This window comes from Sciurus carolinensis, chromosome 4, assembly GCF_902686445.1.
Source record: "Sciurus carolinensis chromosome 4, mSciCar1.2, whole genome shotgun sequence".
NCBI classification, from domain to species: Eukaryota; Metazoa; Chordata; class Mammalia; order Rodentia; family Sciuridae; genus Sciurus; species Sciurus carolinensis.
Genome location: NC_062216.1, coordinates 77581522 through 77653610, shown reverse-complemented (window position 1 = coordinate 77653610; position 72089 = coordinate 77581522). Strand labels below are relative to the sequence as shown.

Below are 72089 nucleotides of genomic sequence, written 5' to 3'. Positions count from 1 at the left end.
TTGCCACTCATACTTCAAATAGAGCACTAATTTCCAGAATATATAAAAAATTCAAAAAACTTTACACCAAGAATACAAATAACCCAGTCAACAAATGGGCTAAGGAAATGAACAGACACTTCACAGAAGAAGATCTACAAGCAATCAACAAACATATGAAAAATGTTCACCATCTTTAGTAATAAGAGAAATGCAAATCAAAACTACACTAAGATTCCATCTCACCCCAATTAGAATGATGATTATCAAGAACACAAGCAACAATAGGTGTTGTCGAGGATGTGGGGAAAGAGGTACACTCATACATTTCTGGTGGGGTTGCAAATTAGTGCAGTCACTCTAGAAAACAGTGTGGACATTCCTTAGAAAACTTGGAATGGAACCACCCTTTAACCCAGCTCTCCCACTCCTTGGCCTATACCCAAAGGAATACTACAGAGATACAGCCACATCAATGTTCATAGCTGCTCAATTCACAATAGCCAGATTGTGAAACCAACCTAGATGTCCTTCAATTGATGACTGGATAAAGAAACTGTTATTGAGATATATATATATATCTATATATATATATATATATATATATATGTATATGTATATATACACACACACACACACACACACACACACACAATGGAATATTACTCAGCCATAAAAAATAATAAAATTATGGCATTTGCAGGCAAAGGATGAAATTGGAGAACATCATGCTAAGTGATATAAGCCAATCTCAAAAAACCAAAGGACGAATGATCTCACTGATAAGCAGATGATGATACATAATGGGGGGTGGGAGGAAGGCAAGAATGGAGGAAGGTGGGACTGTATAGAGGGAAAAGAGGGGTGGGAGGAGTGGGGGGGAATAACAGAATGAATCAAACACCATTATCCTATGTAAATGTATGATTACAAAAATGGTATACCTCTACTTCATGTACAAACAGAGAAACAAGTTGTACCCCATTTCTTTACAATAAAAAAAAAAGCAAAAAAAAAAAAAAAACTCATATGTGGAGCCTAGAGGGGAAAAAGGAAAAGAGAGTAGGGGTTAGGTGGGATTGCATGAAAATCAGAGGGAGATGGGTAGAGGAAAGAGACCAGGGAGTGGGAGATGGGAAGGGAGGGGGGAAGTGCTAGGGAATGATATTTGACCAAATTATATTGTTATATTGTATGCCTTTACAAATATGTAAGAACAAATCCCATCATTATGTACAAATATAATGCACCAATTAAAAATGTGGAAAGAGAAAAAAATAAGCTAAGAGAACTGAAATCAAACGATCTCTGAATACTCTGGTTTATCTCACCTGGTACTTGTCTGAATAGAGTTTCTAAAGGTAGAAACTTCTACTTTATCAGTTCTCGGAGATCGAAGATGGCGGACTAGAGGGAGGCTGTCGATCCGTAACTCTGGTTTCAAGCAGAGGATATCTGTTTCTCGGTGAGGCAGTTTTTGCTGCTTATCGATCCCCTGCTATTTACCCCATTTGTCTGCTGTGACCACCTGCAGTCTGCCAGCATATCCATGCCTTTTTTGAGTGCAGATTGCTCACTGTCAGGCACCTATTTGCCTGCCTCTCGCCTGTCCATCGCCTACCTTACACCTATCCATCACCCAGCGCAGAAGTTCACCTCCCGATCGTCTGACAACAGTCAGCAAACTGATCACCAACCACCAGTAGAGCACCAGCTGCCTGCTGTTGCCTGGAAGTTCACTGTTACAGTACCTGCAGGTTTGATTACACGTGGCTGCCGCCATTTTGAGACAACAGCCAGGCCCCATAGGACCCCTGGCCAGACTGACTGAGCCCTGTCTCCAGGATCCCTCAGCCTGACTGATCACTCCCTGCCTCTGGGGCCCTCACATCGACTGACTGCTCCCTGCCACCAGGACCCCCAGACCAACTGACTGCGCCCTACCCCAGGACCCCAGACCGACTGATTGCACCTGGCCTCCAGGATCCCACAACCACACCAAACACACCCGACCTCCAGGACCCCTGCCTGACCAACTGCACCCAACCTCCAGGACCTCCAGCTGACCACATCCACCCCTGAGATGCAGCTCCCCACTTGCCAACATATTTGGAAGCCAGAGCGGCCATCTTGGATAATCCTGGAAGCCAAGCTCTGATCTTTAGGTGGGGCAAATTCAATCCTGAGACACCTGCTGGAGACTTGAAGCTCAATGTCAGGTACCTGTCATGCATCAGGTTACTGAAGACTGGGAGGTTTCATTACTATATGACTGTTATAGTGTAGATTTTCTTTTTTCTCCTTATTGAAAAATTTTAAGTTTTTATTTCTTTACTTTTCTTGCTCTCTTTTCCTTTTGTTTACCTGTTCCCTCAGAGTCTCTTTCTCCCTTTTTTGCATGCTAACATCTGATTTCTTTTGATTACACTCTCACCCTTTCTATTATCTAGAACTTCTGTATATTCTTTTCTTATCCCATTAACAGCCACATTCTATATCCCTCTGCATCCTCATTGTCCTCTATTTGAAACTGCAGACTTTTTCCAAATCTGTTTGTTTTACTGAAGATAATATTTGAACTCATTCTATTTATTAAGATAATTTTGTTATTGTCCTCATAGGAGCTATTTGGTCTAGGATTGCATAGTGTCTGATTTGGGCACTGCTAATATTGATCTCCCCTTAAAGAAAAGGTTTTGGAAACCTATAGGGTCACTATAAGCCTATAGGGGGAAATCTGCAATACCCCAGATCTGCACTGCTAGAGGGGAAGATACATGAACAACATGAAAAACTAAGGGAAGAAAATGATCCAAACAAATCTAGATTCTATATTAATAGTATCCAATGATACTATTGTTATTGATATTGATATTGATATTGTTATTGATATTGATACTATTGTTATTGTTATTGTTAATGATACAATGTTAGAAGAAATGTCAGAAAAGGACTTCAGATTATCAGTTCTCATGTAAAAGTACCAAAACAAAAAAAAAGGGGGGGGGATATTTTATAGGCACTATGAAAATGCTCAATTGAGAGAATATACCCCCACACACAAAAGAAAACTTACCTTTGGTTCTAAGAAATAAAACTATAGGGTATAAAATTATATGTTTTTATATATAATATATATGCGTTTATATTTTGAAGTTAAATATGGTTTCAAAATCTATCTTTATCACTGCATTTTGGATAAGCTAACTTCTCTAAGCTATATTCCCCTCATCTACAAAAGAATTATATAGTAGTATTTAACTCATAGCATTTCTGTGAGAATTAAATAGATTACATGTACAAGTGTTTATTGTGGCACATTGTAAATGTTCAATTAGTCCGAGTGATGATGAAGATTCTGATTGACAAGGGCATTTCTTAAAGTGCATGCGTTTCTTCTTTTGGGTATTTACCACTGAATGAAAGAGAAGTTTCTCACGTCCCTTGAGAGCAAGTCACACCATATAAGGGGAAGGGCGAGCAAGAGAGTCAAGAAGAAAGTTAAAATCAGACATAGGATTCAAGACAGGGGAAGCCTTGGGTTTGGAGTAGAAGAGGAAGGGATGGACCCAGAGGAATAGAGCTGTTGCAGAGAGGAGGCCACAGCACATGGAACTGCCTCTTCATTCCTATCTTCCATACAAGGTAAGGGCAGAAATTAGAAAACAAATGGGATAGCAAGTTTCAAGGAGAGAGCAGGAGACATAATACCAGAAATGAAACCGCTGGGCACAGCTGCACACCTCAGGGATGAAGGGGTGACTTTATGCAACAGTGACCACATGACCTCTGTGGTAGTTTAAGAAGTAACACAAAAATATTCTTAACAGGAAACAAAGCAACAGTTATTATAAATATGGCTTAATTTCCCCTGGTGTAGCCACTACTATCTTCCTTTGAGTTCTGCATTCTTACATTGATGTGGCCCTTTGGCCAATTTCCACAGGTGTCTTACAGTCTAATCTAAATATTGACTTTGTTCTTTCAATTTCTTTTTTTACTATTCCAAAGAGTAACATTTTTTGAGCTTTCACATGTAGTAATGCATTGTACTAATCATTCAGTTCTGTCCAAAATCTCACAACTGTGTAGTATTATTATTCCCATTTTACAAGTAAGAACACGAAGACCCCTTCAGGGTCACACAGTTAATGATCAGTTGAATTCACACTCAGGGAGTCTGACTTCAGTGCTCCTAGCATCTTAGTTCTTATTTTAGTTATGATGTGTATTTGACTTAATTAACAAATGATGTAAGCCAAAAATGGGGGCACAAGCCGGAAGTGGTAGGCTGCAATCCTACTAACTGGGGAGGCTAAGTTTGGAAGATTGCAAGTTCAAGGCCAGTCTCAGCAACTTAGAAAGACCCCCTGTCTCAAAATTAAAAATAAAAGCCTTGAGGATATAGCTCAGTGGTAAAGCACCCATGAGTTCAGTCCCCAGTACCCGCCCCCAAAAAAGGATATAAATCAGGATGCAAAAGAAGAAAAAGGTGGGTGACAGGGGAATGGTATTTACTAAGCAGCTATTTGGATGAGGTCGCAAGCACTGCTGCCTTATTTTATGTTTCTAAAACCATGTAAAGGTGACATTTAAATTCCCCCTTTAAACAGATGAGAAAGCCAAAGTCCAGTTTGGTTAAGGGTCTAAAGTTATATGTAAATCAACTATAGGAAAAAAAAAACCATCCTAAATACCTTTGATTTATTTATTGTTCTCTTTCTGCTTAAGTCCCTATAGTTTTCTGAACAACAACAACAACAACAAAAATACTAAGTAAATAAACTTAATATCACACAATTTGAATGAGAAGAGCCCAAGGATGCTTAACCACTGAGTAACATCCCGAGCAATTTTTATATTCATTTTGAGACAGGGTCTCATTAAATTGCTGAGGATAGCTTTGAACTTACAATCCTTCTGCCTCAGCCTCCTGAGCATCTGGGATTACAGGTATTGAACCACCATGTCTGACTCAGAGAATTTAAAAAGTTATTTGAATCAAAGCCACTATAAAGGAATAAGGAAAACAGGAATTGAAGTAGGGGAGAATTAGTCCCTCCATTTGGTATTCTATTCAAAATCAATTTTAAATGCCTTTAATTATAAAAGAACAGTTCAATTCCATATGGACCCTTGTGGGGATTGGAATCTTCCATTTCAAATCTGAATCCTCAGGGTTCTGTTTTCTGAAGTGTTTCCTTTTTCAAGGTCTCCATCTAGTGGTAAAAGTTTGAGAACAAGCAGTCTGTTCTATCCATGGATCATCATATATTATCTTCTAAACTGACATCCACCATTTGTGTGGTTTTTACAAAACAATATCGTTTTTAATAAACATGAAAAAAGTACCTATGATATAATTAGAACCAGTTATCTCCCAATAGTCACAAAGCTTTCATTTTCTCCTTTAAAAAAATCTAAACTTTTACTAATCTAATTTTATAAATCTAAACCTTATCCTAAAAGAATGAAACAAAAAACCTTTAATTTGAAAATAAAGAAAACAGGGCTGGGGAGATAGCTCAGCTGGTAGAGTGCTCGCCTCGCAAGTACAAGGCCCTGGGTTCGATCCCCAGCACCGCGGATGGAAAAAAAAAAAATTGAAAATAAAGAAAACAAAATAAAGAAAACTTGTTTCTCAAGTTTATATTATTTATGGGAGAAGAATGAGAAGTAAGATTTAAGTTTCGACTCCGAAGATTACTTTATTTCTATGTTATGTTTATTTCTACGTTTATTTCTATGTTACAATTTGAAATAGATGTCACCTTAGATGATTCTACAGGACTTTTGCTTTCTGTTACAATTTAGACCTGAACTGTCCCCCCAAAATCTTGGTCCCCAGCAGGGAGAGCTATTAGGAAGTGTCAGAAAGTTAGGAGGGGCATCGTTGGAGAAGGTAGGTCACTATAGACATGCCTCTGAGGGTATATTTTGTCTTTGGCCCCTTGTGCCTGTACTCCCTTGCTCCTTCCTTCCTGGTCACCATTTAGTGAACAGCTTTGCTCTGGCACACCCTCCATGAAATGATGTTCTGCCTCACCACAGACCCAGAAAAAAATAGAATCAAGTGAACATGGACGGAAATCATGACCTAAAAATAAATCTTTCCTCTAAACTGTTTTTCTCAAGTTTTTTGTCATAGCAAGGAAAGACTGACCTTACCTTAGTGCTTTCTTGAATATAAATGTTTGTTAACTTTTCTCATCTTCCATTTAAAAGTGATGGATCCATTTTAGTCCTTTGGAAATTAATGGATATACAGGAAAAATCAGTGAAATGTTACCTATCCCTCAACAATAAATTGAGCCCTACCAGGATTCCAAACAGAAGAACAAGAAGATAAAGACATAACATTGTCATTCTTCTTAAACAGAAGAACAAGAAGATAAAGACATAACATTGTCATTCTTCTTTACTATCATGGATTACTCATTATTGGAAGGCTCATTCTCAATGACTTATAATGTCTCCTCATCGTGGAAGCTTTCTATCACATGATTTAGAAAAAACTCTTCATTCAGATTTCCAAGTTGTTAAGATTGCAGAGAGCTAGATATTTAAAGAAAGGTTCAAGTCCAAAAGCCTATAACACTAGGCAGAACAGCAAATGAAACACTAATAACAATTAAAACCTGTCAGATGTTCCTAACTAGGAGAAGAATTTTCCGAAAGGCCATATCATTTAAATTTTACTGATGTTGTTGTTGATCTGTGTTAAGCTCTGTCCCTACAGAAAAGGGTCAAATATTCAAGTTCATTTTGCATTTTCTTCTCTTTATACTTATGCCATAAAGAGCTTCTGAGAGTTTCCTCAGGACCAACTGCCATATTCCTCCAATAAGAAGATAGAATTTAAAAGGACTATGTTGAATAGAAGTGGTGAAAGAGGGTATCCCTGCCTTGTTCCAGTTTTTAGGGGGAATGCTTTCAGTTTTTCACCATTTAGAATAATATTGGCCATGGGCTTAGTGTAGATGGCCTTTACAATGTTAAGGAATATTCCCACTATCCCTATTTTTTCTAGTGTTTTGAGCATGAAGGGATGCTGTATTTTATCAAATGCTTTTTCTGCATCTATCGAAATAATCATGTGATTCTTAACTTTACGTCTGTTGATATGGTGAATGACATTTATTGATTTCCTGATGTTGAACCTTCCTTGCATCCCTGGGATGAAACCCACTTGATCGTTGTGCGCTATCTTTTTAATGTATTTTTGTATGTGATTTGCTAAAATTTTGTTGAGAATTTTTGCATCGAGGTTCATTAAGGATATTGGTCTGAAATTTTCTTTCCTCGATGTGTCTCTGTCTGGTTTAGGTATCAGGCTGATATTGGCTTCATAGAATGAGTTTGGAAGGGTTCCCTCCTCTTCAATTTCATGGAATACTCTGAGAAGTATTGGAATGAGCTCTTCTTTAAAGGTTTTGTAGAACTCGGCTGAGAACCCATCTGGTCCTGGACTTTTCTTTGCTGGTAGGCTTTTGATGACCTCTTCTATTTCATTGCTTGAAATTGATTTATTTAAGTTGTGTATGTCCTCCTCGTTCAGTTTAGGCAATTCATATGTCTCTAGAAACTTGTTGATGTCTTCAAGGTTTTCTGTTTTGTTGGAATATAGATTTTCAAAATAGTTTCTAATTATGTTTTGTACTTCAATAGTGTCTGTAGTGATATTTCCTTGTTCATTCCAAATTTTAGTAATTTGAGTTTTCTCCCTCTTTCTCTTTGTTAGTGTGGCTAAGGGTTTATCAATTTTGTTTATTTTTTCAAAGAACCAACTATTTATTTTGTCAATTTTTTTGATTGTTTCTTTTGTTTCAATTTCGTTGATTTCAGCTCTGATTTTAACTATTTCCTGTCTTCTACTACTTTTGGTGTTGGTCTGCTCTTCTTTTTCTAGGGCTTTGAGCTATAGTTGTTTATTTGTTGATTTTTACTTCTTTTGTTGAATGCGCCCCATGAAATAAATCTTCCTCTAAGTACTGCTTTCATAGTGTCCCAGAGATTTTGATATGATGTGTCCTTTGTTCTCATTTACTTCTAAGAAATTTTTTATTTCCCTCCTGATGTCTTCTGTTATCCATTCATCAAGTAATAGTGTATTACTTAATCTCCAGGTATTGGAAATTTGAAACTCTAGCCAGAACAATTAGACAAACCAAAGAAATTAAAGGGATACAAATAGGAAAAGAATTCAAACTATCCCTGTTCGCTGATGACATGATTATATATTTAGAGGAACCTGGAAATTCCACCAGAAAACTTTTAGAACTCATAAGTGAATTCAGTAAAGTAGCAGGTTACAAGATCAAGGCTCATAAATCCAATGCATTTTTATACATAAGTGATGAATCTTCAGAAAGAGAAGTTAGGAAAACTCCCCATTCACAATAGCCTCAAAAAAAAAAAATAAAATAAAATACTTGGGAATCAATCTCACAAAAGAGGTGAAAGACCTCTACAATGAGAACTACAGAACACTAAAGAAAGAAATTAAAGAAAACCTTAGAAGATGGAAAGATCTCCCATGTTCTTGGATAGGCAGAATTAATATTGTCAAAATGGCCTACGACCAAAAGTGCTACACAGATTCAATGCAATTCCAATTAAAATCCCAATGATGTACCTTACAGAAATAGAGCAAGCAATCATGAAATTTATCTGGAAGAATAAGAAACCCAGAATAGCTAAAGCAATCCTTAGCAGAAAGAGTGAAGCAGGGGGTATCACAATATCAGACCTTCAACTACACTACAGAGCAATAGTAGCAAGAACGGTATGGTATTAGTACCAAAATAGACAGGTAGATCAATGGTACAGTGTAGAGGACATGGACATGAACCCAAATAATTACAATTTTCTCATACTAGACAAAGGGGCCAAAAATATGCAATGGAGAAAAGATAGCCTCTTCAACAAATGGTGCTGGGAGAATTGGAAATCCATATATAACAGAATGAAACTAAACCCCTCTCTCACCCTGCACAAAACTCAACTCAAAATGGATCGAGGACCTCGGAATCAGACCAGAGACCCTGCATCTTATAGAAGAAAAAGTAGTCCAAATCTTCAACATGTTGGCTTTGGATCAGACTTCCTTAACAGGACTCCCATAGCACAAGAAATAAAAGCAAGAATCAACAACTGGGATAGATTCAAACTAAAAAGCTTTCTCTCAGCAAAGGAAACTATCAGTAATGTGAAGAGAGAGCCTACAGAGTGGGAGAAAATCTTTGCCACTCATACTTCAGATAGAGTGCTAATTTCCAGAATATATAAAGAACTCAAAAAACTCTACATCAAGAATACAAATAACCCAATCAACAAATGGGCTAAGGAAATGAACAGACACTTCACAGAAGAAGAACTACAAGCAATCAACAAACATATGAAAAAATGTTCAACATCTCTAGTAATAAGAGAAATGCAAATCAAAACCACCCTAAGATTCCATCTCACCCCAATTAGAATGGCAATTATCAAGAATACAAGCAACAACAGGTGTTGGCGAGGATGTGGGGAGAAAGGTACACTCTTACATTGCTGGTGGGGTTGCAAATTAGTGCAGCCACTCTGGAAACAGTGTGGAGATTCCTTAGAAAACTTGGAATGGAACCACCATTTGACCCAGCTATCCCACTCCTTGGCCTATACCCAAAGGACTTAAAATCAGCATACTACAGAGATACAGCCACATCAATGTTCATTGCTGCTCAATTCACCATAGCAGATTGTGGAACCAACCTAGATGTCCTTCAATTGATGAATGGATAAAGAAACTGTGGTATATATATACAATGGAATATTACTCAGCCATAAAGAATGATAAAATTATGGCATTTGCAGGCAAATGGATGAAATTGGAGAATATCATGCTAAGTGAGATAAGCCAATCTCAGAAAACCAAAAGACAAGTGATCTCGCTGATAAGCGGATGAAGACATATAATGGAGGGTGGGAGTGGTTAGCGTTAGGGTTAGGGTTAGGGTTAGGTTTAGAGTTAGGGTTAAGGAGGGTGGCAAGAATGGAGGAAAGAAGGACTGTATAGAGGGAAAAGAGGGGTGGGAGGGGTGGGAGGGGTGGGGGGAAGGAAAAAAAACAATGAATCAAACAACATTACCCTATGTAAATTTATGATTACACAAATGGTATGCCTTTACTCCATATACAAACAGAGAAAGAACATGTATTCCATTTGTTTACAAAAAAAAAAAAAAAAAAGGACTATGATTATTTTTGCTTATTAACAAAATTTGTTGTTTAAAAGGAATAGAATTTTGAAAAGAAATAGAGTGTCTTCCTTCAGGTCAATACTTGTTTAAATTAGGTATATTGAGCTTCCTGGTACATCTTCCCTTTTTAAAAACAAATACTTGATCTAAAAACCTAGACTTATACCCAGGAAATTACATTCTGCCTTTGAATGAAGAAACTTAGGTTCAAAGGCATGAAGGAATTATGGAATAACATCTATTTTGCAGTCTGTTTTCCTGACTTGAAATGTTAACTCAGATATATTTATCACTTCTTCACAGCATATGAGTGCATATATTCTTCAATATTTTCTGTTTTAGAAAGTGCAACTTTCTTTATGACACACGACTCAGATTCTTTCTTTTATCATTAATTTTTCATAATACCATGATAAGGTTTAATTTCAAAAATTACACACAGTGTCCACCTATTATACTTGGGATAGAACATGATTTTTATTTGATGGCTTCTACTTATGTTTATGGCACAGAAATTTTCGTTTCACCTTTTCTTGTTTGTTCTTCCTTTACTGTGACAGCTGAATTAGTTTGTCTGACCTATTAACAAAGGGCCTTTATACATGTTGAGGAAGCAATAGAAACTGGTGTTGACTGAAGAACTGAGCACTCGATAGAGTAATGAAAAACTAAGGGCAACAAGAAAATTTAAGAAGGCTTTTATCTGGAACACTTGGCTCTAAGAATCAGGTTTGCTCAAAGAAATTTTTTTTTAAATATATCCTCTTATATTAAGTAAGAAATGAAATAGAAAAGACATGCCTGGTATGGCAGAGATAATGCACCAAGTTCACTAAATGGTTTTCTGTGCTCTTTCCTCCTGGAATAAGGAAAACTACTTCCAGCAACCTCTGTAGTTGCCTAGAGCCTTCTGACTAGTTCTAGGCCATGACCATGAACAGAAATGGCATGCGCCACTTCTGATTTGAGGCAGTAAGAAGTTCCAGGTGATTCTACAGGAAAATAGGTCTGCATTCATGTTTTTTAGCTTCTGGATTTTTCAGGCTATGAGTAAATCAAGGTCTTGATTCTCCAGACTTTGTGTTCTACTGCTGGAGACATGAGATCAAAGCAGTGAGATTCACTGAGAAGCTGCACTGAAGTTATAGTCATTCGGACCCACAAAGAACTATCTAACTGGGGAGAAGACACAATAAGCAACTTGTTCTCCTTAAACATTAAGATTTTGACCTTGCTGCAGAGAAAAAAAAAAAAAAAAAAAAAGAGAAAACTTTCTTTAGAGGAATGATATTGTTAAGATGTCTGTGATACCCCCCCCCCACACTTTTTTTGGTTTTGGGTAAACTTAAGGGTATTTGTTAGTCTTGAAACTGTAAAGTGATATGTCACCATAGTCCAGACTGGTAATGACATTAATGGCTTCACTTGATTTAAACCAGCTTTAGACAGGAAAAAAATCTAAGTCTCCTCATTTGCTTTTTCAGTGCAGTAGCACATCCCATATTTTAGAACAAGTAGGGGTGCCTTGCTTTAAATAAAAATAGCACTTACTGTATAATTGTGTGAAGGGTTTATGGATAAAGCTACTTCTGCCACATTGTGGCAGTACCTTCTGCTTTAATATTAACTTGTTATTTAAATATTGGACAAAAATGGCTGACTTCAAAATGTAGTCATTAATAAACTAACTTTATGTGCACCTGTGTAGAGAATCAAAAAAAAAAAAATGTCTGTGATATCTGGAGCAATCTATAAATTCAATGAAATGACATTTTTCACAGAAGTTGAAAATCAATCCTGAAATTCCTGTAGACCTACAAAAGATCACAAATGGACAAAGAACCCCTGAGTAAAAAGAACAAAAATGAATGTATCACACTACCAAATTTCAAAATGTAGTACAAAGCTATAGTAATCCAAACAGCATAGTACTGGCATTAAAACATACACATAAATCAACTGAACAGATTAAAGAAACAAAGCCATGTGTTTAAAATCACATGATTTTCAAAAAGGTGCTAAGAACACACAATAGGAAAAGAACAGACTCTTCAATAAAGAACATTGGGAAAACTGAATATCCATATGCAGAATTATGAATTTGGATCCTCATCTCACACCATGTACAAAAAAATTTCGGATGGGTTTAAGTCTTCAACAGAAGACCTGAAATTGTAAAACTACTAGATGAAAACATGGGAAAGTTGGGTAGTGGTGCATACCAGGAATCCCGCAACTTTGGAGACTGAGGAAGGAGGATCACAAGTTTGAGTGCAGCCTCAGCAATTTGTAAGATTATCTCAAAATAAAAACTAAAAAATACTGGAGATATCTCTCAGTGGTAAAGCACCCTTGGGTTCAATCCCCATTTTAAAAGAAAATGTTTTTTGAGATTGATCTGGCTAATTATTTGGGAGATATAACCACAAAATCATAGGCGACAAAAGCAAAAATAGATTTGTGTCAGTCAGGCACTGTTACACATGCCTGTAATTCCAGCAGTTCAGGAGACTGAGGCAGGAAACTCACAAGTTGAAAGCCAGTCTCGGCAATTTAGCAAGGCCTTAAATAACTTCTCAAATTTTTTAAAAATTTAATTTTTTAAAATTAAAAGGGCTATGGATGAAGCTCAGTGGTAGAGAACCGAGGGTTCAATTCCAATACTAAATAAATAAATAATAGATTTGCATCAAACTGAAAAGCTTCTGTACAGCGAAAGAAACAATGGAAGAAAATGTTTGCAAGGCATATATCTGATAAGGGGTTAATATCAAAATAAATAAGGAACTCAATTCAATAGTGAAACTGCCCAAATAACCTAAATTCAAAATTTAAAATGTCCAAGGATGTAATAGACATTTCTCAAAAGAAGATGTATAAATGACCAAGACACACACACACACACACACACACACACACACACAAGAGCTAAGCTTCATTAAACAGAAAAATGCTAACACCCAACACAGTTAGATATCACTCACACCCATTAGGGTAGATTTTCTCAAAAAGTTGAGAGATACATTTTGACTAGAAAGTGGAGAAAAGGGAAACTTTGTACACAATTAGTGGAAATGTGAATTAGTACAGACATCATACAAAACAGTATAGAAATTCCTCAAAACACTAAAAATGGAACTACCATATGATCCAACAATCCCCTCTTGTGGGTATATATCCAAAGAAATGAAATCAGTATCTTTTTTTTTTTTGTTTTTTTTTTGTTTGTTTGTTTTTTGTTTTGTTTTTGTTTGTTTTTTTTTTAGAGAGCATAAAGAAATAAGGATGTTTATTTCACTAAGAATGTTTATATTATCCTATTTCTCATTTGATGAAATGAGCAAAACCTATTTAACAAACGTATTTAACATAAAATATATTAACCAAAAAAGGGACATTTGCTATTTATAGATCATTTCAGAAAATGATACATTAATACATTAATCTAAATTTGCTCCACTGTGTTTACAAACTACCTTGGTTTCAGTTCTCTGACTTATACCTCATTGCAACACCTGTCACAGTGTAAGGAATAAAAATATTATTTGTAATGCTAAATTGAAAAGGGAGTTATAACTCTGGGAATATCATTTTAAAATCAGGCCTTAAAAGAAGAGTTTTAGAGTCTAGAACTAGTTATATGTAGGTAATAGAATAGATATGTAATAGGGAAAACTACGAAGATAACTTTGATTCAATGGACAATTCTAATTGATCTATTAAATGCTAACTATGAAATCTACACTGAGCTATATGCACTATTTACAGAATAGAATAGACACGTAATATGGAGAACTACTAAGATAATTTTGATTGAATCGACAATTCTAATTCATCTATTAAGTGCTAAGTATGAAATCTACACTGACCTATACACACTCTCAACCCTGGAGTAAGCAGGGAGCGGGGACAAGCTAAGGGAGGGGCTGCTCTGCCAAAGGACACCCAAGAGCCTATCTAAAGGTCCTGGGCACTGAAAGCTGTAGTTTTCACCTGCTTGGTGGCAGCGTAGAGTGGTTGGTCTCATCAGGGAAATTTAAAAACATGAAAAGAGTATTTGAAAGTCCCTTTCATTCAATTTTTGCTATCCCATTGATCAAACTATTTATTTAACAGAAATTCAGACGTTTTCTCTCTGGAATGGTTTAATACAGTTCCTGAGACAGATTAGGCAGGAAAAAATGAGAAAAAAAAGTCTTGGAACATTCATCACTGTCCTATTCTGTTAGATAAAGATCTCACCAAAGCATGAGTAGTGAAAAACACACAAGTTTTAGGGACACTCAACGTTGTTAAAAGGAATGAACATATTTAGCAAAACTTTGAAAGCACTGTTCTATTTGTTTTTAACTTAGAAAGATATCAAACTCATAGTGCCTCTTTTTTCACATAAGCATGCACATAGATATGAGTTTTAACAGGAAATCATACAAATAAAATTTGTATAAACACATATCCATATTGAGCCATGCCACAGATAACAAAGTAAAAATGAAGAAAACTGGCCACAATATACAGAAGGACACTGCTGTGTCTTATATACTAGAAAGTCTTTTATAAAATAATCATCTTATATAATCAGAAGACCAATCTTCAATGTCATCCTGCAAGGTGGGTTTCTTTACTATTTCGGAAAGGTTTTCTTCTTCCTTGGCTTTATGATGTTTCTTCTTGAAAATACTGCTCACTTGAAAGAGAGATAGAGCTTGCAGCCACAGTTCTGCATGCTGTTATTTCAACACGGCTGGTGTGCAGTAGGATCATTGATGTTTCCTGAACATTACAACGTCTTCCAAGCTCATTACTCACTTCCGCTAGCCTTTCCTTCGTCATGCTAAGTTCATCAGACAAAGACATTCTCCTGTCCACTTCTTCTAAATAGAGCTGTTTGCACTGTTCCAGCTCTATTTTATAAGCATAAACTTGATTGTTCATGTCAAAAAGTTTGGCCTTCATGTCTCGGATGTTCAGCCTCATCTGACTCCTCATGGAAGCATCATGATGTTCTCGTAACTGGTGTAAATAGATCTTTGCCTGTAAAGACTGCACCATTTCCTCAAATGTTTTCACCCTCTCCGTCTTTTCACTTGCTGCTTCATACTGTCCTCTTGGATCAATTTCCACCGAATCATTTTGCCTCGATTGAAGGGTTAATAGTTTTTCTTCTAATTCCTTCTTTTCCTCCTCCAGTTTTCCACATGTGATTTTTAATTCTTCCAGAGACAGAACCTCCTGCCTCAGGAATTCATTTTCCATATTTAGATATGCATGTTGTGAACAGGAATATTGCAGTTGTTCATTAAGATCATCCAACTCCTTTTCATAGAAAATTTGATTGCGCAGAATCTCTTCGACAATGTCCCTCTCATTGTCCATATAGATTTTTGCCTGCTCATGATGTTCCTTCTCAAGAGCCAACTGCTGTTTATTGGGCATTGGAAGTTCATCATGACTAGAGGCAGAAGCAGCACCACCACCTTCACACATCGCTGGGGTTTCGATTTTCTCTATTTCAGGTCCCCTGCAGTGTTGTTTATCCTTTAGTTCGTTAACTTCACACACATCAAGTCTTGCCTGTTCTTCCTCTGATATCTTTCCTGCAAGTACTTCTGGGTATTTATTTTGAAACATTTCACGTTGCTTTTCTTCATATGCAACAGCTATTTCTTTAAGGTTATCGCTGCAATTGACTGCATAGGACAATGCGGTCCTACCAGAGTGATCTTTCAAACACACATCAACTCCTTTTTGCAGCAGCAGCCTGACTGTTCCTTTGCTTTTTTGTCCTGCTGTGAGCATCAATGACGTTCTTCTGTGATGATCTGTCGCGTGGATGCTCGCTCCCATGTCCACTAGGAATTCTGCCATTTGCTGATTGTTTTCTTTCAGCGCAAGTAATAGTGGAGTGAGGCTATCCTTGTTTTTTGCTTCAATCATCGCCTTGTGCCTAAGCAGGCTTGCTGCTGTGCACGTGTTCTTACTGTAGACGGCATAGTGCAGGGCAGTGTTGCCACTGGCGTCCATCACATTTGGATCTGCATGAGACTGCAGCAAAATCATGGCACACTCCTCCGCCTGGAATTGTACAACCTTAATGAGTGCTGTGCTCTTGTCATCGTCACAGATGTTGACATCAGAATTCATCTTTATCAGAAGTGTCACCACTTTGGGCTGGTCATAGACACAGGCATAATGCAGAGCAGTCCTGTTCAGTGGAGCTGCTGCGAAGCTCATCTCCAGATTCAGAATCTTGATGGATTCTTTCCCAGCCTTCTCCTGCTGAATCACAAGACTGTTCCTGGGAAAAGCTAGTTTTCTCAATGTCCAAGAACTCCAGACGGGAAAGTGACCAAATAAGCATGTCCTGTTGTGGCTACAAACTTTAGGAGAATGTTTCCGTTATTATAGGTCAGGTCCAGGCTTAGATTGAGAGTCTGACCTGGATTAAACTTGGGTCCAAAATTCTCATTGGCATCACAAATAAGATCTGTTCCTTGAACAGATGATGATGGCTTTCCAAACCTTGAAAGCTCAAGCAATTTGTTCGCATTTTCTGTCGATCTCTGAAGGTGTGGACTCTGCATCATTTTCACAGAATTATTTGGCAGTCCAACTAGCTGCTTTAACAGGTGGCATTAGAGCTTTGCGGGTGACCTCCGTGACATACTGGGCTGACACATAAAAGGCTTTGGAATTCTCATCCAGTTTAACTTGCCACCAGCCATCATTGGTCTTTTTCACCAAGATGTACTGCTCCCCTTGTTTTATCACAATCTTTCGGTCCTTGGCTTCATATTCATAATCATATTCCACTCCAATATACACTTGTCCTGGAACCATCTTCCCACTTCTGTCAGTCATTTTTATTCAATATTATTCACCTCTCAAAAGGGATAGGATGCCACATTATGGCTTTAGGACTTGCTGCATTAATATAGCTGTAATCCCAACTACTTGAGCAGCTGAAGCAGGAGGATGAAAAATTTGAGGCCAGCCTGGGCAACTTGGTGAGATCTTGTCTCAAAATAGGTAATTCAGTGGTAGAGTGCTTCCTAACATGTATGTGATCCTTAAAAGGAGATATAAAAAGCCAGCATTACATTTAAACCGAGGTCCCTGCGGCCTTGCGGCGGGAGGCCCCCTCCTCAGTCAGCACGGTGGGCGCGGAACACCTAGACGCCCGGAGAGCGTTCACACCGTCGCCTCCGCCTCCCTGAAATCAGTATCTTAAAGAGACATCTGCACTTTCTTGTTCATCCAGCATTATTCATAATGGCCATTTAAGAAATTAAGCAAAGTGTGAACAATGGATGAATCAATAAAGAAAATGGCTGTGTCTGAGCACGTGCAAGCATATGTGTAGGAATTAAATATTATTCAGTCATTAAAAAACAAAGTCCTGGGCATGGCAGCACACTTCTGGAACTCAGGAGGCTGAGGCAAGAAGATTGCAGGTTCAAGGCAGCCTCAGTGACTTCATAAAGCCCTGTCTCAAAATGAAAATAAAATAAAATTTTAATTAAAAAAAAAAAGGAATCCTGTCATTTGTGACTACATGGATGAATCTGGGACATTATAGGAGGCAAAATAGTAAGACATGGAAAGATAAATACCACACCACCTCACTTACGTGTAGCATCTAAAAATGTTGACCCAAGAAGCAGGTAGAATGGCATTTGCCTGGGGCTGGCATCGGGATGGGGGAGTTCCGAGATAGACGTTGATCAGAGAGTACAACATTTCAGTTACAGGAATAAGTTTTATAGCTCTATTGTACGACGTGGCGACTGTGCTTAGTTATATTTTATACAATAAATCGTAAATATACACAATTTTTATTTGCCAATTATACGTCAATAAAACTATGGGTGGGGAAAGTTCCCTATAGGAGATGCCAGTGACAAACCTGTAATATTCAACTTCTGCTGGAGTTAAAGACATACAGAAAGGAAAGCATGAGACTTTGAAAAACAGCTAAGGTCTACCATTTATAAATAAGAGTGCCCCTGCTCAAAAAATACTGTGGAGAACTCATATTCCACTTCCTTTGACCATGCTAGGAAAATGAAATTCAAAATTAAAATGGAAATTCTGAAGTCTCTCACATGGGAAGAAAATTTCTTAATTAAACCAAATTTACAAAATTTTAAACATAGTGTTACATTATACTCTCTGAAAAAGTATATAGAGTATATTGAGTTTAGTTTACAATTTATAGACTATGGACCACCTGGTAGAAATTAACTGATAGACTAAGATGAAAACAATTTTTTTTCTATTTTTTTCTTTTTTGTTTTGTTTTGTTTTTTTGTTTGTTTGTTTTTCTCTCCATTTTCCTACTTCTTTGACTGGCAATAGTAATGAAGGACTATTTCTTTTTTCATTGCTCCAAGCAAGTTTTTTTTTTTTTTTAATTAAATTTTTTAGAAGCTGGGCATGGTGGCCCATGCCTGTAATCCCAGTGGCTTGGGAGACTGAGGCAGGAAGATCATGAGTTCAAAGCCTCAGCGAAAGTGAGGTGCAAAGCAACTCAGTGAGATCCTTTCTCTAAATAAAATACAAAATAGGGCTGGGAATGTGACTAAGTGGCCAAGGGTCCCTGAGTTCAATCCATGGTACCTCCCCACAAAAAAATAAATTAAAAAAATGTTCATACATATTTATAGGGTAATAATGTCTGTTTCATTCTACTGTCCTTTCCAACCCCACCACTCCACCCTTCCCCTCACTCCCCTCTGTATAATCCAAAATTTCTTCATTCTTCCCTACCCAACCCCCTTCAGGCAAGTTTTCTAAACTTAAATTCAGGGATATCTTTGAAATAATTCTCTTTTATTGTAATTTTCCTCTTCATTCTTCAGAAAGTGGGACATGTGAGAAACTATGGCTGGAAAGCAAGGGAATTTTTTCAACTTTGAAGATTCAAGGACTTAAAATACTCAAATAAAAAATGACTCAAATTTAGCTACAACAGAAGAAAAATTCAGTCAAACTGGGTATCTGAATTGCCTGAATAAGATGAGCAGAAGATGACACTGGAGAGAAAAGTATTTTGAAATTTATTGTTTTTTAGAATTTTAACTTTTAAGTACAAGAAATTTTTAAAAATTATCGAAGGAATTTTCCTTTGGTGTTACTTTTTATTGTAAATTTTAAGTTTGTTTTGTAATTGAAGAACAATGGGTTTGCAATGGATAACTAATGAGGAGAGAGGTGTGTATATCCTTCTTCATATAATTTTGTCCTTCATTCCATGTTTCTGGTCCTCTGTCCGCCTCATCTTCTGCTGTTTCTCAGGAAAGGAGTATTAGCTAATCTGCCTGCTCAGAACCAGGGGTTTTAGGATATTAACTAGAACATACGGAAGGGATATGTTTGCTCTTTCGGAATCCATACACAATACACTCTCTTGTTATCTACTTCCTAAAAAAATAATCTAGCTGGGTTTGCTTCCTTGAAGCAGACTGACTCTTCTCTTATTCTCTTTTGTGTTGGGGGGAAGGGAGGACAGGCTGGGTAGTACTGTAAATTGAACCCAGGGGAGCTCTACCCCCAAACTTTTTGTTTTATGAAACCCCAGTCCTTTTTATTTTATGAAACAGGGTCTCACTAAACTGCTGAGGCTGGCCTTGATCTTGCAACCCTTCTATCCTCCCACAGAATAGAAGTCATCACAATACTGAGTCGCTGGAATTACAGGCATGCATCACCACATCTGTCAGACCAATTATTCTCCTCTCTCCATCATTCTACTAGATCAAGAAATAGGCAAAGCACAGTGGCTCATACATGTAATCACAGCAACTAGGGAGCCTGAATCAAGAGGACCACAAATCTGAGGTCAGCCTGGGCAATTTAGCAAGATCCTGTCTCAAAAATAAATAAATAAATAAATAGGGCTGGAGATGTAGTTCAGTGGTAGAGCATTCCTGGGCTCAACCTCCTGCACCACAAAATACACATGTGTTTACAAGCAATTATCTCCTTGTGTTCAGTCCTCAGGAGACAGAAATAGACTTGGACTCTTCACTTTATTGCAATTTTGTTCATATAGTACTGCATTACCCAGTGCTTACACAGATAATTTCAAATGTAACAATGGAAGTTTTCCATAAACACATTTAACTTATTAAAATGTTGTATGTACATTTATTGTCACTTATACTAAGTATAAATTGAAGAGTCAATAAATATTGGAAAACTTAAAGAAATGGTGCACTGAGTAAATAAATTTTTGAGATAGATTCAGAAGGAGAGAGAGAGGGAAAGGAAAGGAGAGAAGGAGAAAAGAGATGTATGGCTTATGTGACCAGACATGTGAGCAATGATGGATTTGTCAATATTCTTGAGAGAGAAATTAAATACTTAAGTAAGATCACAAAAAACAGTGACTAGCTGGATTGGCTGATTGATGCCTGTAATTCCAGCAACTCCAGAGGCTAGAAAGGAGAATCACCAGTTCAAGGCCAGTCTCAGCAACTTAACAAGTCCCTAAACAACTTAGTGATCCCAGTCTCAAAATAAAATTAGAAAGGATTGAGGGTGTATCTCAGTGGTTAAAAACTCCTGGGTTCAATCCCCAGTACCATAAATAAATAAATAAATAAATAGCCAGGCAAGGTGGCACATGCACGTAATCTCAGCAACTCAGGAAGCTGAGACAGGTGGATCACAAGTTCAAGGATAGCTTCAGCAATTTAGTGAGACCCTGTCTCAAAATAAAAAATAAAAAGGTCTGGCCATATAGTTCAGTGGTAAAGTGCCCCCTGGGTTCAATTTCCAATAGTAATAATAAAATAATAATGGAAAAAAATAAAATCAGAAAAAGGTGCCAAGTACATGAGCCTGGGGCGATGGTGGGATCATCGCAGGTAATATATCAACATGTGGTTTTCACCTCATGTTCTGAGTTTGGTTCTTCTATTTTTTGTCTTGTTTGTTTAAATGCTGGGGATTGAAACCAGGGCTTTAATATGCTAAGAAAGTTTTTGACCACTGAGCCACATCCCAGCCTGACTTTGGTTTTAAGTTCAAAGGCAACTCCACTGAAGTTTGCTTTCTTCTTCTTCTTCTTTGAGATAAGATTTCACTATGTTGCCCAACCTGGCCTCAGACTTTAGCAAGGAGTGATCCTCCTGCCCTCCTGCCTTAGCCTCTCTAGTAGCTGGGAGTATAGGCATGCCTGCACCAGGCTCTGAAGTGCACTTTTCTCTTGTGTACTGTTTTATCATCTAATCTCTTCAAACAGGAACCATAGACAACAGTCAGAGTGGCAGGATCCTGGATGACTTTTTTTCTTTTCTTTTTTTCTTTTTTTTTTTTTTTAATAATACCAGGAATTGAACCCAGGGGCGCTTAGCTACTGAGCCACATCCCTAGCCTGTTTCGTTTTTTGTTTTTTGTTTTAATTTGAGACAGGGTCTTAGGCCTTCTCTAAATTGCTAAGGCTGGCTTTGAATTTGCAATTCTCCTGCCTCAGACTCCCGAGCCACTGGGATTATAGGCATGCCTAAATGACTATTTTAATGACATCTAAAGCCACCAAATCTCACTGTTTTCTAAGAATATTTCCTTAAAAGTCTTTTGCTCCCCTTCCACTGTAACCTGGCTTCAACTCCATTTTACTCCATTAAGGATACTCTAGAAAGGTCACCCATCCTCTCTCACACCCTTAATATTCTTGTCAGGAAACAGATGACTGGATGCATGGAATCGCTGGTGACTGCTACAACAATAGACCCGATTTCAAATAAGCCTACAAGTATAGTTGCTTGTTGAGGGGTAGGCTGTGAAGTACCTCAAGTCAGCACACATCCTTGGGACAACCAAGAGAAACATCTCAGCTCTCCATTTCCTTGACTGAAGCTCAGTTATCTTTAGTTGTCCCTCAGTTCAATCATCAGAAGCAGGGACCTGTTCCGGATCTCTCTCTAGAAAAACAGGGCAAGTGAAGAACAGTGGGTATTTTCTACTAATTTATTTGAAGGTACCTTGAGGTCATGTTACCAACAGCGTAACCCAGAGACCCTGCCTGGATCCCAGCTGGCTGGATCTGGCTGTCTGCATACATAAGAAATAAAAGATGTGGAAAAAGAAAAAAATGAACTTCATGCAATTTGATCAAACTAGAGAGAAGCAGCTAGATTGCTTCTTTATCAGACATCTTTATCTATTTTGCTCATTAATATACCCCAAATGCCTAGAAGAGTTCTTAGGACATGGTAGACAATCAGTATGTATTTGAAAATTTTGTATAATAGTACTCATAAGAAATCTCACCCAGGGCTGGAGATATAGCTCGGTTGGTAGAGTTCTTGCCTTGCATGCACAAAGCCCTGGATTCTAATCCCCAGCCCCATGGTGGGGGGGGGGGGGGGGGGGAGGAATCTTACCCAGATCTTTTAAAGATGAATTTAAAATAAAAAATCTAATTCTCTGGGTGAAGGTGTAGCTTAGTGGTGTTAGCCTGGCATATGTGAAGTCCTGAGTTCCGTTCTCAGCACTGGAGGAAAAAAAGTATAAATTCTTAACTATATTGGAAAAAAATTAGGGAAGTTATTAGAACGCAAAAAAAAGTTTATATAAGACCACACAATAAAAATCTGGCAGGATTGGACCATGGAAAGACATCTTAGAACAAAAACAGAAACCAGATATACTGATATGGGTGAGAGTCGTTCTTAAGACTCTTCTAACTCATAATTAAGGAAAATTAAGAGGAGTAGGGAGCCAAGCGCGAACATCAGGTGACTGCTGACAGATGGAATGCCAAGGAGCCAGGCAGGCTGACCCTGTTTCCACTCCCGATGCAAACAGAAACATGCACACACATAAACAGACAACGACAACAGTGCTGCAACTGCTTCCGGTCAGAGAAGTAGTGTGGCGTTCCAGGTCCTAGCTTTTACTGCTGAGACAGAAGTTTCTGAATGAGTAAATTCCAGTCATCTCCTCTCCAACACTGGAGGCAGGGAGAGAAGAATTCTCAAATACAGACAGAAACTGTAATCCAAAGTCACAGCCGGGAGTGTTTGCAAACGCTTCTAATGCCAGCAGCTCCAGAGCCTGAGGCAGAAGGATGGTGAGTTCAAAGCCAGCCTCAGCAAAAGTGAAGTGCTGAGCAACTCAGGGAGACCCTGTCTCTAAATAAAATTAATTAAAGATTGGTTCCAAATAGATGAGTAATGAGAAAAAAAAAAAAAAAAAACCTGAATATACAAAAAGCACCAAAATTAAAAAGAAAGGAGAAAAGAATCAATAATTATAAGTGATAGAACTGCATAATAAAATTCAAGAGAAACCAAATGATAGTCAATTTAAATTAATAAACAGATTCACCAGAAAAAAGATTCCTGAAGGATTTAAAATAATGCTTGGTACATAGTAAATACTATGCAAGTGTTAGCTATTTAAGCAGCAGTAACCAATAAAATGGAAGGTTAAAACCCTGTTCACAAAACCTCAGTGTAAGAACTTCAAAAGAAAAAATCATAAAAATTACTGAAGAACTTAATGAGGATGTATAAGTCATGTTTAAAACTGAGAAAGATAAATATTGCAAAGATATTAATTCTCCTTGAATTCTAATTCAAAATCATCCTCACAGAATTTTTTCCATAAAATTTACAAACAGATCCTAAAATTAACCTGAAAGTTTAAGTGGGTGACCATTGTATCCATTAAGAATAACCATCCCAATTTAAAGAACTGAGGATTCTAGGTAAAACATGTAAAAAAAAAAAAAAATAGTGTTAAGTGCATGCTGCATTGGTAAAAATCAAAGGAAATGCACAGAGATTTAACATATTAAACTAAAATTAAGATCCAGAGAGGAAAGTAAAGTCTGAGATTGGGCTCTGCCCTGGGGGTTTCTGTCAATCCAGGATAATCTTGAACGTCCATCTGTATAACCTATGAGGACAAAGGACAGACAGGAGCCAAGTACCCACTCAAGTTGGATGCATATAAAAGCATTAGTGGAACTGGACCGTAATTAATGGAAATGGCTCCAGTACAAATAAACCCAGAATACATGAAAGTACACCCTTACTGTAAGGGTGAATTACAACCAAACTAAACACACTCCTCCCCAGATTAGGGAACGACAAATTTATTTTAGCTTTCAACGTTGCAAATGAGGAGAAGGAAAATCATTTCCAGTGAAAATTTATAACCACAAAACAACCTTTAGATATGTTTGCAACGTTTAGTTCCCAAAACCTCAACCCAGAAATTTGTTTTAAAGTGATGCCTTCATCTGGAACAGTGATGAACGCCTGTAATCCCAGTGGCTTGGAAGGTCAAGATAAGAGGATCACTGGCACAAAACTAGCCTCAGCAAATTGGTGAGACCCTAAGCAACTTAGGGAGACCCTGTATCAAAATTTAAAATAAAGAAGGGTTGGGGATATGCCTCAGTGTTTAAGAGCCCCTGGGTTCAATCCCTGGTACAAAACAACCTAAAGTTATGCCTTCGGTCAGCACTACACTAAAATTGGAATGATACTGAGATTAGCATGGTCCCTGCGCAAGGATGACACACAAATTCATAAAGCATTTCACATTAAAAATAAATAGACACTTTCATTTGTCTGTAAGAAGCAAAAAGAAAATCTTCTGCAGAGAAAAGCAATTTCAACCCAGATCCCAAAGAATATGCATAAATTCTCCACAACAGAAAGTGATGGGGAATCAAACACAAGACACACACTCAACACACACGCGCTTGCACAGAATGATAAAGCATGTTGCCACAAGTGAAAGTCAGAACCAAAACGCAAAGATCTGCTACCACATAAAATAGACCATCACCACTGCAGCTGTTGATGTTGCTTGTGCTTGCTTCGAGAGATGGAAACGAGATAGAAGGGGAAAAGAAAACAGAGATGCCTGCAATGGATCAATAAATAGGGATTAACCTTGTTTACGTTCAGAATTCAAGTGTTCTTAGTAATGTAATTAAGACATAGCTCTATTTCAAAGCGATCGTAGTCTAACTAAAGAAAACAATAAATAGGTTTAAATAACTTGCATAAACTGATGATGTGAACCCCCAAAAAAGAATCAAGAGCCACTAAAAGTCTCAGAAGCAGGCAGGACTTAAACTGAACCCAGAAGAAAGAGGTTTGAACAACTTCTTTGAAGTAGGCAGATATTTCAGGAAATAGGAGATATACACAAAGGTGGAAATTCTCATGAAGTCTTCAGAGAATAGGGACAGGCCCTTTTACTGTCATCTAATACAGTCCTGCCACAAATAAGAATGACAGAAAGTGGAAAGGAAGAAAATTGACAACACCCAGGAAATAGACTAGAAAGTGGTAGGATCACAAGCAAATGTAGTGCTGAGTTAGCTCCACGATTAACTATTACATATAAAAATAAGTAAACAGTGGGAAAAATAACCATCAGCTAATTATAAAAGCAAGCGTCTATTATCCAATCATGTAAATAGGAAATATGTTTGGAAGTCAGAAGACCTTAAATTCTCTTCCTGGATTTAATATTTGTCATCCAGATTATTTGTGCATCTGTTTTTATTTTTTTAAACTGGGGAGAAAGGCGAATTAGTGAAGGTTCTCCCACACACACAAAGCTCCACGTTCATCTTTGCAAACCGGAAGGCAATGACTGACTGTTGGTTCCGCAAGCAGTCAGAAGAGGGCGAACACAATGACAATCGAGATTCACTTCGGTAGGAGTTAATTCTCTTTTAACCTCTCAGTCTGAGCGAGTTTCATTTCCCAAGAAATCCACAGGATGGCAATAACACTGAACTTAAAGCAGATTCAGAGTTGAAGTTCTAGGAAACAAGTATTCTCCATGACTACTGTTTATAAATTTTACTTTCCCTGTTTTTATGAAATCACCAAGGCCACGGAAGCTGGTGGAACAAAGGCCACACACCAAGCATGATCCTGAAGATGATGACTCCCCAGAAGAACCAAGTATGACGTAGACACTTTGTAGTTCTCACGGAAATGCAAAATAGGCTTCACCATTCTCATGCAACATTTACAGAAGAAAAAAAAAATCTGAGAAGAGAGAAATCAAGTAAAAAATCTAAGGCACAGAAGTAGTAAATGATCTAGCCAAAATTCAAGCCTCAGTCGGGTCAGTATTCAAGGTTCTTTCCCCACAGCAAGCAAACAGCTCTGAAGAAAACCCATTTGGCCTACCTTAGATGTCCTTCTTCCTATTGCCCTCTTCCTCGATGCAGGAATAAGACTTGCTATTTTCTTTATACCTGAAAAGAAGCTTAAAATTTTGATTCAGTCAGTCATGGTGGTGCACACCTGTAATTCCAGTGACTTGGAAGACTGAAGCAGGAGGATCACAAGTTCAAAGCCAGCCCCAGAAACTTAGTGAGATTCTGTCTCAAAATTAAAAGAAGGAGGAGAAGGAGGAGAAGGAGGAGAAAAGAAGACTAGATGTATGTAGCACCCTGATAAAGCACCCTTCATTTTAATTACTGGTACAAAAATGAAAAAAGAGTTGATTAACTTTTAGCACAGAACAATGTGAATGACTTTTCTTGTCAATCTGTTAATACTAAATAATAATTTGATAGCTGCAGCAATTTAAGTGTTTCAGGTATACACCAGGGTTGTTCCCATTTCTTTCCTGGCTTAAATAGCAGAAAGAAACTGGGGATGGAATTCAGTGGTAGAGCATTTGCCTGGGATGAATGAAGCCCTACACTCAATCCCCAGCATAATAAATAAATCAATAAGGAAAGAAAGGAAGAAACAACATTTTTTCACTAGCTGCAATTTTAATCAAGGCACTTTGAGTTACAAATAACAGAATTTCATTCAAATTGAGTTAAAGGGAGAAAAGAAGATGACTTTTCAATGTAATTATGAGACATTTCAAAGAACCTAAACACAAGCATCTTCTTAAAGTGATGCAGAAGATTAAAATCAAGAACCAGAAAACCATCAGGAATTACAATTCATGCAGGTTGAGCATCCTTAATGCAAAAATCTGAAATTAGAAATGCTCCAAAATTCAAAAGTTTTTGAGTGTCAGCCTAACACACATGGAAAATTTCACACCTGATTTCATATGAGTCACAGACAAAACACAGGTGCAATTCAAATCTTATATAAAATTACCTCCAGGCTATAAGAATAAGGTATATATGAAACAGAAATGAGTTAATGTTTTGACTTGGCTCCCTTCCCCACTGATTCTATTATTATATGTACACATATTCTAAAATCTAAAAAAAAAAAATCCAAAATCCAAAATATTCCTGGCCCAATCATTTTCTTCTTCCTCTTTTTTTTTTTTTTTTTTTTTTTTTGGTATCAGGGATTGAACCTAGGGGGACTTAACCACTGAGCTACATCCCCAGCCCCCTTTTTATTTTTTATTTTAAGACAGAGTTGCTTAGGCCCTCGATTATTTGCTGGGGCTGGACTTGAATTTGCAGTCCTCCTTCCTCAGCCTCCCAAACCTCTGGGATGACAGGCATGCCCTGCCTCGCCCTGCCCAAGCATTTTTGATAACAGTAACTCAACCTGAACCTGTGTTCTCTACTCTGATCTTCTTGGCATGCCTGGACTACTGCCCCTTTCTAGTGACCGACTTTCTCTTACTTTTTAGATCCCACAGCTTCTAAATTGGTACATTGTCAGTTCTAGTAACTAGAAAAGACTAACCCATATCTTTGAGTCCCTTTTACTAATCTGTGAGAGATTTCAACCTAACCTGGCTACAACTATAGAATAACTAAGTGAAAACAAGAGTGATGATATCAAAAAACAAAGTACACAGACATACAGATAAGCCAAGAAATGACTGGATAAATAGTATTCTCAGAAATTAAAAAGTTCCTGGCCTGGTGGTGCACACCTGTAATCCCAGCAACTCTGAATGCTGAGGCAGGAGGATTGCAAGTTCAAGACCAGCCTCCCTAACTTAGGCCCTAAATAACTTAATGAGAACCTGTCTCAAAAAAATAAATAAGGGCTGGGGTTGTGCCTCAGTGGTAGAGCACTTGCCTAGCACATGTGAGGCACTGGGTTTGATGCTCAGTACCACATAAGTAAATAAAAGCAAAGGTATAAAAATAAATAAATAAAATAAAAATAAAAATAAAAGATTTATTTCCTAGAAAACCATAATGTGGGATGCAGATTTTGACAATTTTTCAAAACATTTTGTTAAGCCAAAAATTAGAAAATTGCAGATTTGTACTTATATCTATACCTTACTTGCCTTTCTTGCCTTTGCTTATTTATTTTTACTTTTTTACCATGGTGAATAAAAACCAGAGCACCTGCCCCATTTTTGTTTGTTTGTTTGTTTGCTTTGTTTTTGTTTTGGTACCAGGGATGATTGAACCCAGGGGTGCTTAACCACTGAGCCCAACCCCAGCCCTCTTTTATTTTTTATTTTGAGACAGGGTCTCACTAAATTGCTGAAGCTGGCCTTGAACTTGCAATCCTTCTTCCTTAGCCTCCTGAGTCAGCGGGATTACAGGTACCACCATTCATAGCCATTTCCAATTTTTTTAAAGGTTCTTCAAGACAGGTTCTCACTAAGTCACCAAAGCAGTCTCAAACTTGCCATGCTCTCATGTCAGCCATCTGCATCACTGACAGTACAGATGGACCCTAGCATACCTGCAGTCTAATCTATTTTGTTAGAAATAGATTGAGTTTTAAAAAATGTATGCACTGGGAGTTAGGCATGGTGACTCACACCTGTATTCCCAACAACTTGGAAGGCTGAGGCAGGAGCATCACAAATTCCAGTCCAGCTTAGGCAAGTTAGGGAGACCCTCAACAACTTAGTGAGACCCTGTCTCAAGACACTAAAAAAAAAGTCTGGGGATATAGCTCAGTGGTGAAATGCCCCTGGGTTCAAACTCCAGTCCCCCACCAAATGTAGTGGATACAAGTATTTTTAATTTTTTTACATATAAAAAGTATGCAATTTTAAGTTCATATACTGTTTCTTTCCTGAAACAGAAGCTATTTTATCAATAGGAACTACATTTAGGTTATTCTAAACCACAGAAGATTTGAGGCATTAATCTAATGCTGTGATGGATCTATCACCTAATACAAATTTGTGATCACAATTATTTTGGTTCTAGCTTTGGAGAGAATGTGTCAAGTACATAATAAACCTGATCACTTTACCAGTTGTAATTTTTTTCTGCCATCAATTCCAAACTGTCTTAATCTAATTTTTCACTACCTTTTTTTCCATGATATCCTTCTTTGAAAAATACTATATTTTGACTTAGATTATTCCTTTTATCTCTCTTTTCCTTTGTCCTTCCAGCATCTTGTTTCCTTTTTTTTTTTTTTTCCTTTGAACACTCACTGCTCTTTGAATAATTCCATAAACCAAAACAGTGGTATGTCCTTCAGATCCTTTGCCCTATCCTTAGATTTTTCTTTCTCTCCAGTCACCAGTCTGTCCTTTCCATACTTAATCTTACATAGTAAGTGCTACTTGTTTTCCTTTCCTCTCACCAGATTGTCATTTTTTTCCTGAGTGAACAGTTGCTCCTGGTTCTTTTGGTGTTTTCTTTGCATCAGGCACTCTGCTGGTGCTGCACTGATTGTGTTGAAGAAGGTCCAGAGATGTCAGAGGAAGCACTGAAACTCAGGGTAGTAGGTAACACTTCACAGAGAAGGGAAAGTTGTAGTTTTGCTTTTTTGTTTTTGTTTTTGTTTTTGTCTTGTCACTAGGCAAGCACTTGGCCGCTGCCCTATATCCCCAGCCTTGGTACACGGACTTGAAGCGATGTTGAAAGCTCTCAGATGTGCAGAGGGGAAACCATAAAGGTATTCAGATAAATGAAATAGTAAAAATGAGCCCAGAGCATAAAGTTCTTTACTCTCTCCAGCCAGTCGTATGCACGTCCCATGCTCCACCCTTTACAACCTGAAACAACAGTGTTATATGGTACAGAGATACCATATTGTATTAGTTAGTTTATGCAGTCATAATAAAATGCCATAAACTGAGTGCCTTAAATAACAGGAATTTATTTCTCATAGTTCTGAAGGCTGGAAACCCACAATCAAGGTGTCAGAGAATTTGCTTTCCTTGTGAAAGTTCTCTTACTGCTTGCAAATGACTACCTTCTCACTGAGTCCTCAAAAGGCAGAAAGAATTTCAGGTCTTTTTTATAAAGACCCTAATCCTGTATGGTCCCTACCCTACAGATCTCATTTTGAACTAATTAATTTCCAAAGGCCCCAGCTGCAAATACCACCACATTGGCACGTACGACTTTAACATATGAATGGTGAGGTCACAAACATTTAGTCCATAAGGCTCACCATTGTAAACACTGAGTTTTGTAAAGTCATTAACTGTTTCTTACAGACTACTCCTTGGAGCTTGCTGAGAGACTAATCAGCATTATTATGGTCTTTTAAAGATAGTAAAACAGAAGTTTCAGTTTAGCATGTTAATTTCTGTAGGACTGACAATAAATAGCAGTTCTAACTAAAGTCTCTTTTGTCTTTTGATCATAAGCATTGTATTGACCAAGGGAACTTAATAAAATAATACTATTTTCTTAGTTACCTTGGAAGTTCATTAAGCATCCAGAATATTTTAGACTCTGCACAGACACAGATCTGATATATATTAAGATGACTAAGTGAGAAAATATGCCAAATGTGTAGTGGCCCATATTTCTTACATATATTTAATATGTTTTATATTTCAATTTGTGTTTAGACTGGAAAGATATTTGCTTTATGCTCTTCTCCCTTATGTTTGTTTCCCACCCAGCCAGGTAATCACAAGCCTCATAATCACAGTTGGCCTACTTTCTGCTTCTAGGCCTTATGCTTCTTGGTTCACTAAGAGCCACTCCAACTCCTTGATCAGTGCCTAGTTGTGTCGTTTTATTTTATTGTAGAAATTGGTAGAGTAATACCTTTTAAAAGTAAATTTGAGCGGGGTGTGGTGACACACCCTGTAAATCCTAGTGACTCAGAAGACTGAGGCATGAGGTTCACAAGTTAGAGGCCAGCCTCAGCAACTTAGCAAGACCCTCACAACTTATTGAGACCCTGTCTCAAAATAAAAAATAAAAACAGACTGGGGATGTGGCTCAGTGGCAGAGCACTTCTGAGTTTGTTGTCAAAAGCTCAGTCCTTGTCCCCAATATTGCCAATAATAACACTGTTTTGAGAAAAAAGAAAAAGAAAAAAAAAAGGTTTACTGCTTTGTTAGCAAAGGAGAAACACAGGGGACTCATGTCCTGAAGGCTGTGATTCTCCTATCTGCAGGAACAGGGGACTTTTAAAGAGGTGATTCAAAGACTACATTCCACATGTTCTCTGTCTAGAGTTGTAAATCTCTTGTTCATTTGGGAGATAGTCATTTCTGAAAACTTCTGATACCATCCCCAATTACTTTGTTCCTATGATGGGTATGTACTCAGGGACAGAGAACCCTGTCGAGGATGAGGAAGAAAGGTAATCCTGTTTCCCCTGAGATTAGGGAGGGGGAGAGATTAGGGAAAAGCAGGGCAAGAGGAAGAGAAAGAAACACATCCATTTTAAAAACAAGTTATAGTAGCAAAGCAGCAAGGGCTATGTTCAAAGCATAAAGTGGACCACGGTACCACTCACTGTTACAGCACTGGGGACACTACCCCTGAGTTACATCATCAGCCTCTTTGGTTTTTTTTTTTTTTTTTTTTTGGTCCTATGGATTGAACCCAATCATACTTAACCACTGAGCAACATCTCCAGCCCTTCTTTGTATTTTATTTAGAGATAGGTCTCACTGAGTTGCTTTAGGACCTCACTAAATTGCTGAGGCTGGCTTTGGACACATGATCCTCCTGCCTCAGCTTCCCAAACTGCTGGGATTATAGGACTATGCAACCATGCCCAGCCCCCAGACCTTTTTATTTTTTATTTTGAGACAGGATCTCACTAAGTGACCCAGGCTGGCTTCAAACTTGCACTCCCCCTGCCTTGCCCTCCAGAATCTTACTGGGATTAGGGTGTGTACCATCAGGTCTACTTTTTTTGGTTTTAAACCAAATGAAAAAATAAAGTTGAGAAAGGAAAGTTCCCTGGGGCACTCAAGAATCAGCAGGAAGTAATAATAGCATGGTCTGGAGACAGAGGGCCTTTCTAATGTTCTGTTTCTTATTTAATATGTTAACATAAATGTTTGGGGAGTTAAACTGATTACTCAAAATCTTAAAATCCTGTGATCAACTGTCAAGTATTCAAATCAATGAGTGAGAATTAGATCTACAGTGTGGAGCATAAAACCTAGTAGAAACTAAATTAACTGTTAGGAGACATCAAATCCAATCTGTCATCCAACCAGACTAGCAAAAAGATTTAATAATTTTATATTATAATCCAACACTGTTCTGCCTCATTCTCACTATTAATCATTAAAAAATGGAAAAGAACAGAAGTAACACCATTTTGTTCTGACCTGACTCCATCTATGCCTGCTTAAAATGTTTTCTTTTCAGCCTCCTGACAGCTGTAAATGTTGACAGTAAGAAGGACCTTCCCGCGTCCCTGCCTAAGGCCCTGATGTATAACAAAAATGACTCTCGAATGTGTAATCAAAACAATTCTCTCATGTCATCAAATATCTGATTCAACAAGGTCTTTTCTGACCTACATCCTTGTGGTTTTTGTGGTTTTTGCCTTTATAAACTCTGTATTTCCAAAATTCAAGTGCTGGGAGTTCTTTGAGGCGTTAGCCTACTCCTAGTCACTCGCCTGGCATGCTCATTAAAGGACTTTTTTCCCTTCAATCTGACTCAATAAGTGTGGTGGTCTGTAATTCTTGTGCACTGCATAACAGTTACATCTCCGTAAAGAACATGTGTTCCTATTCTGCTGACCTCTTCTCAGGTTTCATAAAAAATAAATAAATAAACCCTGTTTACCCAGAGGTGTTTCAGAGATAGGAATTATCTGAGAAGAATTAGTAACTGGACATAAAGGTGCTATTTCCCCTAAATTCCTTAAGAGCTGAATATAAAAACTGAGCCCAAGGGATTTTTTTTCTTTAGGTACTAAGTACCAAACCTAGGGGCATTCTATCATTGAGGTTTTTGTTTTGTTTTGTTCTACTTTTTATTTTGAGATAGGGTTTCACTAAATTGCTGAGACTGGCCTTGAATTTGCAATCCTCCTGCCTCATCCTCCTGAGTCTCTGGGATTATGGGGGAGGACTACCATGTCTAGTTTATTTTTCTTTTTGAAACAGGGTCTCTCTGCTACCCAGTGTAGAAAGCAAGCTGTGCCCTACTCAGTTACTCCACATTGTATGGAACAACAGTTTTCAGCCTTTGCCTAAACCTGAGTTACTCCATTTGTAAAGCAGTAGTTTGCCATAAGCTACTCCATTCTGAGTACAAGTGCCAATGTGTAATGACCCTATACCTTATTTGTACAAGTAAACAACCACAACCTGCCTAGTACAACAATAAGGAACAAACTGGCAAATTAATCATGCTAATAAAAAGGACCACCTGTAAATTTATTGAAATAATCAGAAGTACATGGATGCATGAGTGTATATCAAACTCATACTGGAAAAACCAGATCCATGAACAGATTCCACACACAGACCACCAAATGAAACAACCCCCTCACTCAAGGCCCATAAAAATGAGAAGCACCCTGAGATTGGATACAGCAGCACCCAGACCATCACCTGGTCACTTATCACAACTCTGACCCAGAACCTCCAAATATCAGGCTTCAGAAGAGCATGGTTTTCCCCAACCATGATGACCACACAAGGTCCACTCCAAGGTGACATTTCAAGCTGACACTCTGAAACTGCCATCCATCTGGATCTTGGCCTAGAGTAAATTCCTGAGCTTAGACAGCTCTGCACCCTGAAGGAATTCTTCACTGGTTCCTAATCTTGTCTGATCACCTACAGTGACTTTTCATTCATATCTGCTCTCTGACTTTGCTTTCAGTTTACCCTGTGACTTCCTTAACCCTTTCTTAGCCTTTCTGTAACCTATGAGTGTTATAGATCTTAGAAATCAAGACTGGAGTAAAAGAATTTGTGTTTTTCTAGTTTATGACTAAAGGTGACCCACAAGTATTCAGAAAACAGTCACTGATAAAAGTAATATAGTTGATATAGTCGTGAATTTATTGCTTTTGAATACATTCTGACATTGTGGAAAGACATAAACATCTTTGGTCTGTGTTAACCTGCCACCAGTGTGCTCCTCCACATTGAGACAGGTTTAATTATTTTTTTGTCTGTTTGTAGTGCTGGGGATCAATGCATGCTACGCAGGCACTGTACCACTAACCCCAGCCAGAAGTTTAATTTTTTTTTTTTTTTTTTCTGTACTAGGGATTGAACCCAGGGGTGCTTGGCCACTAAACCACATCCTCAGCCTTTTTTTAAACATTTTATTTAGAGACAGGGTCTCACCAAGTTGCTGAGACTGGCCTCAAACTTGTGATCCTCCTGACACAGCTTCCCAGCCAGATCGCTGAAATTAAAGCCCTGGCTTGCAAATTGATTTTGCTTCAGTGATGGGAGTTATAATCTACACAGGCCTCTAATATAAACTGCACAAGTATTTTTGGTAATTCAGGGAAAAGATGGCACATTTAAAGGATATCAATCATAGCCAACATATTCAGGTGTAGAAAAGAGTCACAAAATTTATCAGTTACGGCCCTGACCAAAAAATAAAAGAAGATAAAAGGGGGAAAAATGGCATGATTAAAGGCAATTAATTGAGAAGAATCTAACTCTAACTAACTCTAATCTAACTTAAAGGCATAAGTAGGAGTGAAGTGAAATCAACCAGGAATGGTGCAGCCCTTCCAGGGCTAACAATAACAGGGAAGCTTCTAAAGATCCTAGGCTTGGGAGGGAAAGAAGAAGGGATGGTTACCAGAACCCAGCCCAAAGAGAGAAACTATAAGGGAAGGCCACCAGACAGGATCTGCTGCCTTCTGTAAAGTGACCCAGTTAATTCCTAGGGAGGGATCCTTGGAAATAAATATCCCAATTCACTCTGCTCTCCTTCTCTTATTTCCTGCCAGTGCCTCCCAATGGTTGGACCCAACTAGAAGCTAGAAGGCAAAATGGTTAGACCCCTGGAACCCAGGAGAAAGACAGAGAATGGATCTAAGTGATACACACACGTACACACACACACACACACACACACACAAGTCAATCTGCCAACATTATTTCCTTTAACTTCCAATTAATCTTATTTTGGAATCCATCCCACCAAGGTGGTAAGATAGTCAAGCAGTCATTAATGCCACCCTGTCTCTTCTTTCCATCCATATCCATCGTATCTAAGACTCTTACTTAGAACAAACTGTTCTGGCTGTATTCACATGTACCACAGAGATGAGCAGGGTCCAGCTTGTAGCCGTGCCCAAGTCCACTGGTTCCATGGCTCTACACAATATTCATAAGAATCTTTACAATGGTCAGGATGCTGCCCAAATGTGTTCACCATGAAGATACTGACCACACTTTAAAATCCTTCCAGGAGCACAAAAGGAGCAGGTCACAGACCCAGTTACCTATAGTAGCCTGTTGTTCCTTTTCTAGGCCTCAGAACCTCCTTGCCTTGGATTTAGCTTTTGCAAATCTCGTCTCAAAAGATACTAATGCTTCTTCCTCTCCATTCTAAACACACTAACATAGTTTCTTTGGTGGTTTGGATTTTTCACAACATGAAGAGAAGTCTTCTTAAAACGGCTTCTGCTTTCAGCCCTGCAAACTACTGTCAAAATCTTGGCTTCCTTTTTGGAAGAAGGGGAAAAAAAATCACAGAAACAAACTCAGTCAGAATTTTCTCCAGTTCTTCTATTGCAGCATAGATAACATGCAATTTAATTTACATAAATCAAATTGGAAATTTAAATGGAATTGGAATAGCATAGCAAAATCAGAAATTGAGGTTGATTCTGCCATGTAAGATAGAAAAAAAAAAAAAGTATATGAAAAAAGAAAATCAGTGTATAAAAAAGATACTAAAACAGCTATAACTTTGCCATTTATCTCACTCCACATATGTCCTTTATCCTCCTCTTCACTGCCATGTGTCTGAGCCTAGGAGGTTGACAGAAATGGGAGGAGGTGGAAAGATGAAGGTAACCATATAGTGATATAACTTCATCCATAATTTTCAGACAAATCTGAAATGAATGAATGCTTGATTACTGTACTTTCTGGAGTTGGGAGGTTCAAATAATCTATACAGATAATAACATGCTGAGAAAGTGTCAGTATAGAGTTGAAGACATGGTCTTGGCTTTAACCCTTGATAGCCCAGAATTTGAATCCCTATTCTATTATCTACTAGTTTTATGTTAGGCAAGTCACATAACTTTTCTGAGTTTGGTTTTCTCATTGGTAAGTTTAGGATAATGATACTAATCTTGCAGAGCTGGCGTAAGTATTAGAAACGATAAACATAAGGCCCCTATTTAGTATCTCCACCGCCATAGATGATATCAGATAAATGATGCCTCCTATTAATAATCAAGGAATTGGTCTGCCTTCACTACCACCGAAAGCAGCACATGAGAAATAGGACTGAAAATTTGATGGATTAAAAATTGATTTAGTCTAACAACAACAAATGAAATAACAGGATCAACTGACAAGTAAGTGTCTATACAGGGATATGTCTGTCTGTTCTTTCCAGGTTTTGGGGGAGGATGGGAGGATCCTCTGATTTCAGAAACTACTCTCATTGTGAGCATGGTCTCCGCCTGGAGATAGAGGCTTTAAGAATTTCAATCCAGCATTTTCTTGACAGATGTCTATCACACTCAGCACAGTGGCCTATTTCTGTAGGTAGGTACAACTTGCTTAAGAGTTTCAGCCATAATAGAGGTCAGGAGAATGCCAAGTAATCTCAAGGGACCAGAACACATTGAGAGCAGAAACTGAGACGAAGGTGTGCCCAGTTGTACCTGTCGAGCAGTCATGGTGAATCTTATTTATTAAGTTACAAAGCAAAGTCAAGTGGTGGAGTCTGCAGACTCCTTCTGTTAAATTTGAGTAACAAAACAGCAATGGAGCACATCCTATGGGCATTTCACAGGAAGTCAAGTCTATACCTAATCAACAACCAATTTCCTGCCCACAAAGACTGTGGCTACCTCAAAGGGACACCTGAAAGTCATTTATCTCATGGTTGAGTTCCTCCTGAGAATGGTCTTATACAATTTAACTTGTGTTCTTCTGTTTTACTCTTATTAGCTATAAAGAAATAGCTAATGAGCACTGGTATACATATTTCAATTCAAATAAAATGGCATTCTTTTATATTTTTATGTTCTTAGTCACTCCCACCACATAAGCCTAATGATTCCTGCTAAATGCCAGTTTCCATATTTTAGCAATAAGGAAGTATTTAATTTCATGGTAGTTATAGGAATATGATTTTTTTTCAGTACTGGAAATTGAATCCAGGGGACTCTATCACTGATCTACATCCCCTTTTTAAAGTTTTTATTTTGTGGCAGGGTATCATTAAATTTTCTGGGCTGGTCTTAAATTTGTGATCCTCCTGCCTCAACCTCCTTAGTAGCTGGGATTGTAGGTAGACACCACTGTGCCAGAGTTAGAATATGAATGTGTGTGTGTGTGTGTGTGTGTGTGTGTGTGTTTCTGAGGATTGAACCGAAGGGCACTTAATCATTGAACCACATAACCACCTCTCTGTATGATTTATTTTGAGACAGTCTTGCTAAGTTGATTAGGTCCTTGCTAAATTGCTGGAGCTGTCTTTGAAATTTTGATGTTCCTGCCTCAGCCTCCTGAGCCACTGGGATTATAGACATGAGTGTACTGGGCTGAAAACACTCTTTTTATTGACTACTACTTTTCATCTTAAATGGCACAGAAAGTCAAAGAGAAGGCAAAACTCCCTTGAGAGTCAAGACATTGCCAACCTCTGTAACCTGTCCAAACAGTAATACCAATAAAGTAAAAAATTATTTTACTAAATTATTTTTGAAAATATATTTTATGTCTCAAAGTAAAACAGCATTAGATCAATGTATTTTGGAAATTTTCAAAAAGTTCATCTTAAACAGTAAATTATAGTATACAATTTAGTATGGACATAGTTACTAAGGTTTAAATGTGTACTCACAAAATTTACATTTGACACCTAATCATCAGGGTAAATAGGTTTAGTATCCTTATAAAAGAGGTTAGAGGGAGTTTGTGAGTCTTTTGCCTTTCTACCTTGTGAGGACAGGCAAAAGGTACCATCTGCTGCCACCTTGATCTTGGACTTCTCAGCCTCCAGACCTGTGTGCAATACAGTTCTCATGCTTAAACATTGCCTCATCTAGGACAGTTTATTATAGCAGCCCGAACAAAGTAAGACAGTAAGACTAAGATATCAGGCTGTTTATTTTTGCTCAAACTCTGCTCTCCACCATCCTTCCTTCAAAGATCAATAGTGATGTGTACAAGGGATTTAGGCAAAGGCAGAATAAAACTAGAGTTTGCTTACAGTAAGATTTCTGGAGTTCTAAGCACTTGTAAGAAGTGAAAAGTACTCTCCTCGTTCATGTTTGGTCCATAATATAAAAATATATATTTAGAACTACATTAGCAAATACTGCTATTTTGTGATAATTTTCTTTTTTATCAAAACCAAAGCCACATAGACAACCAGCCCCCTTGGCCCCCACTCTCCGGCTTTTCTTTTGAAATGGGGTCTCACTAAGTTGCTTAGGGCCTCTCTAAATTTCTGAGGCTGGCCTGGAACTTGTGATCCTCCTGCCTCAGCTTCCTGGGCTGCTGGGATTACAGGTGTGCACCACCGTGCCAGGTTACTTTGTGGTCATTTTTTGTTATGTGCATTTACATAGTCTTTCTATCCTTCTACATTATGACTTTATCTATAGAAATCAAAACTCTGATGGTATTTTGAGTAATCTTTCTCTCTTGCAATTTTATTAGGAGCCAGTTACCTTCACACATTTTCTCAATTTCAGTTCCCATGTTGTGGGAGCGTCAAAATCCACTTCAACAGGCTGGGAGCAGTGATGTGCATCTGTAAACAGAAAGTTGAGGCAGGAGAATTGCAAATTCAAGGCCAACCTGGGGATATTAGTCAGAACTAGTCTTAAAATAAAAATTAAAAAGGACTGGGGCTGGGGATGTAACTTAGCAGTAGAGCACCCCTGGGCTCAATTCCCAGGGTCACACAGACATACACACACAAATCCAATTAAACAGACATCTCCAAATACGAGAACTACAAAGATAATTGTGTGAACAGTTAAGATAGTGGAGAGCCAGAGAAAGTCTGACTAAGAGGAAGAGTTCAATTTAAAGAGAAGAAAAAGGGCTGGGTGAATGCCTATAATCCCAGCAGCTCAGGAGGCTAAGGCAGGAGAATGGCAAATTCAAGCCAGCCTCAGCAAAAGCGAGGCGCTAAGCAACTTGGTGAGACCCTGTCTTGAAATAAAATACAAAATAGGGCTGGGGATGTGGCTCAGTGGTTGAGTACTCCTGAGTTCAATCCCTGGTACAAAAAAAAAAAAAAAAGGCAAGAACTGACGAAGACATTCATTGTATTTTTCTTTCTCTTTCTTTTTTTTTTTTTTTGGTGAGGGGGGAGGGTAAGTGTATTTCCAAGAATTTTCCTATTTGCCAAAAAAAAAAAAAAAAAAAAAAAAATAGATATTATATCTTCTAGACAAGAATCTAGATCAGGGGCTGGGGTTGTGGTTCAGTGGTAGAGCGCTTGCCTAGCATGTGAGGCACTGGTTTGATTCTCAGCACTGCATATAAATAAATAAATAAATAAATAAATAAAGGTCTATGGACAACTAAAAAAATATTTTAAAAAAGAATTTAGATTAGATATTACATGAGATATAATTCAAAAACAAGTAAGGATGTAAGGTAAGTAATGAAGAAAATTAAAGAAAGCAGACTAAAATGGGATGGGGAAGAGAAATAATTTGGACAGAAAGAGGCAGAAGCAAGCTTTTTCAGGAAGAGGATGTATTTTATTCATTGTTTCAGAAAGTTCCAAAATTCTCTGAAAGTAAATTGTGCACAGCTGTTTTGTTTTCTCTCCAGAGGTCCTAATTGGAAAGATCTGAACATCTTTAGTGGCCAGAGAGTCTTGATCTATTTCTGAAGTGAGTTCAGAGTGTTTACAGATTCTCTGTATGGTTTTAACATTTTACCAGATTCCAATTCTTATGTACTTGGTCAAAGAGGAAGGTTAAAACAGCACCATACCCAATGTCAGAGCATGGAAATTTTCCCATCAGAATTTTGTGGAACGTATACTGGATTGGGTGTAAGTAGGCTCAGGTTTTGTTTCTGGCTTTGTTAGTAAATATAGCAATTAGGAAGTGACCTTGATAGCTTCTCCAAATGCATGGGATTGAAGTGGATAATTTACAGGGTTTGTTTTCAGTTATTATTTATTAGATACACGTTCTTCCTCCAAAATTGTACTAATATGCTAGTAAGAACTTGTCTAGCTGGGTGTTGTGGGGTATACCTATAATCCTGGAGGTCCAAGAAATCTGAGGCAGGAGGACAGAAGTTCAAAGCCTGCCTCAACACCCCAGTGAGACTCTAAGCAATTTGGTGAGATCCTGTGCCAAAGTAAAAAATAAAAGGGAGGAGGATATGGCTCAGTGGAAAAGCACCTCTGGGTTCAACCCCCAGTCTCCAGTACCAAAAAAAAAAAAGAATGATTCTAGACCTTACCACAATGAGCTTTTAATCAGGTTAAACTTCTAGTTGCCTTGAAGACTTGTGCTACTACTCAACATGGTAGACGCTTGCCATGATAGACACTTCCAATGTGGTAATTCCAAATTGAGATGTGCTATTGATACACACCAGAGAAGATATTACCAAAAAATTCTATAAAATCGTCAATCTTTGTTTTCTGTTTTTTGTACTGGGAATTAAACCCAGGGTAGCTTTACCACTGAATTATATTCCCAGTCCTTTTTATTTTTTATTTTGAGACAGGGTGTTGCTAATCTCACTAAATTGTTGAGTCTGGCCTTGGATTTGTGATCTTCCTGCCTCAGCCTCCCAAGCCACTGGGATTACAGATGTGCACCACCACAACCAGTTCTTTTTACTTTTTATTGGGTCTGCTAGAAATTTTTTAATTAGGGCTGGAGTTATAGCTCAGTGGTAGAGTGCTTGCCTGGCATATGTGAGGACCTGGGTTTCATCCTCAACACCGCATGAAAATAAATAAAATAAAGATATTGTGCCTATCTACAACTGCAAAATATTTTTTAAATGAATTTTTAAATTACATATAGTTAATATTTGGATTTTTTTTTTTTTTTAACACTGGGGATTGAACCTCGGGGGTGCTTTATCATGAAGCTACATTCACAGTCTGTTTTATTTTGAGACTTAGTTGCTTAGGGCCTTGCCAAATTGCTGAGTCTGGCCTCAAACTTGTAGTCCTGGTGCCTCTCAACCTCCCCAGCTCCTGGGATTACAGAGGTGTGTTACCACACCCCACTATGGTTAGTATTTGGGACTTGAATTATATTTCAATTGGGACAGTGATGGACCAGACCATAAACTCCTTGACTATAAGAGTCATTTAGTTGCAGTCTTTCTTTTTTCTTTCTTTTTTTTTTTTTTTTTTGGTACTGAGGATTTAACCCTGAGGCACTTTACCCCTGAGCTACATCCCTATCGCTTTTTATTTTGACACAGGGTCTTCCTAAATTGCTTAGGACTTGGCAAAATTGCTGAGACTGACCTTGAACTTTCAATCTTCCTGAGCCTCTAGAGTGACTGGGATTATAGGCGTGGGCTACCAAGACTAGCATTCCTGTCTTGTTCTACATAATGTCTAATACCTAAAGGGAATAATCAATAATTGCACTAAATGCTATTATTAGTGGATATCCAAACAAAGCATAATAATTAGAGTGTTCTTTTCCTTGAACATTGCTGAAACTTTTTGAAAAGCTTTTGCTCTTATTATACTTTTTTTTTTTTTTTGGCACAGGGTATAGAATCCAGGGATACTTTGCCAATGAACCACATGCGTGTCCCCCTTTTTTTGAGGTAGAGTTCCACTAAATTGCTTAGGTCCTCCCTAAATTGTCCAGGGCCTCACTAAATTGATGATACTGGCCTGAAATTTGCTATCCTTCTGCCTTAGCCTCCAAGTTGCTGGGATTACAAGCGTTTGCCACAACTGGCTTCTAGTACTGTTTTTTATTTTATTTTATTTTTGTTGTTGTTATTTTTTAATTGCAAGCTATTTCCATTCTGTTTTAGTTTTGCTTCAATTTGGTTTAGGTCAATATTTCACTGTTTTTCAATTTCAGATATGATGATATATCATGCATCCTCACTTCAAGCTCTAGTACCTCGAATGACTTAGACTCCTTAATCTCCTTAGTCAGTTAACAGCATTTTCTTTCCAGGCATGGTAGTGATGCATACCTATAATTCCAGCCACCCGGGAGGCTGAGGCAGTAGGATTTCAAGTTTGACACCATCCTTAGCAATTTAGCGAGACCCTGAGCAACTTAGTGAGATCATCTCAAAAAATAAAAAGGTCTGTGGATGTAGCTAAGTGGCAAAGTGCCCCCTGGATTCAATCCCCAGTACCAACCTAAAATAAATAAATAAATAAATAAATAAATAAATAAATAAATAAATAAATAAATAAAATTTTAAAACTACATTTTCTTCTGTAGGACAGTCTCTTGTCAACTTGGCATCATACTTAGCCTCTTCAAAGGCAGAAATTGCATTTCCCAGAATCTCCTTTCTTGTATAATTCCAGGTTGGAATATATCAATAAGATGCACTGGTTCAAGATTTAGAAGGCAGAGCTGGGCATGGTGGTGCATGCTTGTAATTCCAGCAGCTGGGAAGGCTAAGGCAGGAGGATTGCAAGTTTGAGGCCAGCCTCATCAATTTAGCAAGGTCCTAAGCAACTGAGTGAGCCCCTATCGATAAGATAAAATATAAAATAAAATAAAAAGCTGGGGATGTAGCTCTGTGGTAAGCACTCCGGGTTCAATTCTGGTACCAAAAAAGATTTAGAAGGCAGAAGAGGAGGACATCATTCTTTTCCAGAGTGAGTTTCAGGAGGATACATGGGCAGATGGAGGTTCAAAGCTGCTTCCTGATGAACTTCTTGAGAAGCTCCTATATCTGTGTTACCAACTGAGAGGGTGCAGTTGTGGACTCACCATGAAGGCAATGAGCTTAGGGCTTCTGTCTTGCATGAACCCTTTCTGAGACTCTGAGAGTATCCCTAGCAATTTTGTTCTTATAATTTACCTTATTATCTTTATTTTTTAAGAGGAATCTCCAAATTGCATTTACTTAAAAAGTGTCATAAAACCTGGATCTAACCCTAAATGATTGAGACCTTATGATTCTAGTGACTGCAGAAAAAATTCTGAAAACCACTGGGACTGGAGTCTGAGATCTTCAGTGAAACCTCTGACTTTTCCTCCCTCTGCCCTTCCGAATTCTGTATAGCATTCACCTCCTTCATACTAGGAATAGAGGGGCTTTTGTTTTCATGACCAAATTAGTCATTGCTTAAAAATGATTGCTGTAATCAATTAAATTATGATTCTTCTTTTTTTTTTTTTTTTTTGGTCCACTTAATCTGAAATTTAAGAAATATTTATGTTTTCTTATAATACAAGTGATAGTGACAAAAATCTAATATAACATCAAAACAGAAAAATATGAATCTTTGAGCAAGCTCCATCTTGATCAACATTGGATCCTCACAACATAGTACTTGGGCACTCGAGGTGTACTACTATAAATACAGGAGTGAGTGCATGAGTTAAGAAGTAAGGGGAGGAGTGGATGTAATTATGTGCATCTGTGCCCAAGTTGCTTCCTAGTTATGATTATTAAAACAACATAGATCTTGTGTGTTCTCATTAATTCTCTCTAGATTTATTTAGCACAGTACCAAGAACTCCCAGCTGCTTTTTTTGGATGAAAATGATGACTAGTTTTGGGAGCCATTCCAGTGCAAATTCTAGGAAATCCCAGAGTGCAACTGTAATTACTTCAGGGTCTTCCAGAGGTTAGAGACCACACCTGTTAGTTATTAATTATTTTCTAAGGGTGAATATATTTTAAAAAATAAATTTGATGATTTGATTACTTTGAAGAGTTCAGCTCTTTCCTTTAGTTTGGTAATAGGAATTGAACCTAGGGGCACTTACCACTGAACTATATCCCCAGCCTTTTAATATTTTATTTTGATACAGGATCTTGCTGAGTTGCTGAAGCTGGCCTCGAACTTGCTATCTTCCTGCCTCAGCCTCCTGAGTTGCTGGGATTTACAGAAGTGTGCCACCGCACTTGGTTCTCATTTTTTTTTTCTCCTCGTAATTCAATTCTGAATGACATAAAGCAATGAAAATCATTCTTTTTTTTTTTTTTTTTGATAAAAGGTCAATGACCTGTACTCTACAAAATAAATCATGCTTATAATTTAAGACCATAATCTTTTCTTTATTTTTGGTATTGTGGAACTGAACCCAGGGGAAATTTACCACTGAGCTATATTCCTAGCCCTTCTTTTCATTTTGTGACAGGATCTCCACTAAGTTGCTTAGAGCCTCACTAAATTGCTGAGGCTGGCCTTGATCTTGCAATCTTCCTGCCTCAGCCTCCTGTGTTGCTGGGATTATAGGTGTGTGCCACCCTGCCTGGCTGACCATAATCTTTTTTAAAAAATTGAGAATTTAATCATGCTTAGAGTTAGATCAGCATTTTTTAGGTATTCACGTTTATGTAATATTTCTGTATACTTCATATTGAAATCAAATGCAAATATGAATCTACATTTAGGAGTTTACAATTTTTTTTTGTACTGGGAGATTGAACTCAGAGGCACTTAACCGCTGAGCCACATCCCCAGCCTTTTTATTTTTTATTTTGATATCAGATTTCACAAAGTTGCTTAGGGCCTCATTAAGTTGCTGACCTCAATCCTGTAATTTTTAAAATGTAGATGAACTGCCTAGAAAAGTCCAAGTTCTATATTTTGCTATTTTTTCTAAGAATTTATTTTCTTTAATGTATACTTGTCATGGTTGGAATAACAAAGTAAGAATGCAGGATAGTTTCATATTGATAATGAACATGAAGACAAATAAGCTTAGAAGAATTGGTTCCTCTCCCCCACAACATGGGGATGAATTCAGGGTCTTGCAAATGCTAGACAAGTTCTTTACTGAGCTATAAACTACATCTCCGGTTCATTGCTTGTTTTCATTTTGTAAACATTAACTATATTTAAGTTATATACTAAGTAATGTGTTAACCAGTGGAGACACAAATATGAACTATACTTGCCTACCCTCCTGATGTGGGGCAGACAGCCACAGAACTAACGAATTCCAGGGGAAAAAAAAAAAAAAAAAAAAGGAAATCCTTAGAGGGAACAGGGAATTTAGAAGAGGAGCTTTTGTTGGACCAGACACTGGAGTCACATATGATAATCTCATCTACTTGTCATAACCCTTTAAGAGCTTCTCATAAAGGAGGAAGCTGGCCATGGGATATTGAATACCTGGCAATTTAATAAAGAGCTGAGCCAGAACTGACGGGGGGTTCTGCCTGAACCCTAGAGGCCAAATAGTCTTGTATTCCGGATAGTAAATGGGTCCAGGTCACAGTCTCTTTGGCCATGTGTTCAGCATCATTCAGCTCATTCTTTAGAGGCCACGTGGGCTCTTCAAACTGGGAATAATGTTTACTGGGTGATCCCTTTCTTTGTACCTCTCATCCTACAGGCTAAGAAAGCTCAGTTATTCAAGCTTTCACCAGCTGACAGAGGTAATTGGAGAAGTAGGAAATGGATTTATTAAATTTTTTCAAATACATTATTAAGTACATATTAGCAACCCTGTATCTGTTGCCTTTGAATTAGCATAAACTCTGAAGAATCTGCATTAATTCTGAGATCTGGACCTCAATTTTATCACCTGTGGGCGATGTATTAAATTATCTGCAAATTAGTTTCCAAAACCTAAGTGCCAAATAGTCTTAGGATTTTATTGTTCCAGTTCTTAACTGCTGTAGCAAAAACAATTTCTGGAGTTTGGTAAACGTTGAATGAATACACAAAAAGGGTTTAAAAGACCAATGTTTGAGTGAAGCGCAGCTTAATTCGGATAACCTATTTTTCGTCTCCTAAAGGTCAGTTTCAGGTGTAGAATGTCTTGAGGGAGGACAGCCTCTTTGCCCTGCTGCTCCGACAAAGGGACAGCAGCGCGGGTTCCGCTGGAAACGCCAAATTACAATCCAAACTTCACATTCACCCTTGCTTTTCTTTACTCTCCAACCCGGCCGCCGGGCTCGAGCTCCCGGCGGATTGGTGAGTTGGAAAGTGCATCAGGCGCCTTTAAATGCTAATGAGAAGCGCTGCCCAACTCTGGAGCCAAGTTTCCCCACCCTCTTCCCTCGCCCTCCCTTCCCTCGCTGGCCGGTGCGCCGCCTAGAAAAACTTGTGCGGGGCCATTTTTGGGGCAGTAAGATCCAGCGAGGAGCCCAAGCGCGAGCGCGCAGCCCGACAGCTCGAGCCGCCTCCGCCGCGAGACGCCCCCTCGGCCGCCGCCGCCTGCGCCGCGAGATCCGCACCGGCCTCCCTGAGAGCGAGCCCGGCCGTCGCGACCACCAGCCGCGCCAACCGCCGACCAACCGCCACCGAGGTGCCCGAGTGAGAGCAGAGGAGGCGGCATGAGCGAGGCGGGCGAGGCCACCAGCACCACCACCACCACCCTCCCGCAGGCTCCGGCGGAGGCGGCCGCCGCGGCGCCCCAGGACCCCGCGCCCAAGAGCCCTGTGGGCAGCGGCGCGCCCCAGGCCGTGGCGCCCGCGCCCGCAGCCCTCGTCGCAGGAAACCCCGGTGGGGACGCGGCCCCGGCAGCCACCGGCACCGCGGCCCCCGCCTCTTCAGCCACCGCCGGCAGCGAAGACGCGGAGAAAAAAGTTCTCGGTGAGTCAGCTCGGAGGGTAGAGGCTGCTCCAAGTGGGGCGGGCGGCGGCCGGCCCCGAGCAGGAGTGGGAAGCTCCCACCAAGTTCCCACCCGGCAGGAGAGGCTGACAGCACTGAGTCCCAGGGGACACCGGTCCCCTCGCCCCAGCGCCTGTCGCCGCTGGCTCCACGCCCTGCAGGCGCTCCCAGGTGAGCGCGCTGCGCTCTGCGCTCCACGCGACCCTGTGCACCTCCCTCCTGGGTCCGAACCAGCGAGTTAGGGTCATAACTTAATGACACACAGGCGGGTATTTCGCTTATTCTTGTAGTGAAGAATGCCTGTATCCGAAGAGAAAAGGAGAGTCGATGTGGGGAAAGGGACCAGGGGTAGGGATCCATGTGGATGTAGGGATGCGACAGACACGTGGGTCCAGGACTTCTGAAGTTCTTGCGTAGGATCTGGAAAGGACAGCATTTCCTTGGGGAAGAAGAAGGCGCAGAACGAGACACGGAGAGGAAAGTGGAAAGATTTTGCCGGGGTGGCTCAGGTGTCTGTCCCAGACGCCCTTCCCACATGGGCTTGGGAAAGACGCCATGCTTCAGTCGGCCACATGCCGGCAAAGAGGTGTTGCAATCCTCTCTGGGAAACTTGGGTCTTGGTCTTGAGTCCTCCTCACCCTGTGTGCCCACTGATGCAAAGAGCCGTTCAGTGTCCACCAATCGCTGCACGTCTCCCTCTTCCTGGACTGTGGGAACGCACGTGGTGTAGCAGCTGAAAAAACTTCGTCGGAAGTGGGGTATGACGTCTGTTCAAAACACGGTTACCTTGGGACTTGTAACTTAGGAAGGGAAACAGGAAGATGAGAAGTTCAGATTCGGGGGCAGAGACTTAAAAAGGGTTTTTGTGGTGGTTGTTGATTTTTGTCACATATTTCGGTGTTCTCATCTTGAGTAACTAACTCCCAGTGTAAGGCCTTAAACAGGCTTGCAAAGCAGGTGGGTGGTGAATAAGCTCCCTGAAGGGTGTGTGCGCATAGCATTCACTCTTTGAAACAGGAAAGTTAACAGATGGCATAGGATGCTTCAGAAAAATCTTTCCTTGTTTTGGGTGGGGCATGTTTGTGTGATTTCTCTGAGCCTTGCCTCCCCACTCCCCATTAGCAAAAGAGTAGAGGGAATAATGCAAAAAAATAAAATAAAATAACAGGATTTAATGCTCCCCACCTTGGGGACTACTATTCTTTTCCAGAACTCTCTTGCAGCTTCTACCAAACAACATGCTAAGGATAACCTGTGTCAGTTAAGAAACTAAATAACCCTCTTTTTTGCTGGAGTTTAAAAAAACAAAACAAAACCCTTAAATCTAGTTAATATTGTATTGTGATATTGCTTCCAAAAACCTCCATGCAAAATTTCTGGGCGAGACAAATGTTATCCAAAGCAGTGTTATGTTCTTAATACAATATTTTTCAACAGGAACTTTTTTTTTTTTTTTTTCACTTGATCCTTTACCTTTCTTAGACGAAAGCAGATATTTCCTTAAAGATGAAGGAAGCCTATCAATTACCAATTGCTGTTCTGTTCCTACCTGATCCCTGGTGAGGACTCTGAGGTCTTTTATCTTTCCAAGTTAGGTCCAAACTGTCTCAGAATGAAGGACAGCCTTCCACATGACAGTTCAACACTGTTTGTCTCTGTCCAGTGTGTTCTGCCATCTCCTATCCTTTGCCAAGCAAACACATGGATGCCCAAAATGTGCTAGACACAGTGCTGACTGAAATGGATATCTGTTTTTGGATTCTCTCATTCTAGTTTTTGCACATTGGCCTTAGCTTCAGTTCATAGCATACTGTCCTGGGAAAATAATAACTGGAATAAAATTCCTTTTTTGGGGGGGGGGTACTTGGGATTGAAATCACAGGCACTTTACCATTTAGCCACATTCCCAGCCCTTTTTATTTTTTAATTTTGTTAGAGTCTCATTAACTTGCTTGGGTGTCTCTCTCCCTTTGTGTGTGTGTGTGTACTAAGCCTTTAACCACTGAACCACATCTCCAATCCTTTTTAAATAGTTTATTTAGAGACAGGGTCTTGCTAAATTGCCGAGGCTGGCAGAACTTGTGATCCTCCTGCCTCATCCTCCTGTGCTGCTGGAATTACCAGCATGTGCCTCTGCTTCCGGCAAGGCCCTCTCTTAATGGCTGAGGCTGTCAGCAAACTTGGAATCCTCCTGCCTCAGCCTCCCAATGCCTAGGATTATAGGGATGGGCCACCATGCCAGACTGAAATAAAGCTTTCTGGTGAACATAACATTATGGAAGCCTTATGGTCTTCTTTGTACCTCTCTTCCCCTTGCATGTGTGAAGTATGTTTATGATTATGGTTTTAAGAAAGTGTGAATGCTTTGAATGCTTTTATTTGACTGTTTAAAGTTCTTGGAAATATTGATAGAATTAGAATTTTTGTGAGTGGGGTCGCTGGGTATTGAATCCAGAGACTCTACCAATGAGCTACATCTCCAGGCCTTTTTGAGACAGAATCTTGCTAAGTTGCTGAGGCTGGCATAGAACTTGTGTTCCTCCTGCCTCAGCCTCCCACATTGCTGAGATTATAGGTGTGTCACTACTGCTGGCTAAATTAAGAATGTTAAAAAACACTGGAATAAAAATAATCTTTTAGGCTGGTCTGCAGTTATACTTGAGAATTATTTCTTGTCTTTCCCCTTTATTAGTGTTGCCTTTCTAATTAAGATTATTTTTTTCCACAGTACTAGAAATTAAACACAGTTCTTTATATTTTGTAGGTTGTTAATTTTTGAGCAAATGAAAAGCACAAAAAACAGTTGTCTGAAATCATGTATGACGTGCTTATACTGTAATGTATCAAAAACTTGCCTCATCTGTGTGTACATTTGCATCTGAAAAATCAGTTTTTCTTTCTGCTGCTCTAATTAGAATGGCCTCAAATTAAAGACTAGTGTTTTGATCTCCATTGGAGAGATCTTGGAATTAGCACTAAAGAATGCTTAGTCAATGTAGGCTGAATGACTTTGGAGACATATCCACCCCCCTGCCCAGCAAGAAAAAAAAAAAGCTAAAATATTTCCCCAAGCTTATAGTCCAACAACTCAAAACTAACCCTGCCCACAACATAGCAAGTTCTAATTACTGTTTTAGTTTTGAATTTTAAAAAAACTAAAACCTAATTGGTTATCCTTAGAATTATATAAACTATTTTATAGTGAGACAGCTTAGATTACCATTCTCTACTTTTTTTTTTTTTAAAGGGTATGTGGTTGGGGATCTAGCTCAGTTCGTAGAGTGCTTGCCTAGCATGCACAAGGCCTGCGGTTCGAATCCCAGTACCACCAAAAAAAAAAAAAAAAAAAAATGTGTAATCTGTCAGGTTCTGTTTCATTGAGTCTAGATAATTCTTTTGTGCATTACCTGAATTTAGACACACGTATTTCTTTAGAGGCATTAAATTTGACATTCACAACTGATTCCAAGAATCATATTTGAAATAGTTAAGATAAATATCTACAAAATACAGTTACATGAAATTAGCAATTTGTTTAGATCTTTTTCTCTTAAAGAGTTCTGCTAAAATTTGGCATTCTAGAGGAATGGTCCTGCTTATGACAGAAGGTAGAGTCAGTAATCAGCTTAAAGAGAGGGTTTTATAGAAAATGTCAAGTGTGATTCCCACCTACTGAAGAGAGTAGGATAAACAATGAAATGGCCAGAATTCATCATTGGGGTTTGAAAAGTGTGTTATATCATATCTCAGGGTGCTAAATACAGAACTGGATTGAGACAGCATCAGTTCTTTCATTGCTCTTTGATTCCTAGTTGGCCTCCATTTGACTAGAAGATGACTTTGTTTTTGTAGACTGCCTATTAACCAGTATACTAGGGGGTTCCTTGTTGAAGTTTGCCTAATATTTCAAGTGTGAAAGTGGTGTGCTAAGGTCATTCATCTATCTGCATTCCCCCACAAGGTCGCCCCTCTTTCACACTTACTAAATTTTTCTGGATTGATACTAGGAATGTGAATCTTAACCAGCACTTTTTTCTCCCAGCTATTACAGAATTATATAGACTTGTGACTACTCCTTGGCTTACAACTTTAATGAAAAGTTGAACAAAGAAGAAAGGTTTAGTTTTCTGAGAAGTATCTCCTTATGATATCTTTACTTGCTCCATTTTCTTTTCCTAATTTATTTTGGAATTAAGCTGGTAATGGTTTACTCAGGTATGTTTAGGTTTGTATAATGTTATTCAAGATCTTAGTGATCTAAGCTTTATCTCTTTATAGGTCAGTTATAATTTATCTGCTTAATTCCATTTTAGCCACCAAAGTCCTTGGCACTGTCAAATGGTTCAACGTCAGAAATGGATATGGATTTATAAATCGGTATGTATGTGCACATCTACATGTTTTAAATTTATACCTACGCTGTGACACCAGCAGTTATACATCCCTTACCATAATTTTAATGGGTTGTATACATTTTAAGATCTTTTTAAGCACTGTATTCTCATTTTTAAGCAACTGGTCATTAAATTTTAATTAAAATACAAGTCCAGAAAGCTGATATGTAACTGATTTTATAAATGTCTAATCATTAGTAGAAAAACATCAGAAATGGGAAGAACATTAGAATAAGTCAGTCCATGTCCATAATTTCACAGATGGAGAAATGGAGTCTGATACTGATTAAGCAACTTTTCCTAAGGTCACACATTAGTGAGTAATTGAGCTGGATCTGTACCCGACTTTGGTCCAAGTCCTGTGAGGAAACTAGTGTTTTCTTTGAAGTATTGTAACTCATAACCATATAGGAATGAGGATACTACAAGCTCTTGAATTAAGATGTTTTTATAGGACATTATCATTTTCTTTGATTCCCTCCCTCTTTAAACAAATTTCTCCAGTTTCTTCCTCGTCTGTTTTGGTGGGGTAGGGGTGGGGTGGAGTGGGGTGGGGTGGTGGGAAGGCTGTTTTAAGTTTCAGTGTAAGGAGAGCCTAGTTCACAGCTGTGCCCTGTCCTTTTAACTATCTTGCTTTGCTTTTGCGAGGAGGAAAATCTGGGGCTCTGGTTACATACCATGTGATCTAGAAAGAGATGAGAGGAAAGGGATGTTTCTGTATGTTGAGTCCTATGCTTGACCCTAGCACTGTGGTACTGTGGAAGGGTAGGATGGGTATCTTGCAGAGTTAGTTTTTAATGAGGATGGATTCTAGGTGTCAAAACTTAAAGTATACACAAAAATTTATGTTGTTTAAGGTTTTAAGATCTGAAGTCATAACACATTGTTCTTTAGTTTTCTCCACATATTTAGTACCTCTAATTGTGAGCTTTTGTCTCCCAACAGAAATGACACCAAAGAAGATGTATTTGTACATCAGGTAAGAGTAATTATAAATGCTCTGTATGCTGTATGAGGAGGGGTGTTTATAAACTGCTGCTATTTGTTTTTCTGAAGTGAGTCCTACAAATTATTGTACTTCAAACTCTTTCTGTGGTTTATATTGGTACGTTTTTAAGAATGCAGATGAACTCTCCTATCGCATCATATTAACTGTTTTTCAGTTTTAATTTTGCAGCTGAATGGAGTACTATTTAATTGAACCAGTTTTTTATAGCCTGCATCCTTAGCAAAAAATCCTTCTGTTTCTGTATTAGCATCCTATTCTGATAGTGTGGGTTCTCCTTAGTGTTTGGCTGCAACCAATCTGACTTTTGCTTTGGTTAAAGCTCCTATAACTTGAGGTAAACAGCACAGTGAAGCAGATGGTTGAGGTGTGTGTATCTTAAGACATGAGAAAACTTCCAGTTCCCAGGGTAGTTCTCCCTCTTATTAATATGTGCATGCCTAGCACACGTCCAGGTCAGAAGACCCACATTCTCTTATATGAAGGAAATACAGAAAGTGTCTAAGATATATAAAAGATGGGCATCTGCTATAGCTGTTTGTCTGTCTTTATTAGCCTAGAATGTTGTTTATCCTATTGTGTCCTAGAATGCTTGCTTTAAAATACAGAGAAGTTGTACCTATCCTTGCTGTTCTTTTTGTATATTTAGCCTTCAGTGAGTTGGCTGAAATAAAGTGTTTTTCATGAAGAGGGACAAGGAAAGGATGGTAGCAGATACAGATGTCAGCGCATTTACCTGTGGGTCTCTCAGGCATCTGATTTTCTGTATTTTTGTGTCCTGTTTAGGTTTGTGTGTGTGTTGGGATAGAGATAGCAGTGTCTGAAAGCTCTCTGATTGTGGTTTTTCCATCCTTTATATTTCTGCTTGACTGGATATATTTCTATTGTACATAGATAATTTGAGTAGATTTTTTTTGTTGAGATACAGTGACTTTTAAATCCTAGCATACTGAAAATAAAGTGTTACTTTTAATACCTGGAGGTTAATAGGCCTTCTGGGGTAAGAGCTCCATAGAGTAAAGGAGTTTCTGTGCTGGTGGCCGGCTTATTTGCCTGTGAGTGTATGACCTGATTCCAGCCCCATGAGGTTGTGTGGTGAGTCACCTCTGTGTTGAGGCCTGCCCAGTTTAACAGGAAAAAGGGAACGAGCCGGTAGGGAGGGGCTGTTTTTGGAATGGCTGAATGTTGGAGCTGCGTGCGCATATATCCTGTCCTGAGCTGCCTTTTTTCCTCTGTGGGTGAGGTCTCTGCCCTATTGGCTCAATCTCCCCCCCCCCTGCCTCCTACTCAGAGTAGGGGAAGAGCTGGATTACATATGCCTAATCGCTTTATAAAATAAGGTTGACCTAGTTCCATGCAAACTCAGAACCCCTTTAACTATTTAGAGATACCAGCCAAAGAAATAGAAATTTGTTGCAAGAATAGTCTCTCCCTTTTATTGATTGAAAAAGATAAAGGGGTCTTTTCATAAACAAATATTTAGGCAGAATAGCATCTTCATTAAGCTTTTAATGAGTTCAGGAAACCTATAGGGAATAATTAGTATGTGAATGAAGTGAGAGGAAAAATATTAAATGAATTTCATACAGATACAGTACAGGGATGTGCATTTTCTCTACTCACCTCCCCCCATTGAGGCTGTTATCCTTGTGGCCTCAGATAAATCATTTAACTGTCAGCCCCATGTTTCCTCATCCACAAAATGAGATGGCACGGGAGAAGGCAGATTATCACTAATGTTTTGATTTCTGAAGTAATTGTGTTTATCAGAAATATTTTTCCCCAGATGGTGTGGTGGTGCATGCCTGTAATCTCAGCAACATGGGAAGGCTGAGGCAGGAGGATCGCTAGTTTGAGGCTAGCCTCAGCAACTTTGGCCCTCGGGTTGTAGCTTAATGGTAAAAGCACCCCGAGTTCAAACTCCAGTACCCGCACCCCCAAAAAAGATAAAGAAATATTTATCCCCTTGGTATTTCTTTTTATTCCTTTTTTCTCTTCATCACCCACCACATGTTCACATTGTATACACTCTTAATGTTAACAGTCTAGTCTGTGGAGTGTCTACCTAAAATATGTGCTTGTGTGTCTGTAAGGTCCCATGAAGCTGCACTCTGAATCTCTGAAGCTTAATGGTTTGACGTAACTGATCTATCCAATACCATGATTGTGATCAGAGCAAAACAAGTTTGTAGTACCTATATATTTGTCTTTAATCCACTTACTAAGATGAATTTTGAAGAACAACACAAACCAAGAAAGTAAAGGGGGCTATAGTTTTGTAGGGTTTTTTTGTTGTTTTGGAGATCCTGGTTAGTAGAAGAATGATAATTTTTATAAATAATCATAGGATAACAATTGCTTTAGTCAAGTTCATTCTATAAATTTGTGATGAAATTGCTTGAATATTGAAATATACCTCAAATAGAATTTTTTTTTCTTTATAGACTGCCATCAAGAAGAATAACCCACGGAAATATCTGCGCAGTGTAGGAGATGGAGAAACTGTAGAGTTTGATGTGGTTGAAGGCGAAAAGGTGAGAAATTGTGGTTGTGTAACAAACTTTACTGGCACATAGCTTTGTAGCATAAAAAATGACTTTTTAGCTTCCTATGAATATTTCGGATTTTTTTGTACGAGAGGAACAAGTGACTTTTAAGCAGAAATATTTGTAAGCAGCTGGGCATGGTGGCTCATGCCTGTAATCCCAGCAACTCGGGAAGCTGAGGCAGGAGGATGGTAAGTTCAAAGCCAGCCTGAGCAATTTAGTGAGGCTCTAAGCAACGTAGTGAGACCCTGTATCAAAATAAATAAATAAAAAGGGATGGGGATGTTGCTCAGTGGTTAAGCACTTCCGAGTTCAGTCCCTAATATGAAAAAAATAAAAACTAAAGAAATAAAAGTTGTAAATTTTTATTTTTTAATTAAAATTTTTTGGGGGGAATACTGGGGATGGAACTTAGGGGTGCTGTATCATTGAGCTACGTTTCCATCTCTTTTTATTTTTTGTTTTTGAGATGGTCTTGTTGAGTTACTTGAACTTGTGATTATCCTGCCTCAGCCTCCCCTGTACCTGGGAGTACCTATAGGCCTGGCTTAAGTAGAAATATTTTTGATTATTGAATGACATTAATAAACATCCTTTTGTTGTTGTTGTTTTGTAGTTTGAGGGATTTAACCCAGGGATGCTTTACCTCTGAGCTATATCCTCAGCCTTTTTTTTTTTTGAGATGGCATCTAATTAAGTTGTGAGGCCAGCTTTGAACTTGTGATCCTCCTGCCTCAGCCTCCCAAGTTACTGGAATTACAGCTGTGTGTCACTTCACCTGGCTAACATTCTTCAGAACATTAAATAAGACATTTTAAATTTTATTTAATAAATGATGAACAATGGATTGTGGAAGAAAAGCTAATTCCCCCCAATTTAAAAAGGCCTGTTTTCTTTTGGAACCAAATGTTACAACTTACCTGTCTCATGGCTTTGAAAATAAACATTGCTGGGTGTGGTTGCGCACACCTGTAATCCAAATGGCTCAGGAGGCTAAGGCAGGAGGATCACAAATTCAAAGCCAGCCTCAGCAACTTAGAGCCACTTCTCTAAAAAAGAAAATGACTGGGGATGTGGCTCAGTGATTAAGCACCCCTTGGTTCAATCCCTGATAACAAAAACAAAAAAAAAGATAAAAATAACTTTAGGGCACGATATTTATAAGACTAAATTTTTCAGGCTGATTTGTAAGCACTGCATATAAACCACATTTTATTCTCAGTGAAAGAACATTCACATTGAATATAATCACTATATTCTTTTAGGGCTCTGAGAAAACTGAAGGCATTTTGATAGTCAGTCAACCCTGAAAGCAGATGGATCATCTTGAAGAATTTCAACAGAATTTTTTATGCTGTTATTTATTTAATTACAATACTATTAACCTTCCTTATGTTTTGATTTCAAACAGTAGTCTCATGGTAATTTGCTGTGGCAGGGAATCATAGCAGCCAAATGAAAAACTGAGTGAGTGACTAACTCCCATGCACCTGCCCTTTCCACATACATAACACACCATTCATAGTCTGTCTTTTCAACACTTCTCAAACTTTCTATTTTTAAAATAAAAACATCTTATTTCTTTTGATATAAAAATGTAGGTGGTTATCTTCTTTGGTGTGAATCCCCAGGGTCTGTCCTACAAATCTCTTAAAGTTTCACATCATTTACCAAAAAACCTGGCCTATAATGATCTCTGATAGCCCTTCCAACATTTAAAAATTTCATTTTGACAGGTTATTTTTGCTTTTGCATGTGTTTAGAACTTGAAGTTTTACAAATCGTAAAGTCTGATAGGCTGTTTTTAATGTCCTTTGTCACAATTTACTTTTATATTTTTGAAGCATTATTTTATACATTTGCCCCTCTGAGATAAGAATGCTCAGTCTGTTTCAAGCACAATAGGAAGGTATAAAGAATAACTACTTATGTGGAAACTGTTTTACTTAATTTAGGACCCTTTTTCCTGTTGGTGCCAAGGTGGAGGAGGTTTTACTTTCAGTAACTTAGTGCTGACTTAGTGTGGCACACAGCTGTAATCCCAGCCACTTGAGGGACTGAGGCAGAGGATCAAGTTCAAGGCCAGTCTGGACAACTTAGTAAGACACTCTCTTGGAATAACATGAGTAGAGATTCTCTTGGTACTTCTTGGGGTAACAAGTTAAAGCATATTTTAGGAAGATTATATTACCTCAGTTCTCTACTTTTGAGGAATATTCATTTGAAGAGGTCATCTGTTTATTTTCTTCCTCAGGGTGCTGAAGCAGCCAATGTGACTGGCCCAGATGGAGTCCCTGTGGAAGGGAGTCGTTATGCTGCTGATCGGCGCCGTTATAGACGTGGCTACTATGGCAGACGCCGTGGACCTCCCCGTAATGTATGTTGAGCCTGTTTCTCATTAGTGTTTGTACACTTTTTCAGGGGGTTGTGGTGGTACATTCCTATAATCCCAGTGATTGGGGGAGGCTGCTGAGGCAGGAGGATTCCAAATTCCAGGCCAGCCTGGACAACTTAGAGGGACCTTGTTTCAAAACTAAAATAAAAAGGACTGGGGATATAGCTCAGTGGTTGAGTTACCCTGGGTTTCATCCTCTGTACCACAAAATAAACAAGGAAAACAAAACCATTTAATGAAGTACAGACAAATGCCTTATCTTCTTCTGGAAGCAGGCCAGGTGATTTTTTTTTTTCCTCGCCTTGGAAACTTGCCAGTCAGAAGTTGTATCAGGATGTATTTGGCTGCAAGTAACAGACATTTAATTTTGTAATAGAGATTTAAGGTAGGCAGTGCCAAGATTGTAAAGGCTTTGTCTTCATTGGTTCTTTCCTCTGGCCAGAACCTAGTCATGTGGCATTTGCTGGCATGGGGGTTAGGATTGCCATCTCTAGCTTAAACCTGTTGTTCCTTTCCTTGACACTGACGCTATTGACCTCAAAGAAAATCAGTATTTGGTTAGCAAGGAAGAATGGGGAATAGCTTGAGAATAGGCGATTAAAGTGCTGGCCACAAAATGTAATTTTTCTCAATTAAGCTATTTATTTTAGTGTATCATTTTGCTACTATTTCAAAGTAAAAAAGCAATGAGTAATTCTCTAGGTTTTTGGTTCTTTAGATTGGTCCCTATTCAGGGGAGGCTCAATTTAAAGGACTCCTCTCAAGGCCCCCATAAGGAACTCTAATAAGGTTGTGAAGACCCTGTTAGATATGAATTCATTATGAATTGAAAACATAAGATAGATTATTATGTAGGTTTTTACGTTAAAGTTAGAGCCAAAGATCAGCACCATAGAATAAAACTCAGGATGTGAGCACAGGATGGTGGCTTCCTATATCTTGCAAAGAAAAACTTGCGAAAAATCTCAGCAGAATAAAATCTACAGATTGAGAATTGACATACCTCTATTTTGGAGATTTATATCTTTCTATTTAATTGCTTTTGTTTCTTATTCTGTCATATTCACTTCCTTCCCAAATTGATTTTGTCATATTTGTTAGGATGTTTGACCTGTTCATATATTTTCTTACCTTTGTTTTGCTAACTGTATTTGGTTTTTAATAATTAACCATGAGGGGTGGTGGTAGGATTGAGCTATGGTAGCAATTTATATTTCATCTTGTTCCATTCATAGAACTCTAGTTGTGATTAATTTGACTCTTAAGTCGATTCAAAAGTAAAAGTGCTAGAAAAATTGTCAAATGAAAAATTCTTTTTGAAGACTTTTTCTTCCATGAGCTAGGAAAAATACTTAAAAATAAAATTTTCAAAACTCTTCAAGTATATGTAAATGGAAGTTTTCTGTTGTAATATCTAAATACTGACAACTTGTTCATTGTCTTTCCAGAGTATGGTCAGCACCAGTGGTTTCATTATTGTAAAGTTCTTTTTTTTTATTTATTTATTTATTTATTTATTTTTTAATGGTCATGTAATATAGTAATTTAAAATATAAACAAAAATGTAAAATGAGTCAAAGGTTCCCTTTCTTAATAGGGTCTATATTTAGAAATGGTTAGTAATAGAACTTAACCATTTGTTAAAATACAATTAAGACTTTATTTCTAAAAACACAAAGAGGTCTTGGTTCTTTTATTTTTTTTGTTTTTTGGATCTATTTATATGCTTAGATATTTTTGAGGATCTTAGAGTTTATGGGTGTTTATATCTATTAATACTTGTAGTAGGGTGGGGTGGTGCATGCCTGCAGTTCCAGCAACTTGGGAGGCTGAGGCAAGAGTATTGCAAGTTCAAGATCAGCTTCAGCAACTTAGGCCCTAAGCAACTTAGCAAGACCCTTTCTCAAAATAAAAAATAAAAAGGGCCGGGGGTGTATATAGCTAATAGTAAAGCACCCCTGGGTTCAATCCCCAGTAATCCCCCCAAAAAATGTGTTAGAAATTAAATTAAAAATAACTCATTACATGTTAATATAAATAACATTTTTTGTAAAAAAAAAAAAAGAAAAAGAAAAACAACAACAACAACAAAAAAACTAAGTTGGGTGAGAAGAGTGGTTTTGCTTTACACATTTATATATTTCTTTGATGTATGGTTTAAAAGATGGGTGAATTTTCATCTGTTTCTGTATTTGTCTGCCTGTAGACTTCATGTCATTGTAACCTGTGAAACCCAGCCACTTAGGAGAGAAGAGTGGAAAAAGACAAATAGCATCGTAGTAGTAATATAAGAATATTTTGACTTTGCTGACTCTGGAAGATTTCAGAGATTCCACCACAGTTTGAGAAGCACCGTAGGATATACACCTCTTAGGTGAAACAGGCTCATGCTGGGAGCAGTGCACATGCCTGTAATCCCTGTGACTTGGGAGATTGAGGCAGGATTGCAAGTTTAGGTCCACCCTTAGTGATATAAGGAAACCCTGTCTCAAGCTTAAAAAGGTTTGGGGGGTGCCCTGGGGATGTAGCCAAGTGTTAAGAATTCCCCTGTATTCAATACCCAGTACTGTAAAAAAGAAATATTCTCATTATAAAATGTAGTTTTCTTGGTATTGTATTGCCCTGACTTTGCCCCAATGGATGGTAAATGTTATAAGAGACACATTTAAAGGAGCTAAATATTATAAATTGTATAGATGTCCTTTGGGTGGTTGATCAGCTGGTCAGCCATTCTAATAAGAGGACTATGAAATTTGTTATAGATTGATTGCTCTTGCTTTTCTGCTTCTTGTGTTTCATCTGCATAGATCTACTTTAACCTTAATGTTATTTATCCCAGGAATCCCATGATAACTTGGGCTAAATGCATTTTATCTGTATATTGAAAGGGGTTATTGTATTGCTTTGGGGATTTTTTTTTCCTTCTGCTTTTGGTGTTAATCATCCTAAGTGTGGTGTTCTTTGGTCCTTCCCTTGCTGAAACTTCCTCTGAATCTCTGTTTCTTTGCTTCGCTAGTACGCTGGGGAGGAGGAGGAGGAAGGGAGCGGCAGCAGTGAAGGATTTGACCCCCCTGCCACTGACGGGCAGTTCTCTGGGGCCCGGAGTCAGCTGCGCCGCCCCCAGTATCGCCCTCAATACCGGCAGCGGCGGTTCCCGCCTTACCACGTGGGACAGACCTTTGACCGTCGCTCACGGGTCTTTCCCCATCCCAACAGAATGCAGGTAAAATTGCACCTGGAACTTCTCAGCAATCCTCACCCTTCCATCCTTCTTTGCCTCTTCCTCCTCCTCCTCCTCCAACACCAACTGCCGGAAATAATACCTTGCTTGTGGCTTCCTGATGCTACCAAAGCAGAGACAAGCCCTTTAGTGGGCTTTTTTAGAGCATTGATTCTAGAAACATCTCTAAAAGCACACTACATGAGCTATGCCTTTAAGAGGGAACTCTGGAAGGTAGAGTAATATTTCTAGTTTATAGAAGAATAAGAGTAGTGAGACAGGTGGTATGTGTACAAGCTCAAACTCCAAAGGTACACAAGACCTGGATTTGAATTTTGCCACTGCTGATTTGTGAGGTTGCAAGAAAACTAAGTTTTAGAGACCAAGTCGTACAGAGATTTGGTGGTTATTAAGTGGAGGCATTCATTGCCTTCACAAAGGTTCATGACTATTAAATATAAAGTGCATAACATGCCTGCAACACAGAAAACACTTACAAAATACCAAATTCGGATGAGGTGGTGCTGATTTTAAGAAAACTAACAAAATGGAAATTGGATTTTTCTCCTTTTTTTTCTTTAACTATAAAATATTATTAGTAAAGATGTTGTGAATTCATTGTTGTTAACAAGCCTTAAACCAACTTTGCATTTTCCAGGAACTAGGACAACCATGGGTAGTTCGTCATTTATTTTAATCACTAGTTACTTTTTCCTTCTTAGTGTCCTTGGGTTCTCCTCGCCTTTCAGAAAATGTTTTCACTGAACATTATGTTCTGTCTGTTCTTTGCACTGCTATTCCATCATGCATGACTGTGTTCTTTCTACATTGCTTCTTGTTTTTTTCCCGTCTACTCTTCAACAGCTGCCCCTGACAAATGTGCTAAAAATAACAAGCAGACTTACATATATGGAGACCTTGGGTACATGAGACATAGTAGGTTTCTTTAGGGCAGCACTCTGGGCTTCTAGGAAATTAGGACAGGAAAAATTGAGATTGTGAGACTATAATACACATCCATTTTTGTGTGTTATAATCATTATTGTTTGCCATCATATATTTATACACACACACACCCTATTTTTCTGAGAGCATGGTATTTTCCATGCATTGTAAAAAGAGTATATTTAATCTTAGGAATCAAAGGTTTGAGCAAAGTGATTCCTTAGTGCTATGTAGAACATTATTTACAGACGCTAGTTGAACATGTGTGCTTGTTCTCAATAACCTAGCTGCATGTGGTTGTTTGTAATGCAGACTGACCTTTTTATCCATGCCATGTTGGAAGTAAAAGCCACTTTTGATGTATTCAACAATTTTCCCTTTTTACGTCTCTGCTACATTTCTACCAGGTTTGGGTATTCAGTGACTTACCAGTTTTTTAAAGCCAAATCAAGAGCAACAAATGAAAATTCCTCAGTTCCATATAACTGCTATTTCAAGGTTGTCAGTATAATATCTTAAAAGTATAGGTGGATCTCCAGGATGGTAAAAGCTATTGAGATAAATAGAAAAGTTTAGACAACATTTCCTTCTGTATACAATACTAAGAAATGTATTGGGCGCAATGAGGGGAAACAGTGCTATCCAGTAGCAATTGTGTTAGACTTCAGAACAAAAAATAGTACAATCTATCAGTAACTAAATGATTTCAATTTCAAAGACAATAACTACATGTTTGAAAGTTAAGGAGACTCATTTAACTAATACCAACTATTATTATCTAAGAAAATAATTATTTGAAGGAAAGGGAGTGACATTTTTGTCATCTACCAAATGGCAGATGTGTGGAATCAGTTCTTGTTCTGTCTTCTCTAACTTATGAAAATTGACATCTAGCCTTATGAAATTGGCAGTGGTTTGCACATTTTTATAGTTTTCTTAGGAATGAAAAGATTTGAATTTTTTATTTTAAATAGGCAAGTTTATCCAAGGTGTGTTGTCAAAAGATGGTAGAGTTAGATTTAAATTGTCCTTGCTTTCCTCTTCTCTCATTCCACTAGATCCTCATTCTTTACACATAGATGTCTTTGTCAAAGTTTTTGAAGAAGCAGTTTGACTTCTTTAGGAAACTAAAGGCAGACTTGAGGTTGGTGGTGTGGGTGGTGGATGTGAGATCTTGGTAGAGCACAGTAAAGAACTTTTGTCCTACTCTAAATGTAATGAGAAGCCAGAAGATTGATCTGAACATAAAAGAAACATGCTCAGGTAGTTATCAGATTATTGTATAGAGACTAGACCATAGGAGACAACAGCAGTAGCCAGCCACTGTGATTTCCCAGTGCACAGTTGGTAGTGGGTTGGGTTAGAGACTGGCAGTAGAAGGTGGAAGTAAATGGTAAGGATTGGGACATGTTTTGTTTTTTAAAATTTTTTAGTTGTAAATAAACACAATGCTTTTATTTATTTTTATGTGGTGCTGAGGTTCGAACCCAGTGCCTCACACATGCTAGGCAAGTGCTCTACCACTGAGCTACAGTCCCAGCCCTGGGACATGTTTTGAACTTAATTTGTGACAGCATGTAGTGGCATAAATGGCATAAATGTGTGTGGTATAAGAAACACATGATACCTTTGTGTTTTTTACATGAACAAACGTAAGGAGGCTGAAGAAAGATTGGATTTGGGGGGAAAGGGGAAAAATTTTTGGAGATCTTTCCCTATTAAAATTTACCTTCAAGTAGACATGTCAGATTGGTAGCAAATAAAGCAGAGTCAGGGGTAGAAAGTAGCTAGAGAAAAGAAAGGTGTAGTTTTAGGTATTGAGTTTGACAAAGTCTTTGGAACTCTTTAAGTGATGTTGGAGAAGAGACCTAAGTGAACCTTGAGGTTGTCTTCCAGGTACCAAGGAAGGTGGCATGTGCCAGGCTAGAGGCAGCCTGAAGAGCAGACATGGGACTGCAGGCATAATTTGGAGTCATAAAATGTGATGCTTGAAGCCATAGAGCAGAATGAGATTAACAGTGAATGTAGGTGAGAAAATGATCATATAGTTCTGGGACATAGTAACAATTAAAGATGAGGGCTTGTCTGACAAAAGACATTGGAAGGAGCACTTGGGGAGCATGTATTTTAGGAACGGTATGTGTTAGATGCTGTTGATCGATAGAGGGAATTATTAAGCTTGGTAATTTGGAGGTCAGTGGTATGGTGAGGGCAAAGTTTGTATTGGAATGAGATAGTAAATGGAAAGAAAAATTTATGCTCCTTGGGAGAGGTTTCTGTGGTGGTGGTAGTGGTAGTAATGGGGGGGTGATTTTTTTCTTTATTATATATATATATTTTTTTTTTGAAGTGCTGGGGATTGAACCCAGTGCCTTGTGCTTGCAAGGCAAGCACTCTACCAACTGAGCTATATCCCCAGCCCTCTTTAATATATTTATCTGTGAAAGAGCTCAAATAAATGAGTTAGTGACTCCAGGAGGACGTGAGATCAGGACAAGAATTTTGTTTTTTACAATTTCATATTTTACAATGGTTAAGTTTCCCCTGATCTGTTACCCCATATACCTCACCAGTAGCTTAGTTCTAAAGCCATTAAGTGGGGCTGATAAAGGTAGATGTACCTATTTTACACACACACACACACACATACATACACATGTACACAGGTAACTGTGTATACATTCCTTCCTTCCTTCCTTCCACTCTCAGCATTGAGCATACCTGGCCCCCAAGTCCCTGTCCCCCCCCCAATTATCACCAAAGACTGATTTCAGAACTGGGACAGAGTAAGTAAATACAAGTCTGGAACACCTTGTGCCAGAAAGCTAGGAAGTTCCTCAAAGAATGTTGGAGACAGGTCAAGAGGACATGAGCCAGGCTGAAGGGATTCCCATTGGTCAGTAATGATAGTAACAGAGTATAACTCATTGAATAAAATTGAAAATTGAGTCCACACAGATATAAATAAATAATTGAACATATTGAAAAATTTGAGTAACAAGATTTTATAAAGTAAAAATACTTTTAAAATACTTACAAAAAGGAACAGGCTCCATGTAGTGGTATACACCTAAAATCCCAGTAACTTGGAGATTCAGGCAGGATCACCAGTTCAAAGTCAGCCTCAGCAACTTACCAAGGCAATAAACAACTAAGTGAGACCCTGTTTCAAAATAAAAAAAATAAAAAGAGCTGGGGTTATGGCTCAGTGGTAAAGCACCCCTGGTTTCAATCCGTAGTGTCAAAAAGAAAAAGTGGGGGAGGAAAACTTTTAGTGTCAACTTTTAGCAGGATCCTGGCAGATGCCACCTTCACCACTTAACAAAAGGAACATTGTCATAATGATACAAATTGAAGCCATGTGCCTCCTAATGGGATGCAATGAGAAGAATGCTGTATCACTTCTGTGACTTCCTATTTGGATTCATGAACTAAATCTAATCATTATGAAACACCATACAATCCAAATTGTGGGATCTTTTTTTCATAACTGACCTGTAATATTTAAACATGTCAAGGTCATAAAAGCCAAGTAAAGATTGGCAAACTGTCCCAGACAAAAAGACACTGATAAATTCAACATGATTCTAAATATTTTTTTTTTTTTTTGTTTTTGTTTTCTAAAAAAGATATTATTTGGGACAAATGGTAGTTAGAACTTGAATCTGAGGATTAGATTATATACTTCAATCTTTCTGTATGTGATTATTTCAAATTTAAGAAGTGAAAAAGGTTGGTATTTCAGTGCATTGTATACCTTCAGGGAACGTGGTAGAGAAGGGAAAAATATATATAGTGAACAGAGAGGAGGGAATAAATAGAATTAGCATACCCTACCTGGTGAGAAGAGAGGGGGTTTGGGTTTAGATACAAGCCTGAACCATTTATCCTATGTAATAGTAAAGAAGAAAATTAATACACATGCAGGTGGTTTGGTAGGTTTGATAGTGAAACAATGCAGAAATTTTCCTCTAATTATTTCTTTTTTCCTAGTGAAATACGAAGGTTAGTATTTGCCTCTGAGGTGGAAAAAGGATGTAATTTTTGGGATAAGGTTGCTATGTATGCCTGTATTGTAAAGAATCTCAGAGCTGCTGTGCATGGTGGTACATGCCTGTAATCCCAGTGACTCAGGAGGCTGTGACAGGAGGATCACAAGTTTGAGGCCAGCTGTGCAGTTTAGGAACATCCAGTCTCCAAAAATCAAAAAGGCTGGGAATGTGGCTCAGTGATAAAGCAGCCCTGGGTTCAATCTCCAGGAGCCCCCCCCCCAAAAAAAAAAAAAAAAAAAATTCAGAGCTTGTCAGTGGGTTGTTTGTTGTTAGTTTTTAGTTCTTTCTTCCTCCTAGAAGATATTTGGTATGTTAATTTTATTCCCTCAGATTAAAACAAATTTACAAAAAGGTATTTTTCTTTTTAGTTGTTACACTACACTTAATACAAATTGAAAAAACTGAATAAAATCAGAGGGGAAAGCATGGTTTTAAGATTTGGTTTGGTTTTGTAGTGTGGGACATGGAACGCAGGGCCTTACACATGCTACGCAGCCTCTCTATCACTGAAATATAACTCCAGCCCATAGATAAGATTGGATGAACCTTTGTAGAAACCCTTACTGGTATTGAGGGAAAACCAGCTTGTGGAGTTCATAGATCTGCATTTGAAACAATTGAAAAAGTCTTACTGCTCAAGTAGGGTCCTTTAATAAAATTAGATTTTAGTCAAGAGTTGAATGTACTGGATTTTAAAATGTTAAGTGTTGTAAAATAAAGTTAGGTGCTCTGGTATAAGGCAAAAGGCTCTTGTAGGACTGATCTTCCTTAACTATCACTCACAAAGTCTAATAAAAATAGTTCACTAAGAGTGCCCAGCTTTGCAATTAAGCACTTTGTTTTTCACTTTCAAAAAATGTTTATGTACACAAATGTGTGCTCTGTTCTTACACTCTGTGCATGACACTCATTGTTCATGACACTCATTTGCAGCTCTCATTGCCCTCTCTAGGCTGGTGAGATTGGAGAGATGAAGGATGGAGTCCCTGAGGGAGCACAGCTTCCGGGACCAGTTCATAGAAATCCAACTTATCGCCCAAGGTACCGTAGGTATGTAACATTTTCCACAGAGTAATGATGACCAGTTGGAAGACTTGTGAGTGAAGGTAGAATGAATGAGGGCACTATAATTTTTTTGGATTAATTACGTATTTGGAAGATGTGGCTGCTTTGAACACGTGCCTGAGTTCTTTGACTTTTCAGTAGGTGTTTTCAGATGGTGATATGACATTTTCATCTTCTGAAAACCTAGAATGTTTAGTTATCACTGTACCAAACATTATTTGTATTCTGCAACTACCATGTGATATGAATTAATAATTAATTGCTGATCAAGTCAATGGTAGTGTTACAAATGGAAAAAGAATTGTTAGAGTATTTTTAATAACTCAGGTGACCTGGTGGGATTAATTAGGGCTATGGATTATATTGCCTGAATTTAAATGCCATTATTCAATTTTTTTAAAATATTTTTTTTAGTTGTCAGTGGACTTTATTTATTTATATGTGGTCCTGCGAATTGAATCCAGTGCCTCACACGTGCTAGGCAAGCCACCTACCACTGAGCCACAACTCCAGCCCCCCCATCCATTGTTCAATTTAGTAGTTATATTTTCTTGGGCAAGTTTCTGAACTCTCTTAATTTGTGGCTACCAGATCTATAATTTTCATATTAAGAAATTTGTATAGTGGCCAGTAAGATTAAATATACCATTTTATCTGTGATCATTAGTATGATACCCTGAACAAATATTAGATAATATTACTACTAGTATTAATATTAGTGAAGGAGTGTTTTATTCATATTTTATCTCTTTTAAAGACCGTGAATTGGGTTGTACTCACAGATCCTTTTGAACCTTTTTTTTTTCCTTTTGAATCTTTTTTCTGTTATAAACTTGCCTATTCTTTTACTAAGGTAAATAGAACTTCCTGAATGACATTTACACTGCAGGTTGAGTATCCCTTATCCAGAATTCTTGGCACTAGAAGTATTTCCAATTTCTCAGTTTTTTTAGATTTTGAAGTATTTGGAAACTTGAGGTTGAGCATCCCTAATCTGAAATCTGAAATGCTCCAAAGTGTGAGTGTTTTGAGTATTGTTTCAGCACTTGGTAAGTTTGAGTTTTGTTTTTTGGGTTAGGGGTGCTCAACCTGTACCTTGAAATTTATTGATAAGGATTTATTTACTGAAAGAAGAGTAAGTGTCGGGTGTTGGGTTTACACTGGTTTACATTTGTAATCACAGCGACTCTAGAGACTGAGAGGTAGGAGGAGGGCTGTAGGTTAGAAGCCACCCTCAGTGACTTAGCAAGGCTGTAAGCAACATGGTGAGACCCTGACTCAAAAAAAGTGCTGGGATATGGCTCAGTGGTTAAGCACCCTTGAGTTCATTACCCACCCCCCACCAAAGAAAGAAGAGTAAGTATATTGTATTGGGAAAGAATGAATTTATATCAGATTATGTTCTATTTCCCCACAAAATTCCAGTTTTAGGCATAATCATAATTACTAACGAGTTTCAAAGAGTCTCTTCATAGAGTCCCAGCTACATTAGTTCCTACCTGCCTGATCTTGGCAAAGTCACGTTTGACCTTTTTTGGTCTATAATAAAAGCAACAGCACTTCCAAATTGTTCAAGCAATACTTATCTCTTCACCTGTTGGTTTTCTCACTATAAATCTAGCTCATGGAATTAACAATGAAATTAAATATTTAATAGGAAAATATACTAGCACAGGCTTTGGCATACAGCAATGTTAGTTTTCTGCCTGCGTTTGATCTCCTTAGTTCCCATTAGACTATGCATGCAGTCTTTTCTTTTTCCATTTTCCTGTCCTTAGTGCCTATCAAAGTACCTGATAGGATCATAGTAGATACTCGACATATGTTTGTCACTACAAACATATATTCAAATGAAAGAGGAAAATGATGGAGAAATAAGTTTATTTTTTCCTAACTACAACTTTGTTCCATTTGCAATATTGGCCTGTGAATGATTCTAGCAGTAAGTACTAATCACTTGACTTTCTGCCTTTTAACAATCAGCCCCATGTTCTTGAGAATCCCTGTCTTGCGGCACTTGTTCCTTTTGCTTTGTGTTCCCTGCTCTAGGGGACCTCCTCGCCCACGACCTGCCCCAGCTGTTGGAGAGGCTGAAGATAAAGAGAATCAACAAGCAGCCAATGGTCCAAACCAGCCATCTGCTCGCCGTGGATACCGGCGCCCCTATAACTATCGGCGTCGCCCCCGTCCTCCAAATGCTCCTTCACAAGATGGCAAAGAGGTAAAAGCCAGCCCATCGGAGTGATATTGCCACGTCATTAATTATGTCGAACTTTAACATTCTAAGAAAGATTTTATTACATAGTTAGCTGACCCTTAACAAATATAATATTTTGCTTAAGATCCATAGATACAGGGTATACCCTGCACATAACTTGCCAAATATTTGAATTTGGCTAATTAATAACATCTGAAAGATTTGCCCAAATGGATTCAGGGCTCTTGTTTTAGTCAGCTATTTTGTTGTGACTGAGTGATCTGACCAACACAATTATAGAGGAGGAAAGGTTTATTTGAGGGCTCATGGTTTCAGAGGTCTTAGTCCATAGAAGGCCGGCTCCATTCCTTGGGGTTCCAGGTGCTAATCTTTTGACTCACAAATATATGAATAAGTTTTGCATGGTTATTTTATTATAAATGCAGGAAAATTCACTTTTGAGGCCCTTTAGTTGTAAACTTCCCACAGCATCAGTGTGGATTTATTCTAGTTCATTGTTTGTTTTGTGTTGTAGACCAAGGCAGGTGAAGCACCAACTGAGAACCCTGCTCCAGCCACCGAGCAGAGCAGTGCTGAGTGACACCCGGCTCCCCAGGCACCTTCACCACCAGCAGGGTAAGAGCGTGGGTGGCCCAGTTGAGTTGGTGTTTTCTTTTAAATATCACTGATTTCTCAATAGTAGCAGAAATTAGTTTAAATTAGTTCTGTGGTTCATCTGTGTCAACCCCTTGTCTCCATTGGGGCTTCTGGGGAAAAATTGTTTTGGTGGTTCAGTATCTCTGGGATTGACCTTATTTGGATAAGTTTTGGGATATAAACATGGAGACAGAGTTGATAGGCAACTTCTTTTTTTCTAGGCAGACAACTCTTAACTATTAATACCTCTTAAGAAAAGTGACTCCGTCACACCTAGGGGCCAATTTGATAATTTTCAAGTCCCTGACGAGGACCTGGTTTTAGTAACTGTAGACTTAACTGTAGAATTAACTGCTGTTTTTTCTTTCCTTTTTTCCTTTGATAACCATTATTTATTTTGAGGCAGTACAGTGTATTGGGTAATATCCAAAGGGTTTACATATTTAGAATAGGCTGTTTTGCAGCCCTCATTTGCTAGGAGATCTTGAACTTTGAGTGACTTATGGATCCTCTGCTTTAGTGATGTCTGCTGCTGGTAAAGTGGAGGCTAACTGCATTGACTAGTAATTTAACAGTATTAAGTGAAATAACACCCATCAAGTGCTCAGAATGAAGGTGATATGAATGACATCTGTAGGTCAGCTTATCTTCACCATTGTCCTTGCTTCTTACTGTTTTTAGTCTTTGTCAAGATCTTGGGAATTTTATTCACACAGCTAGAAATAATAACTAGAGAGATCAGTCCCTTTACAGTACAGTTAGACTTAAGAGTTTGTATACCACAGTAGGTTTCATTGAATTTTTCACCTGTCACCTCTGGAGTTTATGTATTTCTTGCTTATTGCTCTTTTCATTAGTTTTTAGTTAAAGGGGAGATTATAAAACATGTTATTTTAAAAAACATTATTAAGATTTTATTAATATCGTTCTGGGGTTATTATAAATTTCTACTTTTTAAAGTCATCTGCTTTTACATGCAGTGTTATAAGACCCAAATCATTAGCCTTTCATTAGGTGGATATTTGCTATGCTACCAACTTTGTATTTTCTCTCTGGGTGGAATGGACAATTTTATTATAGACACAAATTTCCTGTCCAAACTTGAATTAACTGACTTAGCATTATATATTAACTTTTTAAATGGCTATGGTCTTCCACTAAATAGTATTAGTTGTAGGCATTTTTCCTAAGGAAATAATCCAAAATGTGGCAGGAAACACTTTCTACTTACATACAATTTGTTTGACATTGGGGAAAAAACTAATTGATGGTGATAGATCTGTATTAGGTATGTTGCAGCCACTAAAATATTATGATATGAAGAGTTATGGACATTAAAATATTTATTTGGTAAGGCCTTATGGTGGTGATTCCATAAAAGTTTTACTATTTTATTGACTTTTTTTGATTTATTAGGAAAGTATTTTATTAAAAGTAAGTTTATATCAAATTAATAAACCATAAGGTGTACAGACCTTGTTTAGAACCTTTGAAATGTTTTTAGAATCATTTTTAGATCATTTTTGCCTTTTGATTCTTTAACTCTTGGTTGTTTTTTGTTACTTATAATTTTATAAGTTTTTTAATGTTTTCCAGGTGACCTAAAGAATTAATGACCATTCAAAAGTAAAGCAAAAAAGCACACCCACGACCTTACCAACACCAAAGAAACACCTAAGCAATAAAGTGGAAGACTAACCAAGATTTGGACATTAGAATGTTTACTGTTATTCTTTGAGAAACTAACAACTGCAAAATGAAAATGTCAGCATATTTTTCCAGCAAGCTGCCATTCCGGGAATGCCTGCACAGAGTACGAGAGAGCAACCTCCCCAGTTTCAGCAACCACTAGGTTTATATTTTTTTCCTGGTTTTTACTGTTTTGGTAATATGAATTGAAAGAAGAAATATTAATACCACATGGGGAGAACCCCAACCAAAGAAATCTGAAATATATAGTAAATGCTTTTTTTCCCTTTTTTGTTCATTTTGGATGCTGGTGCTAAACTTCCAAGTGTCATGATTTAAAAAGAAATTTTATGCCCTTCTTATTTATTTCTAGGATGAGGGGAGGATAACATTTTTGCTTTCTTATGTGACTCTCTTTGAAAATGTGCAGTATTAATTCCTCAAAAATAAAATTTTTACCCTTCAAAGGAAAAGATGTGTAACTGAGTATATTTTCCTATGTTAGCTTATGTTTTGTCTCTCCCCCCTGCTTCATTCATCTAACTTGGTTAATATTAGCAAATTCAAAGCCAGTTATAAGGTGAATTAATGCCATTTAATAAATTTTAGTTATGAGTTTGAGATCATAGAAAATTAGATTTCTTTTGAAATACACAGCTGGAAATTAGCACATTCA

At 38.2% G+C, this 72089-nt stretch overlaps 1 protein-coding gene and 1 pseudogene across 2 annotated transcripts; both read left to right on the top strand.

Annotated features, from left to right (window-relative positions):
- The first annotated feature begins 24688 nt into the window (after window positions 1–24688).
- LOC124984068 (uncharacterized) lies at window positions 24689–24788 on the top strand (annotated as a pseudogene).
- Window positions 24789–46745: 21957 nt separating this feature from the next.
- Ybx3 (Y-box binding protein 3) lies at window positions 46746–71886 on the top strand. 2 transcript variants are annotated; one of them, XM_047549078.1, is made up of 10 exons: window positions 46746–47229; window positions 51561–51624; window positions 52587–52620; window positions 55092–55181; window positions 57448–57570; window positions 60605–60811; window positions 66758–66855; window positions 68920–69091; window positions 69603–69703; window positions 71321–71886. In XM_047549078.1, exons 1-9 carry the CDS (start codon window positions 46971–46973, stop codon window positions 69666–69668), a joined length of 1113 nt encoding a protein of 370 aa, XP_047405034.1. In that variant the 5' UTR covers window positions 46746–46970; the 3' UTR covers window positions 69669–69703; window positions 71321–71886. The 2 variants fall into 2 exon arrangements, with proteins under 2 accessions (XP_047405034.1, XP_047405035.1); XM_047549079.1 differs by lacking the exon at window positions 60605–60811 and having other exon boundaries at window positions 46748–47229.
- The last annotated feature ends 203 nt before the right edge of the window (window positions 71887–72089 follow it).

What these genes read in the sequence shown, in the direction of transcription:
- Ybx3 (XM_047549078.1), top strand. Translation starts at nt 46,971, where the DNA reads ATGAGCGAGGCGGGCGAGGCCACCAGCACCACCACCACCACCCTCCCG. An exon ending in ATGTGGTTGAAGGCGAAAAG is followed by an intron (nt 55,182 to 57,447) that starts GTGAGAAATTGT and finishes TTTCTTCCTCAG; the next exon opens with GGTGCTGAAGCAGCCAATGT. An exon ending in GCCGTGGACCTCCCCGTAAT is followed by an intron (nt 57,571 to 60,604) that starts GTATGTTGAGCC and finishes TTGCTTCGCTAG; the next exon opens with TACGCTGGGGAGGAGGAGGA.